Source organism: Helianthus annuus, chromosome 13 (assembly GCF_002127325.2).
Source record: "Helianthus annuus cultivar XRQ/B chromosome 13, HanXRQr2.0-SUNRISE, whole genome shotgun sequence".
Classification (NCBI taxonomy): domain Eukaryota; kingdom Viridiplantae; phylum Streptophyta; class Magnoliopsida; order Asterales; family Asteraceae; genus Helianthus; species Helianthus annuus.
This window is the reverse complement of record NC_035445.2, coordinates 66,052,308-66,124,396: the sequence shown is the minus strand read 5'-3', so window position 1 is coordinate 66,124,396 and position 72,089 is coordinate 66,052,308. Positions and strand designations below refer to the sequence as shown.

Here is a 72,089-nt window from a genome sequence, read left to right as displayed (position 1 = left end):
TAAACAATATGGGAACTGTTCCGACAACTCAAATTCTTAATTATTACAGACCGAATTAAATATTGTTTTAAGACTTCTAGACGGCTAACTGTAGATCTTACTGACTACAGGTGCCAGTACAAGATCTACAGAGAATTATGGCCCTGGAGCAGGTATGTGGACACTGTCCTAAGGTCACAGGCTCCTAGAAGCTTATTATTGCCTCGCTTCCCTAGCACGCTAGTAGCTTAAACACCTGTCACATACGTTAAAATAAAAGTCAATACATATAATGTAAAGGTGAGTACACAAGTTTGATATAGCATATAAAGTTCGAAAAGTTTACGCATAACCAAGCACGTACACAAGGGCAAACGATGCATGTAAATTATCAACATGGGACCATCGATACCAACGACTTCGAGTTGACTGTCCGAGACAGTTCGCAATACATGATTACCACCGTAATCCATGCAAGTAATTGTCCTTAGCAACCCCCGTGTGAACGGGTGCTGAGTCCAAACTATAGTACTACGTTGCTAAAGCAGGCAGATAGCACTCCACGTGTAAACATAATAAACAGCAATCATTTAGACAAGTAATACATGCAAGTTAGGTTAGCGTTCAAATAGTTTGTGTTGTTTGTGAATTTGATAGATTACGTATGTAACACCCAAAAGTGCGGAAAGCAAAAAGGGATCGAGTATACTCACAGTGGTTGACCGTGGATTGAGAGGAGCACTGAGAATAGGTTAGCCTGAATAGTTCGATAACAATACAATGAGTAATGCGGAAAAAGTGAACAGTGGGAACTGGATCGGATAGACCATTCGATCGGACGGCTGTTCGATCGAGTGGGCTGTTCGATTGGGTTAAAGTCCGTTCGAACGTCCCGTTCGATCGGCCGGCTGGCTCGATCGGCTGATTCTTTCAAGTGGATTGTTTCTTCCTTTGATGTGAAGGATGTGTTTGTGTATGATGGTTTGTACTACCTTTCAAGTTGGCCGATCGAACAGTCCGTTCGATCGGTTGGTCCAACCGATCGGTTAGCATTGCACACTTGGCAAGTTGTCACTCGATCGGGTGGCATGCTCGATCGGGTGACATCCCAATGTTTCGAAGAGGTTTAGCGTTGAAGTGTAGTATTTCATGATTCGATGAGTAATGTTTACAATCGAGTGGCTCGATCGATCGAACAGAACTCACTCAATACTACACCTTGTGAGTTTGTGGGCCCAGATGCTAGTCGATCGATTAGCCTAGTCGATCGGCTGGCTTAGTCGTTCGGTTGGGCTGTTCGTTCGAATAGCCTAACCGTTCGGCCAGCTTCTGACCTGGTTAGTCCGTCACCTAGCACTTGGTTATTTCCCGTTATTCTATTAACGTTTTAGAGATAGTTGGACCACAAGTTGAAACATAAAAACCTCAGCCTTTACTTTACTCACTGACTCGGCTGGAATCACCCAAGCTCGGTCAGGGAGCGTTCAAGGACCTAAGTTTAACGTTTAACTCGTAATCGGTAATCTCGTGGTGAAGTCCGAATCTTGAACCATGTGTTTGTTTAGAATGATTTATAGGTCGGTTCAAGCTTCGTTTTCGCCGGTTTGAGTGTAAAAGAGTTGAAAGATAGATGGAAACCCGTCTTTCAATCCTTTTCCACCGTGAAATGTTAAGATCTTTGGCAGATTTTAGGTTGTTCATGTGGAAATCGGTTAGATCCAAGTTATTCATGGTGGAATGATGCCAAACTTAGTGTTCTTGAAGAACACCATGATGACATCACCCAAGAACACCTAGATCTTGGTGATTTCACGGTTGGAATTCAGATTTTGAAAGATAGAAAGATGGAGAATCGATTAATGAACAAGATTGTACAAAGATTGGAGTGAAATACTTACAGGTTTGAGAGAAATCTGAGAAATGGCGAGAATAGAAGGCTGGTCGGTCAGAGCTTTTCCAAAAGTGGAAAGCTTGACAAGGACAGCCCTATTTATAGGCTTCCAAAAGTGGAAAGGGGTTAGCTGATCGAACAGCATCCCTGATCGAGCAGCTGCCCGATCGAACAGCCTGTTCGATCGGCTAGCCTGTTCGATCAGGTTGCCCTGTTCGATCGGCTTGTCTGGTTTTGAGTGTTTCGCGACGATTTTTGATATTTCGATTTCGATAGATTGAGGAGTAGAGTAGGATAGAGTTTCTATTCAAATTACTTTCAGTCCCAACTACTATATCTAACATACAAGCATCCTTACAACCTATTTTCAAAGTCGGTTTCGATTGAGTTTGATTATCCTTCGATTCTTGATTGATTTTGATTGATTCACCACACACTTTAACATAAAGTAAGCATGCACAAGTAACACGTAAGGCACACACACACGTATAAAAGCATTAAAATTATCCACACTTGAGTTCGATGATTGATTTGATTAGCTTGATTATTGATTGACTAGCTTTATTGCATTGTTACTTCCTATCATTCACAGTCGGTCGTTGATTCACAGTTCGATTATCGGCCGATTAGTTTGATTATACAACACTTACTCCAAATAATATGAAAATCAAAATGAAACTAAAATAAAATTAATCTTTATTGATCTTTAATTCCAATAACAGTCAACTCTTGACTTTGACTTTGACTTTTGGGAAAACACGGGGTGTTACAGTCTCCCCTCCTTTAGGGAATTTCGTCCCGAAATTAGGCCGAGAACCGTACATCGCCGTGTGATTCTACCAATTTGATGCTTCAGATCTATCTGAACAACTGCGGGTACTTGGCCTTCATGTCACTTTCGAGTTCCCAAGTGAACTCCGCGCCTCGTTTGCCTTCCCATCGCACTTTTACAATAGGAATGCGAGAGCGTCTGAGTTGCTTGGTCTGTCGGTCCATGATTTCGACAGGCTTTTCCACGAAGTGTAGCGTCTCATTGACCTGAAGATCGTCGAGTGGTATTATTGCGTCGTGGTCGGCTACGCATTTTCGAAGGTTTGAAATATGGAAAGTCGGGTGGACATTGCTGAGTTCCTCCGGTAATTCGAGTTTGTAGGCAACTTTACCGATCCTTTCTAGAATCTTAAAAGGTCCAACAAATCGAGGCGCAAGTTTCCCTCTTTTGCCGAATCGGACTACTCCCTTCCAAGGTGATACCTTTAGGAGTACGTAGTCGCCAACTGCAAATTCGCGGGGCTTGCGTCGTTTATCGGCGTACATCTTTTGTCTGTCCCGGGCCTTCACCAAGTTCTCCCTTATCTGGTGGATCTTGTCAGTCGTTTCTTGCAGAATCTCGGGCCCAGTCAATTGTGAATGACCGACCTCGTGCCATACAATAGGCGAGCGACATCTCCTACCATACAAGGCTTCGAAAGGTGCCATTTCGATGCTGGAGTGATAGCTATTATTGTACGAAAATTCGACCAACGGTAGGTGTTTGCTCCAACTACCACCAAAATCGATAACACACGCACGGAGCATGTCTTCAATAGTACGAATCGTTCTTTCAGTCTGCCCGTCGGTTTGCGGGTGGAATGCGGTACTCAAATTCAGCGTCGTACCAAGAGCTGCTTGAAAAGTTTCCCACAATCTCGATGTAAACCGAGCATCGCGATCAGAAATGATGTCTCGAGGCGTACCATGATTCTTAATGACCTCGTCGGTGTAGATTTGGGCTAACTTGGCCACCTTATAGTCTTCTCGTATTGGCAGAAAGTGGGCTGATTTGGTTAGACGGTCGACTATAACCCAAATACTGTCGTGACCTGATGGCGTGGTCGGAAGCTTAGTTATGAAATCCATAGCTATGCTTTCCCACTTCCATACGGGTATCGGCGGTTGTTCGAGTAAGCCTGAAGGTCTTTGGTGTTCAGCCTTGACTCTTGCACAAGTTAAACAGCTACCAACATATAGGGCAATATCCCTTTTCATCCCAGGCCACCAGTACTTGTAGCGAAGGTCCTGGTACATTTTGTCCGCACCGGGATGAATGGAATATCGGGATTTGTGGGCTTCGTTCATGATAATCTTTCGCAAATCTGTCCTCCTCGGAACCCAGATTCGGTCCAGATAATAGAATATCCCGTTGGCTTTGCTCACGAGCTGAGTTCCATCGTGATAGATTCGTTCTTTCTTCAACGTATGCTCGTTAAAGCAAGCGTGTTGTGCTTCGCGGATGAGAGCTTCGAGGTTATACTGAGCCTGGATGTTTCGAACACCTATCACGTAATTCTTTCTGCTGAGGGCGTCTGCAACTACATTCGCCTTGCCTGGGTGATAACGGATCTCACAGTCGTAATCGTTGAGAAGTTCTACCCATCGGCGTTGACGCATATTGAGTTCTCTCTGGTTAAAGATATGTTGTAGGCTCTTGTGATCGGTGAAGATCGTACACCTTGTACCATACAGGTAGTGTCGCCAAATCTTTAAGGCAAAGACAACTGCGCCTAGCTCAAGGTCATGGGTTGTATAGTTCTTCTCGTGGATTTTGAGCTGTCGAGATGCGTAAGCTATAACCTTGTCTCGTTGCATGAGAACACAGCCAAGTCCAAGGTTTGAAGCATCACAATAGACAAAGAAGTCATCGCTTCCGTCCGGCAGTGTAAGAACTGGTGCATGGCACAGCATGTGTTTGAGGGTTTGGAAAGCAGTCTCCTGCGCGGTTCCCCACACAAAAGGCTTGTCTAGTGTTGTACTTATGCAAATAAGTGGAGCACTGGACTTATGAGAGTGAATGCTTTTGGGTGTGGTATGTAAAAAATCTTCTACGAGAAGATTTAAATTTTGTCAGGAAAAAAGAAAAAGGAAGATTTTGAAAATTATGATTACATCGTGACGTGTGATGATATCATAATGTATTTGCGAGGGTTTTCTCTTACATTGGGATACGTACTGGCGCTTTGTCAGACTTCATTAATGGAGGTAAGACTCCTGTTCATGTAGCGCCGTTAGGATGTGATGTTTCCTGACACTTAATCATGATGATTTGAATTTCTCTTTTCTTGAAGCTGTGTTCTTCTATATATATAGGTATATTCGAAACGTTTTTTTGCCTTGTCGATATTTGACAAAGAAGATGAAACGTTCTTATCATACACGTCTTCTGCTGGATGTTCTTAGGGTCTACGAAGCTGCTGAAGGCCTCGTGTTGCTTTCTAGGTTACCACCCTGTGTTGCTGTTCCGGCAAAGGGTCCGGTCAAACCTGTTTCACCGATAACTGTTGGTTCTGACTGCAAGGTTCCTCAACATATGGGCGTTGCTGATGATGTTAGAATTGTGCTTGATGCTGATAGTTTGATGGCTCGGTTTCTGATGCTTCGGAAGAAAGAATGCCGGTTGGTGTATCAACGCCGGAAATCTCGCCGGTGTAAGCAGGTGTCCGCCGTTGATGAAGATTCCGGTGCTGGTTAGGTGTTTATCCTTAGGGTTTAGTTCTTGTTTAATGTTTTGTAGATCTGAACAATTTTTTGAAGATCATTGCCACGATCTTGCTAAGTGTTTGTGCTGAACTTTTTTTTGATGATATGTATATGATGACGTACTACTAGTCTGTAAGGTTTTACTTCTATGTTTGGATTACAATATGTTGCATGTGTTTAATTGCTTCTGGATAGGTGAGGCGAATGAGAAATGGTATTGTGCTCATGTGTGAACGTTTGTCTAAAAGGCGTGATAGCCTGGTTTGGACTGTTCATGAGGTGTACAATATTTACCATTTTGTTTTCGCGTAAGCCCAAAGAATTTCATGCAATTTGTAACAAACAGAAACAAGTATGAAAATAATTTTTTGTATTGATAAAGCGCGAGTCTTGTAGTACAGGAGTAAATAGGAAATACATTGCTTGTGAATGTTTTGACCTACATGTAACACCTGCGCAGCTGCTGCGCGTTCCAGGTGCGTGGGACTAGAGTCCCATCAATTCTTTTGAGAGTATACGCCCCTTTGCCTAGGATCTCGTTAATGACATATGGTCCTTCCCATCTTGGCGCTAATTTGCCCGGTTTTTCAGCATTTGATGCTTCATTGTCACGTAAAACGAAATCACCCGGAACGAATGTGCATATGCGGACGCGCGCATTGTAGTATTTTTCGAGTTTGGATTTGTACCTGGCCTCTGTGATAGCGGCATTCTCGCGCCCTTCTTCGAGGAGGTCTAGATCCAATCTTCGTTCCTGCTCATTATTTTGTTTTTCCATGGCTATCATGCGTGGTGATGGTAAGCCAAACTCAGCTGGGATGACGGCTTCAGACCCATAGACTAGACTGAACGGAGTTTAGCCTGTGCTAGTCTTTGGCATTGTTCGATGCACCCAGAGGATGCTGGGGAGTTCGTCGACCCACCCTCTGCGTGTTGTCCCTAGCCGTGCTTTTATGCCGTCAACGATCTGTTTGTTTATACTTTCTACTTGACCGTTCGCTTGTGGATGCTCGACGGAGGCAAAATGATGTTCAATCTTCATTTCTTTGAACCACTTTTGAAGATCTTCTGAGGCGAAGTTTGTGCTGTTGTCAGAGATAATGCGCAATGGTAATCCGAACCTGCAAATGATATGTTCCCATATAAATTTGCGAATTACCATTGCTGTGGTCGAAGCCAAAGCCTTAGCTTCCACCCATTTGGTGAAGTAATCGACCGCTACAATAATGAATTTTACTGCGCCTGGCGCATCAGGGAATGGGCCAACAAGATCGATGCCACATTGTTGGAATGGCCAGGCGGATGTGACAGGCACTAGCGGATTTTTTGGTCGGAGTGTCTTTGGTGCATGGCGCTGACAAGCTGCGCATCTTCTTAATAAATCAACTGCGTCCATATGCATTCCTGGCCAGTAGTATCCGGCGTTCATTATTTTTGCTACGACCATGCGCGGTCCCGCGTGTATTACACATAAACCTTCATTGATTTCTCTGACCAGGTATTGAGCATCTGTTTTGTCGACACAGCGTAGTAATGGTCCCATGAATGACTTTCGGTAAAGGGCGTCATCCGCCATTTCGTAATTTATCGCTTTGTGTTGGAGTTTCTGTGCTTCTGCTTTTCCTTACGGGAGTTTCCCGTGTTGTAAGTATAAGATGATCGGAGACATCCATGATGGATTACCGACCTCTATAATGTTTACTTGCTTGAGATGGATTAATGGTTAGACAGTACCTCTATGCGCACTTCTTTTGCTAGGTGCTTGAAGCTGGTAGCGGCTAATTTGCTAAGCGCGTCTGCGTGCTTATTTCCGATTCTGTTGATATGGTTAACCCTGAATGTCTGGAATTGGCTGATTAACATCCGTGCTTGTTCAAGGTATGATGCCATAGCTTCTCCTTTTGCATCGTAGTGACCGTTAACTTGTTCGGCTACAAGTTTTGAATCAACGTTGGCCTCAAGGTTTTTTGCCCCCATTTTGAGCGCTAAACGAAGTCCTGCTAAAAATGCTTCGTATTCTGCCTCATTGTTGGTACTTTGGAAATCTAAGTGTATGGCATATGTGAGCTCGTGATTGTCCGGACTGACTAATCGGAGGCTTGCTCCTGCTCCGTCATCATTGGAAGCACCATCTGTGTGCAAGGTCCAGACTCTGTCATCGAAAACAGGTGTAGGGTTCTGGATTGCCTCACATTCTTGTACTTTATCGATGGGCACTTCAGTAGCGAAGTCTGCTAGAACTTGCCCTTTGATTGCTGGTCTTGGCTTGTAAAGATATTGTATCCTCCCAGCTCTATGGCCCATTTAGCCAATCTTCCCGCCACATCGGGTTTTGACAAGATTTGGCCTAAATGATAATTTGTGAGAACCGTGATGACGTGGCCCGAGAAATACCTGCGCAAGCGTCGGGATGCGTGTACCAGTGCTAGAAACAATTTTTCTATCATTAAGTAACGAGTTTCTGGGCCGGTGAGCATTTTGCTGATATAGTAAATTGGAGTCTGAACGTTTTCCCGTTCCACCATTAATACTGCTCCTACCGCTACTTCCGCAGCTGATAGGTATAAGATTAGTGGCTCTTTTTCTTTTGGCGCAGTCAGCGTTGTTAGCTGAATTAAACATTCTTTTATTTGTTTGAATGTTGCTTCTGCTTCAGGTGTCCATTGAAAGGGGGTTTTCTTCCCGCAGTTTCGCAGCGTGCTGATAAATGGATAAGATTTAGCCGCATGATTAGCCAAGAATCTGTTCAAGGCTGCTAAGCGTCCGGCGAGTCTTTGCATTTCTTTTATTGTTGCGGGTGAGGGCATTTGCTGAATAGCCTGTACTTTTTCTGGGTTTACTTTGAAGCCCTCTCTTGTGACTATGAAGCCCAGAAATTTCCCTTCTTCCATGCCGAAGGAGCATTTAGTTGGGTTGAGCTTTAAGTTTACGCTGCGCAGAGAGTCGAATGTACGCTGAATGTTGTTGAGCATTGAGTCTTCCTCATGGCTCATAATGACGAGGTCATCCATGTATACTTCAACTGTCTTGCCAATGTCGTTTTTGAAAACTGTGTCCATTAATCGTTGATAAGTTGCGCCAGCATTGCGCAGGCCAAAGGGCATTTTAGTGTAGCAGAAGATGCCTTTATCCGTGCGGAATGCAGTTTTGTCTTCGTCTTCTTCTTTCATCTGGACCTGATGATAACCTTTGTAACCGTCGAGAAAACACTTCCATCTGAATGATGCTAGAGAGTCGACTTTTTTGTCTATCTCCGAAAGTGCGTAACAATCTCTTGGGCATGCTTTATTTAGGTCCTTGAAGTCGACACACATTCTCCATCCGCCACTATGTTTCTGTACCATTACTGGATTGGCAACCCATGTATGGTACTTTAATTCGCGCAAGATACCCGCATTGAGTAGCTCTACTACTTGTTCGTCCATGGCTTTCGCTTTCTCTTCGCTAAAGCTGCGCCTCGCTTGGGTAACAGGTTCCGCTGATGGTTTAATATTCAGGCAATGTTGCGCTATGTCGCGTGGAACCCCAGTCATGTCTGCTGGGCAGCGAATATATCCTTGTTGTTAGACAACAATACTTTTAGTTGTATCCGTGTTGCTGGTGAGATGGCATGACCTAATGAGATGGTCTGCTATGGGTATTCTTCGTTCAGGACCCATTTCTCCGGTTCGTTTGATGCTGAAGGTTTGACTACCTTTCCTGGTAGCTCGTCGTCCACGTACATGACTTCTTTGCTTGAGTACAGAATTGCAACTCCGGTTTCCGTTGAGAACCCGCATGCCGCGTGTGAGATAGATGTGATCATACTGAACTCTCTTTGTGACCTTCTTCCGAGCAGAACATCATGACGTGATGTTGCCGGGATGACCATGAAATTGACTGTAACTGTTCGTGAATGTTCGCCATCCGACAAAGTCACAGGGAAAGATATTTGCCCTAATGGGAATACAGCTTCATTGCAGAATCCGGTGAGGGGAAAATCGACCAGTTCTAGACGTGCTTTATCATCTGGGTCGAGTTGTTTAAAACACTGCTCGTATATGATATCCATCGAGCTACCCGGATCTATAAACATGTAGTCTGTCCGATAATGACCGAAGATGCCAGTAATAATTACTGGTCGCTCTTCCTGAGGGCCTCCTGGGACGACGGGAAATATGACTTACTGCTCCCTCCAATGTTGGTCATAACTTCGTTTGTTTGTCCTTCGTGATGGACCTCCTTGAATCATGTTTATTTGTTTTGGTTTAACTTCCTGATGACTGCTATTTCTGAATTGTATTTCAATGTTACGACTAGATTGCATGTCCCCCCGACAGGGTGTTGGTGGGTCCAATACTGTAATGTTGTTTTCTTCACCAGATCTGATGTTCGGGACCTCAGATCTGGCGATTTGTGTAACGATTGTGTTTAAAGCAGCTTGACATCTGCTGAACCAATGTGATGGGGATTTTTTCTTGATTAGATCTGAGAAATTCTCCCTATCTGAATTACCGTTGTTTTGAGTGTTTTGGGTTGTAGAACCTTCCCACTCGGATCGGGGATCTGATGAGTGAAATAATGAATCCTTTGCCATGTGCAAAACAGAGGATGAAAAGAACTAAATTGAAACGAGATGAAAACTGGAAAAACAGAGGAATCGGTGGGCGCCAATGAAGAAACACTAGATAAATGGTCGGAACCGAGATATCTAGGGGGTTTGAATCCGCATAAAAAGGTTAGTTCCCACTCGATCGATTTAGGTCTAACCGACCTTCTTCTCCGGTAATTCTGCAAAAAAGAACACCGTTAGCCTCGCCAAGGGGAGAAGAGGGTTCTCTCCTTGATCCGACTCCGGTGTGAGAATAAGTATTGGTAATGAAGAAGAAGATGAATTTGAGAAGTGTGTGTAACTTGTGTTCATACCTGATTTTCTCTTATTTATAGCCGAGAGTCGTTCAAAAGGCGGGAAAACCCGTTAGTGAAAAGAAGACGGAAGATGCTAACTCCGTAAGCGGTTATGCTTTCTTCCGTTAATACTCCTTGATCCGATGTGATGGCACACGGATCGTGGTTTAGATCAAAGGCAATGGATTTGCCACGTGTAAAGTGACCTAAATGAAGATTACTCTTCATTTGCATGCATTCGTTGTGAATTTGGGGACGACTGATATAGTGACACGTGTCCAGACGGTTGTAACCGTTTTGGTGGTGCACGATTGTATTATTTCTAGAAGATTACTGTTGTAATCTGGTGTGACACCTTTATCGTGTGGAAGCAGATGAATAAATCCCAAGTCTGGGCAAATAATATCCAAGTCTGAATATTAAGCGGAAGTATCTAACTTCGGATTCTTATCCTTTGCTTTGTGTAGGAAAGGCGCAAGGTTTTATGATTCCCTTTGGGCGCAAGTGTTGACTGTTATGGGCCTTTTAGACCTTTCTTTTGTGAGACCAGTGCGCGGGCGCGCAAGGTGCCAAGCTGAAAATTAAAGTTGTGGTATGGTCCCAAGCACTTTTTTATAAGGTTTTTGGGACCTTACCCCTTCAAACACGGTAATCTTAGTCGTTACAAAGCAGGACTCGTGGCAAAAGGCTTCACCAGCAATACAACGTCGATTATAATGAAACTTTTAGTCTCGTGTTCAAACCTACCACAATTGGCACGGTTCTATCTATTGTTGTTTCAAGAGTGTGGTCTTTTAGGCGTTTAAATGTACAAAACGCATTTCTTTATGGTGACTTACAAGAGACTGTTTATATGCGCCAGCCTCCAGGTTTTGAGGACCCTACGAAACCCCACCATGTATGCCTGCTGCGAGAATCTCTATATGGCCTTAAACAGACCCTTCGTGCATGGTTGACCTAGCTTTCAACAGCCTAACAACTTAGCTTCAATGGTTTGAAAACTGGCCCCTCTTTATTCATACTTAAAACAGACGGATACTCTTGTCTGTATGCTCGTTTATGTTGATGATATCATTATTACAGGGAACAATGATCACGTTGTCATTGGTATTATTCGGAAACTTATTTCTATGGTTGTTGTGAAAGACTTAGGCACGTTACACTATTTTCTCGGTAGTAAGGTTCTTCACCAATCCTCGGGTATTGTCCTCTCTCTACGAACATACCTACTTGATCTTACTAAATGAGTCGGATTATCAAATTCCAAACCAGTAGCCTTGCCAATGTGTCCCAAGTCTTTTCTACTACCAGACAATAGCCCACCTATAGCCGAGCCAACTCGGTATCGCCAAGTTGTGGGAGCCCTATAGTACGCCACTTTGTCTCGTCCTGATATTAAGTTTGTTATTAATAAGGTTTGTGAGTTTATGCACGCACCCACGGATAATCACTGGAAAACGACTCGTTTGTTATCTCAAAGGGACTCTAAATCGTGGGCTTCTCTATTCTTTTTGGGACAATCGTCTAGTAGCTCTTCAAGCTTACTCCGATTCTGACTGGACTGGCTGCACGGTAGATTGCTGAGATAATTTGGTTAATATCCCTTCTACAAGAATTTGGTGTTAATTCTACAAAACCAACACTTTGGCGTGATAATCTTGATGCCACTTACCACTCAGCAAATCCTGTTTTTCACGCTCGTACAAAGGACGTTTAAGTTGATTTTCACTTCATTCGTGAACAGGTTGCTTAAGGTGTTGGAGATGTTGTCTTCAGCGCAGCCCGTTAAGGCTAGCCAAGAATTAGAGAAAAGAAGGGAAAGGGTTCGGCCGGCCCTAACCCTAATGGGCTTTAAGTGTTTTAGGCCCAGATGTTTAGTTACTTGTTTAGCAAGGGACTAACCCTAATTCTAGCCTATAAATATATCTCTTGTACTTGTAATCATTATCACTCAATAAAATATAAACCCTAGTTGCCCCCGTGGACGTAGGTTACACACTGTGACCGAACCACGTAAATCTCGTGTCTACTTTTCTTATTGCTTTCGTTTATTGATCGTGTGTGTGTTATCTAAATCCTAACAACTGGTATTAGAGCTCGGGCTCTTGATCAAGAACACACACCAGCCGCCTACCACCTCCTGCCTCTAGCCGCCGCCGCAAACCCTAATTAGCGTTTCGCCGCCGCCACCAAGCCGCCGCTAGGGTTTCCACCACCGACACCCACCGACCCGCTGCAGTTTCGCAGCTTTGCTCCAGGGCAACCGGGTACCGCCGCCGCCACCTAACCCAGATTAGGATTTTGCCAGCCGCCGCCTACCATCTTGCTGGAACCGCAGAACCGCCGCCGCCGCTAACCAGATTAGGGTTTCCAGCTGCCGTCGCTCAAACAGAAGGGTTTATTTACCGACTTTCGCTGCTGTGTTTTTCGGATTTCCCGCACGTTTTTCGAGCAAAGATGTCTGATGATGGAAAAGTCAGAATTGAGAAGTTTGATGGGAAGAATTTCGGATGGTGGAAGATGCAAATCAAGGATTTGCTGATACAGAAGGATCTGGATGCAGCCTTAGAGCCTCCTCCTACACCTGTAACGGATAAGTGGACAACCATTGACAAGAAGGCTATGTCAACTATCAGGCTCACTCTTTCTATGAATGTTGGCTACAATATTTCTGAACAAACCTCAGCACGAGGAATCATAGAGGCTTTGTCAAATATGTATGAGAAGCCGTCTCCTGCCAACAAGGTGTTTCTGATACGGGAGTTAGTTAACACCCGCATGAAAGAGGGAAGTTCTGTTATTGAGCATATTAATTTGTTTAATTCTCACTTGTCTCGTTTGAATTCAATAAAATTCAAGATAGATGATGAACTGCAAGCATGCCTGCTCTTGTCCTCATTACCTGATAGCTGGTCAGGAACTATTACTTCAGTCACTGGGGCAGTTGAGACCCTCACTTTTGCTAAAGTTCGTGACTTAATATTGAATGAGGACTCAAGAAGGAGGAATTCTGGAGAGACAAGTTCGTTGCTCAGTACTGAGGGGAGAGGGAGAAGTAATAATAGAGGTGGAAATAGAGGAAGGTCAAAGTTAAAACGAAGAAGCAAGTCAAGACCCGCAAAACCGAGAAAAGACATACAGTGCTGGAACTGTGATGAGCATGGGCACTTTAGAAGTCAGTGTATTAAACCTCATAGAGAAAAAAAGGAGGTGAATGCTACCACAGCCTCAGATTCAGAGGATGCCCTTATTTGTTGTGTCGAAAATACTGTTGAAGACTGGATTATGGATTCAGGAGTATCGTTTCATGCTACTTCTAGCACAAAGAAGATGAAGAATCTACGAACAGGTAACTTTGGTAAAGTTCGTTTGGCTAATAATCACAGTCTTGATATTATAGGAGTTAGAGACATAGACTTAAAAACACCATTGGGAACCATTTGGACCTTGAAGAATGTTCGGGTCATTCCTGGTTTGAAGAGGATGTTGATATCCATTGGTCAGCTTGATGATTAGGGATATGATGTCCACTTTGGTAGAGGATAATGGAAAGTTGTTAAGGGCAGTATGGTCATTGCAAGAGGAAAGAAGGAGGGTACTTTATACATGGTTGAGGTGCCAACCGATGGGGTTAATGCAGTATCTGATGGGCCGAGTCTATCAAAGTTATGGCATCAACGACTCGGCCACATGAGTGAAAAGGGGATGAAGATGCTTGTTACCAAGGGAAAGCTTCCAGAACTGAAACAGGTCGAGTCTGAGTTTTGTGAACTGTGCATCCTTGGCAAGAAAAAGAAGGTGACTTTTGTGAAGACAGGGAGAGCACCAAAAGCTCAGAAATTGGAGTTGATTCACTCAGACGTGTACGGGCCGACTTCAGTTGCTTCACCTGGAGGATCTCGCTATTATGTAACCTTCATAGACGATTCAACACGCAAGGTATGGGTTTACTTTTTTAAACATAAATCTGAAGTTTTTGATAAATTTAAGAAATGGAAATCTGTTGTTGAACTTGAAACTGATTTGAAGGTGAAATGCTTGAAGTCTGACAACGGAGGTGAATACATCAGCAAAGAATTTATAGATTATTGTACTGAGAGAGGGATCAAGATGATAAATACAGTTCCAGGAACTCCGCAATAGAATGGGGTTGCAGAGAGGATGAACAGAACACTATGTGAGAGAGCCAGGAGTTTGAGATTGAATGCAGGGCTCCCAAAAATGTTCTGGGCTGATGCGGTTAACACCGCGGCTTATCTTATCAATCGTGGGCCTTCAATACCGTTGGGATTCAAGATTCCTCAAGAAGAATGGAAGGGAAAAGCAGTTGAGTATGATCACCTGAGAATCTTCGGGTGTAGTGCTTATGATATTGATATTGATATTGATATTGAAGGTGACAAGTTAGATGCCAAAGCAAAGAAGTACACGCTCGTTGGATATGGGTCTGATAAAATGGGCTACAGACTTTGGGATCATGAAAGCAGAAAGCTAGTCAGAAGCAAACATGCTGAATTCAATGAAGCAGAGCTGTACAAAGATAGGAATTCGGAGAAGTTAGAGGTTCAGAAAGAAGTGGTTGAGTTTGACACTAACGGTCAAAAGAATGAACCAGTTATAGAACCTGAATCAGATTCTGAAGATGACACAGGAACAGAGTTTGAAGGTGGATATAATGAGACAGGAGAAGTCTCTGAAAGTGGGAGCTCAGAGCATGAAGAAGAACAGCCTCCACAGCAGCCTGAGCTGTCAGAAAATTGGGTCAGGAGATCCACCAGAGTTAGTAAACCGCCTAATAAATATAATTCTTAAGTTAATTATATTCTGTTGACAGAAAACGGTGAACCAGAAAGCTACTCTGAGGCAGTCAAGATGAAAGATTTTCTCTAGTGGGAGCATGCAATGAAGGATGAGATGAGCTCTTTAGATAAAAACAAGACTTGGGTCTTAGTAAAGCTTCCACCAGATAAAAGAGCTTTACAAAATAAATGGGTCTTCAGGGTTAAAGAAGAACACGATGGTTCTAAGCGGTACAAAGCTCGTTTAGTAGTCAAAGGGTTTCAGCAAAAGAAGGGAGTTGATTACGATGAGATTTTCTCTCCGGTGGTGAAGATGACTACCATCTGGTTGGTTCTTAGTATTGTAGCCGCAGAAAAGTTGCATCTAGAGCAGTTAGATGTGATTATGTGAAAACAGCTTTTCTACATGGTGACCTAAAGGAAGACATTTATATGGCACAACCTGAGGGATTCAAGGTTGTTGGGAAAGAGAATTGGGTCTGCAAATTGAAGAAGAGTTTGTATGGTCTTAAACAGGCACCCAGACAGTGGTACATGAAGTTTGATAACTTCATGGAGAGGTCAGGGTACAAGAGATGTCAGATGGACCATTGTTGCTATTTGAAGAAGTTCAGCAACTCTTATATCATATTGTTACTTTACGTTGACGATATGTTAATTGCAGGTTCTGATATGAAAGAAATAAGCAGGTTAAAGAAGCAAATGTCCAAAGAATTCGAGATGAAGGATTTGGGTCCAGCCAGACAGATACTCGGGATGAGTATAACCAGAAGCAAGAAAGATGGCTCAGTGACACTATCCCAGGAGAAGTACATCGGGAAAGTGTTAGAGAGATTTGGTATGAACAGTGAGAAGACCAAGCCTAGAAACACGGCTTTAGGAAGTCACCTCAAGCTTACTAAAGATCAGTGTCCCAGAACAGAAGAAGAAAAGGTTGATATGGCTAGAGTTCCATATGCATCCGCTGTAGGAAGTCTAATGTATGCTATGGTATGCACGAGACCTGACATAGCACACGCAGTTGGAGTTGTCAGTCGCTTTATGTCAAATCCGGTAAGAGAACACTGGGAAGCGGTTAAATGGGTGCTTCGTTATTTGAAAGGTACGTCAAAGATGGGGCTGTGTTTTAAAGGAAAGGATGTGGTTCTCAAGGGTTATACAGATGCTGACCTGGGTGGCTGTAAAGATACATTTAAAAGCACTACAAGATATATCTTTACAGTGGGAAGAACAGCAGTGAGTTGGATGTCCAGACTTCAGAAAAGTGTGGCTTTATCTACTACAGAAGCTGAATACATGGCAGTAGCTGAGGCCAGTAAAGAACTAATATGGTTGAAAGCTTTTCTGAAAGAGCTAGGAAAAAATCAAGCTGGCTACTCGCTGTATTGTGACAATGAAAGTGCAGTGAAACTTGCAAAGAATCCTGTTTATCATGGGAAGACGAAGCACATAGGGATGAGGTATCATTTTGTCAGAGGATTGATCAGTGAAGGATCAATCAGTTTGAAGAATGTCCCAGGTGCTAAGAATCCAGCAGATATGTTTACCAAGGTTGTGGTGCTGGATAAGCTGAAGCTATATAGCTTCAGCTGGCCTTCAGGAATAATGCTAATGCTGAGAAGGCGGGGTAACTAGGGAGTTTTGAAGATCAAGGGGGATTTTTATTTACAGAAATACAGAAGAGATGGTGCAGTTCGAGGTCCGAAGACACCAAGTGGGAGATTGTTGGAGATGTTGTCTTTAGCCCAGCCCGTTAAGGCTAGCCAAGAATTAGAGAAAAGAAAGGAAAGGGTTCGGGAACCCTAATGGGCTTTAAGTGTTTTAGGCCCAGATGTTTAGTTACTTGTTTAGCAAGGGACTAACCCTAATTCTAGCCTATAAATATATCTCTTGTACTTGTAATCATTATCACTCAATAAAATACAAACCCTAGTTGCCCCCGTGGACGTAGGTTACACACTGTGACCGAACCACGTAAATCCCGTGTCTACTTTTCTTATTGCTTTCGTTTATTGATCGTGTGTGTGTGATCTAAATCCTAACATAAGGAAAACTATATGTTCAATTTATCAAGACCGATGATCAAATTGCTGATGTTTTCACCAAACCGCTGTCTCCACAATGATTCGAGTTCTTGAGGTCTAAGTTGCACCTGGTTTCCCGCCCTCAACTTGTGGAGAAATGTTAGACAAATAGAAGATAGACTAATATTTATTCTAGAGGGTAGTTAAGTGAAAATATGTAATCTATATATATACTCTCTTATTATGTAATCATTCTGAACAACAATAATCGAAATTAAATAGTATCAAATATTACGGGTTGTTTTTCTCAGCAAAAGTTTTAATCCAAGTTTGGTTTGGTTATTAATCGAAATTAAATTAATCAAACAAAGCACTGTCAATCTAAGCCGAACTGATTAACCGAAAACCGATTGGTTAATAAAATAGACTAACGAATGACTTCAATTTCGCTTAAGGATAATAACCAAACCAACAATGCATATTACGACAGTTTTTGTGTTTCCCACCGCATCACGCGGGCCCCTTCTAGTATTAACAAAAACAGATGCTACAACCAAAACTTGTTAAATAATAAAAACCACATACCTCAATCATGCAACTTTTTTTATAATTAGAACTCCAATGTATGATTAGAACCCAGCCACATCACCATTCTTGTAATTAACTTAAGAAATAATGGTTTTATTATATATGAAAAAAGAAAAAAAATGATTAGATAGGAAGAAGTGTGTGGGACAAGGGAGGAGGAGTAGTTACTAAACATAACATATGATTCCACATGATTCAATGCATGTCTAATCTAATCAAAAAGTGGGTCAAATCTCTTTACAAGATTTCTCTGTCCAAAAAAACAAGCCCCCATTGTTTTCCAAAAACAGAACATAATACATATTACACCAACATCCCTCTCATCATTCTCATGCCTTAATTTCAGGGTCACATCCATTAGCAACTAATTAACTTCCTTCATCTTCTTTAATTTTGCACCTTCAAATGATATTTACTTCATTATAAACAATATGAAAAAGGAAAACCCTTAATCTCCATGCTATCAACTTGATTATACAACTTTTTCCATTAAACACACCTTACTATAAAACAATACAGCACGAAAATGATCCAACTTATAATCGAGTACAACGGTTTTGGGTTATAAATGGGTTGACCCACCTAGCCAGGTTAATGAAGATGACATGTTTGGCTTGGGGTATAAATAAACAGGTCGACCCACCAACATGTTTAAGATTAGAATAAAGAATATATAAATGATAACTGAACCCGGCAATCTATTTAACCCGTTTACCACTTGATTACAACTCTTAACTTGTTTAAAACCTGCCAACCCGTTTGACGAGTGTAGATCAAAGTCTACACTTGTAATAATAATTATAAGAGCATTACAGCTTAGAAAACACCAAAACAAAAATCTCAATATGAAAGTCATAATTTCAAAGACAAAAAATGGGCCTTTCTATCAGCATAGCCTTTAATCAAGTGACATGTATGGCTGTAAATACAATCTTTTTGGTTGGTTTAAAAAATCTATTGACTTTCTTTATGTAAAAATAGAACAATGATTTTTTCTAAAATACAACCATAGTTTCTATGTTTTCAAAGCTGTGTATACAAAAGCCAACATTTGCAAATGACCAAAAAAAGCACAAGAAATAGTTTTAAGCCTTAACCACGAACCTTGAAAACGATCCAGTCATCCCGTACGCCTTCAGCCAAGTGTTTCAAGCTCTCCCAAAAACTTGCATCATAAAGCAAACATAATACACAACCTTACAAGTAATCAAACCCATGATCATATATCCAAACACTTGAGCAAGTTTTGCATTTTGCAAAAATGTTAATTCTATACAGAAATGAACTACAGAGTTTATTTTTACGATCAATCGGTAAGATGATCTACCTCAAAGCCGCACCTTGTGATCATCAATGATCACAACTAAGAAAGAATTATGGTGTCCATTGACTTCTTCAAAGATAACATAACATTTATAATTATAAGCCATTTGATTCGCAGGGCCGGCTCTGGGCCCGGCAAACCCGTGCCGACGCCCGAGGCCCAAAATTTCAAAGGGCCCGAAAAGTCTTTATAAACTTGTATATATTTATTAAATTATATATTTAGTATATTCATCCTTTTACTATGCAAAAAAATATTGGTGGTGTAGTGGCAAAAACCATCTCAAAATAATGTAAAGGTCTCAAGTTCAAGTTTTTGCTCTATCACTAAGTTTTTATTTTTGTAATTTATTTACCCTTAACCATAATTTTGGGCCCAATTCTTTTCGTGAATAGTGAACAAATTGTTGGTTCTATCTCTTAACGAATCACGAAACCTATCTAATTTCAAATCTGAATTTACTTGAAAAGAACTTGAAACTAAAACCAAAACCAATAATTAATGTTATATATAAGCAAAATTCCCGACCGTACCCCCTAAATTTTTCAACTCCGCACCCTAAAATTTTTCAACCACCCCTAAAACTTCTGAAACCGACCCGAAGAAAAATTATATTATAATAAAAAGAATAATATAAAACACTAGTTAATTTGTATAAATTAGAGTTAAGAAACCCATTACAATTTACAAACTATCATTCCGTTTACAGATTACCCAATTTCCATTGTCCAAGCCCAACCCAATTACCCATTCTTTTGAACTTAATAAAGAAATACAACTTTTCACTTCCCACCAAAATCCCAATCCCGTCCTCAACTCGCCGTTTCCTTCCTGCTACCCAACCACGTCCGACTAGAATCCCGCCAACGATCACCCCTTCCCGACCGAGGCACGATTTATTCCCGTTGTTTTATTTTTTTGTTGTTTAATTTGATAATTGGGAAGATTTATAATTAATTAAAGGGTTACTGGATTTTAATAATCCTAAGTTTAACCTGTTGGTCAATAATAATCCCAACTTAAAAAATTCCCTCCAGCAATCCCACCTTGTAAAAATTTGGCTCACATCAATCCTTTTCTAACTGAGGTCTAACCAAGTTAGTTATATGCTGACTTGGCAGCTTGTGTGGCATAACCCTTAGTAATTTGTTGAGATGGCTGCTTATGTGGCACCATCACCACCTCCACCACCCACCACCGCCGCCACCTTGAACCACTTCCACCCACCACCTTCAGCCACCACCATCCACTACCACCCACCACCATCAGCCCCCACCACCACCATTGTTTTTATCAAATTATTAGGATTGAATCTTGAAAGATCCTTAAAAAGAAGTAATCAAGTGAATGTAAGCCTTTTTCTTTCCCTTGTATACAGAAATACCAAATTCCTGTTGAAATTTTTAGGTTGAATTAACTTACCACAATTCCTTGTGCACGAATTTGGATGAGGAATCTTCATAAGCTTGATGATTCCATCAATAGATTGGTAACCTTTTGTTGATTTTTCCTGGTTGCTGATGATCCACGCACGATTCATTGTCTGTTTTTTTTTTTCTGGAACAGAGCATGAACTCACCCACCTTTATAAATTTTATGGTCGTTAATCCAATTTAATCTCTCATGTTTACACGATATGTATTTCAAACCCAAATTTATAAAATAATTCTCAATCCTTTTACATGATTAAATGATTTCTAATTTCAAAAAAAAAAAAATCAAAGAATCGTGGCATGTAGAGCCTGAAGATGGTATAACTCGCATATCATTTTAATATGAAGCTTGAGCCTATCACTTCAACATCATACCCAAGTTCCCAATGAATCGTGGCTGAAGGTGGTGGTGGTGGTGGTGGTGGTGGGTGGCGGTGACTGAAGGGGGTAGTGGTGGCTAATGGTGTGGTGGTGGGTGGTGGAGGTGGATGTGGTGATGGTGCCACATAAGCAGCCATCTCAGCAAATTACTAAGGGTTATGCCACATAAGCTGCCACGTCAGCATATAACTAACTGGGTTAGACCTCGGTTGGAAAAGGATCGATGAGGGCAAATTCTTACAAGTTGGAATTGTTGGAGGGAATTTTTTAAGTTGGGATTATTATCGGCCAATAGATGAAACTTATGATTATTGAAATCCAATAACCCTTAATTAAAGTTATAGTTTGAAATTATGATTATTGAAATCCAATAACCCTTAATTAAGAGTTAAATGCCACTTTAGTCCCTGTGGTTTGGGCCATTTTGCCAGTTTAGTCCAAAGGTTTCATTTTTAACCTGTGGGTCCAAAAAGGTTTCACAATTGCCATTTTAGTCCACTGGGTTAACTTCGCCCATTTTTTCTGTTAACGAGAAGGCCAATTCGGTAATTTTGTATGTAATTCTGTTAACTAAAAGGGCAATTTAGCCATATAAAATGACCGAATTGGTCTTCTCGTTAACAGAATAAATGGATGGAGTTAGCCTAGTGGACTAAAATGGCAACTGTGAAACCTTCTTGGACCCACAGGTTAAAAATAAAACCTTTGGACTAAACTGGCAAAATGGCCCAAACCACAGGGACTAAAATGGCATTTAACTCCTTAATTAAAGTTATAGTTTGAAAATTTGGTTATAATGATTTATTTTGATTCTAAACAGGAAATATGAGTAATCCTATTATGGAACGATTTTTTTTCTCAAAATGAAAGGTGGAGAAAATCCCGAATACATTGACGTGGATACTCTTCCTTCGGATCGCAAACCGATTTCATCATATAACGTTAATCAACGGGCATACATACTTAAAGGATCATATCAACCAAGAGGTATAGACTTCCCACAATCAATGTGTCATGGTAATGAGTCGAGACAATTAATAGAAAGTGTGTATGATAAGTATGAGTATAACGGATGGTTAGAGTATTAAGTATAGTGTAAAATCAGACCGTGTGTTTTGCTAATATTGCTACTTGTTTAGGGAAACATTAGGAGATCATAGAGACACGTTCGTTGTTTGTTTCTGAGGGGTATAACGGTTGGAAAAAAATACATGCGGTCCTTAGAAAACATATAGGCATAGTTAATAGCTCCCATAACCAATGTTTCAAAAAGTGTGCCGATTTGATTAATGAAAATCAATCGGCATGAGCAAATATCGACAAAAAAACTGATAAGGAAAAACATGAATACCGACTTAGATTAGGTGCTTCAAGGATTGTCGTTTCGTCGTCATGATGAACCAATTTATAAAATAAAAGAAATTTTTTGGAGCTTTTAAACCTAACGGGTGAAAGAAACAAAGACCTTGATAAGATTATCTTAAAGAATGTATTCGGGAATAACCAAATGACCAGTCCTAAAATTGAACTAGACACTGTTATGCCGAAGAGGTACTTAAACAAGTTTTTGAAGATCTTGATAGTGGTGTTTTTCTTTATTGGTTGATTAATCATGTGACGTATACAAAAAAGAACAAATGGCCGTTGTTTTTTTATTTGTGAACAAATTTAGGATTGTTAATGAGCGGTTTATTGGGCTTGTTCCTGTCAAGAAGAAATGCATTAACGCTCAAATCGGCTTAAGGAGCGGTTTATTGGGCTTGTTCATGTCAAGAAGAAATGCATTAACGCTCAAATCGGCTATTGATGATTCATTTGCACGACATGCGTTGAGTTTGGCTAGGGTTAGAGGCCAAGGTTATGACGGTGCAGGTAGTATGTCGTATGAGTTTAACTGTTAGATATGAAGGCTTTGCAGGAATGCAGGAACATAATAGAGCATCTGCATATGCTCTATTGTTTGATGCGCTACTCTTTCATAGATGCTCTAATAGATGCTCTAGATGATAGATGCTCTAATCTATTGCATCTATTGTTCACAGATTCTCTAATTGTGACAGATGCTCTAATAGATGGTAGATGCTCTAATCTATTGCTACTATTGCTAGATGCGCTAATATGGAATATGGAACAGATACGTATATGCGCTAATTTTTTGTTAAGTCTGATATCCGGTTTCCTATTTTACGGTTTCTTGATCAACAAGTTGTAAACCCTAATTTGGGTATTATAAATAGTTGATAGGATCTTTGTAATTGGTATCACCTCAGTAATAAAATCCTAACCCTAGTTGCAACCCGTGGACGTAGGTCACCTTGACCGAACCACGTAAATCTCGTGTTCTTTATTTTCTGCTAGTGTGTGTGTGTGTGTTTGTTCCGCTTCCGCTCGAGCCTACTCTGATCCGATACCCCTAACAAGTGGTATCAGAGCCAAAGGTTCAGTTAAATACACGGTTCACACGGTTATCACAGGAGAGGGAGAGAGAGCTGGACGAGAGATCTTGATCTGCTGTTGCTGCCGTCGCCGCTGACTTGTTTACGGCCCGTACCTATTCTCTGGTTACGGCTCGTAAGGTCTAGGGTTTGCGTCATAGGGTTTGCTGTTGCAGATCTGGTGGTTTTAGGGTGTTTGGCGATTAGGGTTTCGGTTGCTTGGTTCCTTGTGGTTTTTTCTGGTTTTCTCGTTTGCTATGGCTGAAGACGGGAAGTTCCGAATCGAGAAGTTTAACAGTACTGATTTTGCATGGTGGAGAATGCAAATAGAGGCGTTGCTTGGTGAATGCGATTTGGATGTGGTACTGGAAGAAAAACCTACTGGAATGGATAAAGCTGCCGAGGCAATTTGGAACTCAAAGGACAAAAAGGCAAGAGGTAAAATTACACTGGCTTTGACGAGGAGTGTTGCATTTAATATCATGAAAGAAACAACTGCTCGTGATATGTTAGCAGCTTTGTCAAATATGTATGAGAAGCCGTCTGCCGGTAATAGGGTGTTCTTGATGAGGGAACTGTTTAATATGAGGATGAGCGAGGGCAGTTCAGTTGCTGATCACATTAACGAAGTCAATTCAATTTTGTCCAGGTTAGCAACTATGGGCATGAAGTTGGATGATGACACTCAGGCTGTGGTTTTGTTATCTTCCTTACCTGATAGCTGGTCAGGATTTGTGACAACGGTCACTGAAACTGCTGGAACTGGAAATTTGAAGTTTGATCGGGTCCGGGATAGTGTTTTGGGTGAAGATGTTCGCCGGAGGAACACTAGTGGAGGATCTACTTCTGGTATGCTCAGTGTTAGCAGGGGAAGAGGTAAAAACAGAAGCAGTGGGAGTCGTGGGAAAAGCTTGTCTAAAGCTGGGAAGAATGTGAGGTGCTGGAACTGTGGTGAAAAGGGGCATGTTAAAAACGAGTGTCCTGATCCTAAGAAAGAGGATGGTAAGCAGCATGTAAACAGTGTTGTGTCAGATGAATCTGATGGTGACGTACTGGTTTGCTGTGAAGAGTCTATAGATTCTTGGGCTATGGATTCTGGTTCTTCGTTTCACGCCATGCACAGCGGGGAGACGATGGTGAATCTAAAAAAAGGAGACTTTGGAAAGGTACGATTAGCTAACGGTCATGTTCTTAATGTTACGGGTATGGGAGATGTCAATCTGAAGACTCCACTGGGCACTACATGGAACTTAAAGAACGTAAGGGTAATTCCAGGTTTAACGAAGAAACTTATTTCTGTTAGTCAACTGGATAAACAGGGACTAGATGTTAAGTTTGGTGGTGGGAAGTGGAAGGTGATTGATGGAAATCTCATTGTTGCCTGTGGGAGGAGACGAGGATCGTTGTATCTAGTTGAGATACCTGCTGAGGGAGTAGCCGTCTCTGTACAGCATAAAGTCTGGTTCACTGAATCTAGTAAGCGGAAGAGGGTTCAAATTGCAAACTTGAATCCTGGTGCTTTGGGGATGTCAGTTGAATGTAGTCGGTGGTCTAAGTTTAAGCCAGTCAGAGGAATTGGTGATAGTGGGAGCACGGGTCGTGTTCCGGGTACAATCACGAAGAACCGTTGGGTTTTGAAGACGAAAGTTCCGACTGAAGAAAAATGCTCTCCTGGAAATGGTTTGCAAAATGTGGAGAGTGGTATTGATTCTCGGTGTATCTCTGGAGCTGGTGGATCGTGCAAGCCGGTTGAGACAGAGGATGGGTCAGTGACGATTTCAGTCATGGCTGGGTTGGAGCTTGTGGGAGCTTCAACTGGTCTCTCAGGTACTTGATGAGAGGTGTGGTTGCAACTAGGTGGTTTGGATGTGACTGAAGTCTTAGCTTGTTCTTGGGAACTGGAGGCTTGAAAGACTTGAACCGGTGATAGGTTTACTTGGATAGGCTTTGTGGTTTATGCAAAGCCTCCAAGTGGGAGATTGTTAGATATGAAGGCTTTGCAGGAATGCAGGAACATAATAGAGCATCTGCATATGCTCTATTGTTTGATGTGCTACTCTTTCATAGATGCTCTAATAGATGCTCTAGATGATAGATGCTCTAATCTATTGCATCTATTGTTCACAGATGCTCTAATTGTGACAGATGCTCTAATAGATGGTAGATGCTCTAATCTATTGCAACTATTGCTAGATGCGCTAATATGGAATATGGAACAGATACGTATATTCGTTAATTTTTTGTTAAGTCTGATATCCGGTTTCCTATTTTACGGTTTCTTGGTCAACAAGTTGTAAACCCTAATTTGGGTATTATAAATAGTTGATAGGATCTTTGTAATTGGTATCACCTCAGTAATAAAATCCTAACCCTAGTTGCAACCCGTGGACGTAGGTCACCTTGACCGAACCACGTAAATCTCGTGTTCTTTATTTTCTGCTAGTGTGTGTGTGTGTTTGTTCCGCTTCCGCTCGAGCCTACTCTGATCCGATACCCCTAACATTTAACCGCTCTAATTTTAAAGGAAAATGTTTTGGCATTCTATATTCATTGTTTTGCACACCAACTTTAACTAGTTGTTGTAACGGTTGCTCACAAACACACTTATTTCGAGACTTTTTGAGACGGTAACAAGTTTAGCAAACAACAAGATATGATTCATGAAAGTTAAAAAAGTAACTTGGAAAATATCATTTGTATCAGGGAAGTGGATTGAATCAAAAAATGTCACTTTCAAGGCTCGGATATACACATTGGAATTACCACTACAAAACGCTCTCTCGTTTGCTTACTTTATATCCTATTACGGTGGGTTGAAAAAACGGGTTTGCATCTTCCTTGCGCCAAACAAGCGAACGGACTTCAAGGGGATTTGAAAAAATACGACTTTGTATTTTACACACACTTGATGTTGCATATTCTAGACATCACAGACACATTGCCCCAATGTCTTTAAAGAAAAGAGCAAGATTTGTTGAACAGGGTTTCATTGGTATTTTCCTTAGCAAATTGGGTATTATTCGCTTTCACATGATCAATGTAGGCCACGAGTTAAATCGGAAGTCTTCTTTTACTGGTTTATCACTATGCAGTTAATGCAGAAAAATATCGGTTATCGGTCAAGTACCGTTATTTGAGATATCGGTTATCACGGTGAGATATCAGTGGAATATCGGTAATTTATATCATGCATAAATATATATATCTTATAAAAAATAAAATAATACTTCAAATTTCCAATAAATACCTTAAGAATTCATTGAGCTAAGTCAAAATTTTCTGATTTTTAGGAATAAGCCCAAGTTTTAAGAAAAGCCCACTTTTATAATTACTTTTATAAGCCCAAGTTTGAAAGGGCTTAATGGAACATCTTAAAACCCTACAACTGCATTACATTTTTACATCCGTCATTTTCATCTTCTTGTTTCTTCACTTCATCAACTCTCCATATGCCTTGTTTCTTCTAGATCATCCACACCACACATCCATCTGTCGTCTTTCTTCTTCACCGCAACACTAGGTAAGCATCATTTGGTTGATACAGCAGTCATCTTCAAAGAATAAAACCCTAATTATGAAAATCGAATGGGCTTTGAGGAGGATATGGCTCAAAGAATAAAACCCTAATTATGAAAATCGAATGGGCTTTGAGGAGGATATGGCAAATTTTAAAGGGAAAAGAACAAAATTTGGGCCTACCGATATTCTCGGCGAGATGGCCGATATGAAATATACAAAATATCGGCGATATCTCGGTAATTATCGCCGATATTCTCGGCACCGAGATTAAAACCGATATGTTACTCCATGTCCGATAACCGATATAGCACCGAGATATCACCGATATAGCGCCGAGATTGATTGCACCACCGCCACCACTTCATCAACCTCAAAACCCTACAGAGGAATCCGGATGCGCAAGTGGGGCAAATGGGTTGCCAAAATTCGTGAGCCGAATAAACGCTCACGAATCTGGCTCGGCTCAAAATCATATGGATGCATCTCGGCTGGTCTCATAGTTATCGATAGCGCTTATAGCGGCCGCTATAGCGAATAGCGTGGCGTGGCGGCCATATGTCGCTACAAGGTACATATCGACCTTATAGCGACTTCCGACGTGAAATCCGACGACAAAATCTAGCGACGGTGTTGCTTTCAGCCGGAAACCAGGAAGAAGAAGACCAGCAGTTGCGTATCTGCGTCTACAAAATCCGGCGACGGTATTGCTTTCAACCGGAAACCAGGAAGAAGGGGGAAGAAGAAGACCAGCAGCTGCGTATCTGCGTTTTCAGGCTTTTAGGGTTTTTATAAGTTTAGGTTTTTAAACATTTAACCCCTCTATCTTTACTTAGTTTACATTGAGTCCCTATAACTTGTAACTTTTTACTTAAAAAGTGTAAATATAGTTTGTCTATTTAAACATTTAACCCCCTTTATCTTCGGAAGTTTACATTTGGTCCTTAAACTTTTTAATTTATACATAAAAAATACAAAATTAACATTATAAAATACATATATCTAATATGGATTGCTATTTTCTATTTTTTAATTTATCTACTACCTTATCGCTAAACACGAAATAGTGTGCGCTATTTCATCGCTATCGCTACGTAGCATATAGGTTGTCTATCGCTATTGACCGCTATTCGCTATCGATAACTATGGCTGGTCTTAGTACTTTTGGGATGTCAAACCCACCAAAATTATCACATGGACTCAAACAAGTAAATCCGATGTTACCTCGTTAAAACAGTTCCCGGCAGGGGCGAACCTACCCTATGGCGTGGGTGGGCGGTTGCACCCCTTGAAAAAAAATAGTGGTATTTTCCGCGAAAAATCCCGACCGCACCCCTTGGAAATTTTCGTCCGCACCCCTTAGAAAAAAAATGTTAGCAATTTATATAAAAAAATTGTGAACACGGATTGAAACCCGATCCAATGCCCACTAACCCATTTTTTTAATAAAACTTGAATTCATGCCATCAAGACCAATAAGTTAATATCAATTCAAGCCCAACCCAAATACAACTTTAATTAAACAAAATCAATCCAGTTTACCAAAAAAAAAAAAACAAACAAACCCAATCGACTGCCAGCTTTGTGCGATTCCCGCCCTCCCTCTGCCTCACCTCACTGCTAGCGACCTGCAACACCCCCACCCCCGACGACGACTGCAACATTCCAGCCAAGAACAGCTTTATTCCGGCCACGAAAAAGTACATGTTTTGTTTTTTGTTATTTTGATGTTTATGTGATTTTGTTCAAGACTCATGATAGACTCATGATATAATAAGATGGGTTAAAAAAGTTTAAACTTTTATGTGTTTTGAGGTAATTTGGGGTTGTTCTAGTCTTTATAGGATGGGTTTGTTATCTCTTAATCTCTTATTGATTATATGATTCTAGTATAGGGTTTGAAAAGTTGAAATTCAAAACTTGAAAATTAAGGAATATTGATGGTTGAACACTCAAAGATCATTGTTTATTATGTATGTGATAGGCATAATGAGTAAGGAAGTTATGACGCGATTTGTCAACAAGAGGAAAGCGGTTGAAATTGAATCATCTTCCGATTTTGTTGATGTGAATATTCTTCCCTCGGATCCTCATGATCGCAAGGCGATTGCATCAAACAACGTGAATCAACGAGATGATGTTAGAAGGGCATACCTACTAAGAGGACCATGTCAACCAACGGGCATTAAATTCCCAAAATCAACGTTTCAAGGTAAAGAGTTGAGAAAATTCAAGGAAGAATGGTATGACCAAAAGGAATATAACCGATAGTTAGAGTATAGTATAAAATCGGATCGTGTGTTTTGCTTATGTTGTTACTTGTTTAGGTCCGAATTTGGTGATCATAGACACACATTTGTTTTGAATGGGTATAACAATTGGAAAAAAGTACATGAGGTACTTACAAAACATGTTGGCTTAGTTGATAGCGCCCACAACAAATGTTTCCAAAAGTGTGCCGATTTACTTAACGAAAAGCAAGCGGTACACACACAATGGGACAAAAGGACCCCTAAGGAGAAACGTGATTACAAACTTGGATTAAGTGCTTCTACTTTGCTTGGAAAAAGGTTGTTGAACGGCGGTTTGGCGTTTCATGATCATGATGAATGAGATTCATTAAATAAAGGAAGTTTCATAGAGCTTCTAGAACTAATTGGTGAAATGAATGAAGAGTTTGGTAAGGTTATCTTAGAGAATGCACCGGCGAATAACCAAATGACTAGTCCTGAAATTCAAGCGGACATTAAACATTGTTATGCTTAAGAGGTACTTAAACAAATTTTTGAAGATCTTGGTGATGATGTTTTTTCTTTATTAGTTGATGAATCATGTGATGTATCAAAAAAAGAACAAATGGCGGTTGTTATTCGTTATGTTGATAAAGTTGGGATTGCTAAGGAGCGTTTTATTGGGTTTGTTCATGTCAAAGAGACAAGCGCATTAACACTTAAATCGGCTATTGATGATATGTTGGCACATTATGGGTTGAGTTTTTAAAGGATTAGAGGCCAAGGTTATGACGGGGCAAGTAACATGTCGGGTGAGTTTAACGGCTTAAAAGCTCTTATTTTAAAGGAAAATGTTTCGGCTTTCTATATTCATCGTTTTGCACACCAACTTCAACTAGTTGTTGTGGCGGTTGCACACAAACACACACCTATTTGGAGAGCATTTGAAACGATAACATGTTTAACAAATGTCGTTTGTGCATCTTACAAACGACAAGACATGCTTCGTGAAAGCCAAAGAAGACAATTGGAAAAAACGGAAGACGTGCTTTGTACCGGAAGTGGGTTGAATCAAGAAATGACACTTTCAAGACCCGGAGATACACGTTGGAATTCCCACTACAAAACGCTTTCGTGTTTGATTACTTAATATCCAATCATTATGGAAGTTCTTGGATGGATAGTAGAAATGGGTCAAACTCTTCCTTGTAGTAGACAAGCGGATGGACTTCAAAAGGATATGAAAAAATACGACTTTGTATTTTACACACCTTTGATGGAGCATATTCTAAACATCACACACACATTGTCCCAATGTCTACAAAGAAAAGAACAAGATTTGATGAATATGGTTAAATTGGTTTCTTCCACGAAGAACCAACTTGAAAAGTTTAGGTTGGAAGGATTTAATGAGTTCTTAAAGAATGTTAACTCTTTTTGTGACATGTATGAACTTGAGGTGAAAAATTTAGATAATGAATATATCAACCCAATGTGGCCAAGAAGAAAGACGAACATCTCAAATCGGCATTATTACGAGTGTGATTGCTTCAATGCGGTTCTAGATTTGCAAATTTAAGAATTTGGGAACTGTTTTAACGAGGTAACATCGGAACTACTTCTTTATATGAGTTGTTTGAGTCCGTGCGATAATTTTAGTGCGTTTGACATTCCAAATATACTAAAACTAGCCGAAAAGTATCCATATGATTTCGATGAAGCCGAAAAACGAAGGCTTCCGGTTCAACTCGGAAACTACATTGGTTTTGTGAAAAAAGATAAACAATTCGCCAACTTAGATGGTTTGTCAAGTCTTGTAAGGTTAATGGTTTCAATAAATATTCACATAACTTATACATTGGTATATCGGTTATTGAAGCTTGTTCTCGTATTACCGGTAGCAACCGTAACCGTTGAAAAATGTTTTTCGGCAACGAAGAATGTGAAGACCGACTTGCGTAATCAGAATGGCGATGAGAATTTAAGTGATAGTTGTATATGTTATACAGAGAAGGACTTGCTTAAGAAAGTAACTCTAGATGATGTTTTGGATAGATTTCAAAAAATGAAAACCCGTAGAGCGACATTTTAAATATGTTTGTAACAACATTTGACGTGTTTTTAATGATTATATAAATTTTAGTTTGATGTCTTTTATTTTGCATGACCCGACCCGAACCGAAATTTTTATTTATATATCTAGGCGGCCTAAAATTTTTAAAAATATTCCGCACCCCGAAGGAAAAATTTATGGGTCCGCCACTGGTTCCCAAACTCTTGTATTTGCATATCTAAAACCGCACTGAAGCAATTATACTCATAATAGTGCCAATTTATGATGTTTGTTTTTCTTCTTGACCACTTTGGGTTAATATATTCATCATCGATATGTTTCTTTTCAAGTCCATACTTGTCACAAAAAGAGTTAACTTTCTCCAATAACTCATTAGAACCTTTCGGTATAAACTTTTCAAGTTGGTTTTAGTGGAATAAACCAATGAAACCGCATTCAACAAATCCTAATCTTATCTTTGAAGACATTGGGACAATGTGTCTGTGCTGTTAGATTATGTAACTTCAAGTGTGTGTAAAATACAAAGTCATATTTTTTATATCCCCTTAAGTTCGTCCGTTTGTTTGAGACAAGAAAGATTCAAACCCATTTTTTCAACCGAAGAACTTCTATAATGTTTGGATATTAAGTCAGGAAATAAGAAAGCGTTTTGTAATGGGAATTCCAACGTCTATCTTCGGGACTTGAAAGTGATATTTCTTGATTCAACCAACTTCCAGCAAAAAAAATATTTTCCAAGTTACTTCTTTGGTTTTAACGAAACATATCTTGACGTTATGAAGATGCATAAACGACATTTGTTAAACTTGCTACCGTTTCAAAAGGTATCCAAATAGGTGTATGTTTGTGAGCAACTGCCACAACAACTAGTTGAAGTTGGTTTGCAAAACAATGAATGTAAACGTCAAAAAAATTCCTTTAAATTAGAGCCCTTAAGCCCTTAAACTCACTCGACATATTACTTGTATTGTCATAATCTTAGCCTCTAACCCTAGCCAAACTCGACCCATGTTCTGCAAATAAATCATCAATAGCCGATTTGAGCGTTAATGCGTTCGTCTCCTTGACATTAACAAGCCTAATAAAGTGCTCCTTAACAATCCCAAATTTATTCGCAAATCGAATAAAAATGGTCATTTGTTCTTTTTTAGATACGTCACATGATTTATCAACCAATATAGAAAAAAAAACATCACCATCAAGATCTTCAAAAACTTGTTTAAGTACCTTTTGAGCATAACAATGTTTAATGTCTCTAATTGAATTGAATAGGACTTGTCATTTGATTATTCCCGGGTGCATTCCATAGGATAAGCTTACCAATGTTTTCTTTTGTTTCACTCATTAGCTCTAAAAGCTCCTAGTAATTTCCTTTATTTAATGAATCTTTTGATTCATTATAACCACGAAATGACAATCCTAGATTCAACAAGCTTTTTCCAAGTCTAGTTAAGCATCTAATCTAAGTCGGTATTCATGTTTTTTACTTATCGGTCTTTTTGTCTAATTTTGCTCGTACCAGTTGATGTTGGTTAATCAAATTGGCAAAATTATTGAAACATTAGTTGTAGGACCTATTAACTAGGCCTATATGTTTTCTAAGTCACATGTATTTATTCTCGAGCCGTTGTACCCCATGGAAACAAATGAGCCTCAATGATCTCCAAATGTTCCCCTAAACAAGTAGCAACATAAGCAAAACACACAGTCTGATCTTACACTATATACTCTAACCATCTCGTTATACTCATATGTACCATACCAACTTTCTATATATTGTCTTAACTCATTACCATAACACATTGATTGTGGGAAGTCTATACCTCTTGATTCACATAGTCCTCGAAGTATGTATGTCCTTCTAATCTCATCTCGCTGACTAACTGATGAAATCGGCTTTCGATCAGCAGGATCCGAAAGAAGAGTATCCATGTCAACGTATTCAAAAGTTTTGGGAGATGATTCTCCACCTTTTATTTTGATATACCGTTCCATAATAGGACTACTCATATTTCCTATTTAGAATCAAGATAAATCATTATAATCTAAGTATAACCAATTTACTATGTATTTCACATAATGACAAAATGTCTTTGACCATAAATTCATACTTCATACAATTCTTCAGTTTCATTTTTCAATCTTGATTCTAATCCACATAAACTAACAAAGTTTCAAACAATGTTTCAGTTTCACTTTTCAATCTTGATTCTAACTCACATAATCAATAAATTATTAGAATCTAAATTTCTAACCAACTTAAACAATGTTTCAATTTTAATTTACAAACCCTAGGTTGCAATCTAAACTCTAATCACATAAACAAAAAAAAGTTTCAAACTATAACATTACCTAATTCTAAATATCTAAACCTCCCTAATCATCAAATCAAACAACAAATAAAACAAGAGGGTAAAATAAATCATACCTTAGTCAGAAAAGAAGTGGTCACTGGCGGGATTCTGGTTGGACACGAGATGTCGTTTGGGCAGCAGAAAACGACGAGCGGTGGGATGTGGTCGGGAAGTGAAAGGCGTAGTGTTTCTTATTAAGTTTAAAAGAATGGGTAATTGGGTTGGGACTTGGGTTAATGGGCTTGGACAATGGAAATCGGGTAATTTGTAAATGGATTGGTATTTTGTAAATTGTAATGGGCTTATTAACTATAATTTATACAAATTAATTGTTTATATTATTTTTTTTAATTTATAAATTTATAATATAATTTTTCTTAAAGATCGGTTTCAAAAATTTTAGAGAGTGGTTGAAAAATTTTAGGGGGCGTGGTCGGGATGTCGGCTATGTATAACATTAAAAAAGTTCAAGGTGGTCGTCACCCGCCACCCCTGCCTATACAAACACTAAGTTACTAACAGTACGGGCTCACAGCCTTTGAGCCAAAACAGAAAGTAATAAGAAGCTACACCATGTCACCTGTACCCCCTAAGGATTAAAATATAAATACTCTTGGTTTCACGTTTTAAAAAGCACGGACTTGGCAACTGTCTTAAAAAGCAAGAAACCATGAACAGAGAATTCAAGAGTGCACACTTGTTAACTAGGAAAGGGTGACAGGACAGGAAAGCGGTAGCATCAAGAAATTAAGGATTCTGCTGCCGACTGGTGGCAGGTTTCAGCTATGGTTAGTTTTTTGTTTCTAATGGTCAATTTTTATACAATAATTAAGGTTCTAATACAATGTGAACTGACGAACAAAACGTGTATATGTATATACAACAACGCCCAATTTCAGAACACCTAATTCCTATTTCAAGTTTATTTAAAATCAATATCCTGAAACCAAACAAGACAGTCATACCTTCTAAGGGTGTGTTTGATTTGTGGAATGTTATGGAATTGGAATTTGTATAGGAATTGGAATTTGAAGAAACTGGATTTGCAATTTAAACATTCCAATAGGAATTGGAATGGTTGGAATTGAAATCTCAATTCCATTTTTGATGTGTTTGGTTGTCAAATAAATTGGAATCTATCACCCAGGCCCCCACCACCCTCGGTTCGTCGTAACATTTCGGGTCAAAACGGTGCGGGTCGAAACGCTTTGAATCGAATGGTACGGTTCGAAAACGGCTCGGGTCAAACGGTGCGGGTCGAAACGATTAGGGACGAGAACAGTGGGTCGAGACAGAATTGGTCGAAACGGTGCAGTAGAAACGGTTCGGGTAGGAACGGTCAAAGATTCCAATGAATTTACTTTAATTCCTTCACATATAGGAAAGATTTTGAATTCCTTTAGCTTTGAAGGAATTAATGCCCAATTCCAATTCCCTTATCAACCAAAGACATGAAGTTGGAATTAAGATTCCAATTCCCTTAAATTTGCGAACCAAACGCCCCCTAATAGAATTGGGAAGTAATCACCAACATTAAATATAAATATAGAATTATAATACCCTAAGAAACCAACAAGCCAGAACAATTTTAACGCACCTGTCCTGTATTTCTCATGAGATTGGTGCGTTCTTTAAGAAGAGGCTGCTGATGGGACCCACTGCCTTCTAATCTGATCTTGCTCTCTTTTAGCTTGTTAAGGCTAGAACGAAGTCGATGAAATTCCTACAATCAACCAAACTTTAAAAAACAATGGCATGCAATGCAGTAAACATCAAAAGGAATGTTTATGATTTAATTTTAATGCAATAGATAACAGGGGACTATTGTGTTGTACACATGTCTATTAATAGAAAAAGATTTAGATTAGCAACTGAGAAAAGTCGCCAATTTTATAGATGGATCTCTACAACCCTTAGGTTGTAAATTCAAGTCTCTTTTAAAGATATCAATTTTTTAAAAACATAACAGGAAAAGTAATTTTTATATCATATTTTCCAGATTTCATGGTATCTGACAACTATTACATGATCATTAAGCAATTTTTACATCATCCTTTCCAGATTTATCAACTTTCGGAACAGTCACTCTGGTGATATGGATTAGAGAAAAAAAAGGTCCCTGAGTGTCAAGGGCGGATCTTGCCCGTTGAACATGCCAGGGCCGAAAGACACGGGCACTAAAAAAAGCCCGGGCCAAACATAGTATATATAAAAAATTTCGATCGAAATGCGGAAAATTAGCACTACGCCCGAAAAACTTGCCCGGGCCGTGGCCCTGCCACGGCTCTTCTAAGAACCGCCCCTGCTGAGTGTTGGCACCAATGTAACTTGAAACGTAAAAATAATTTTAATTTATGTTTTTCAAGGAGATCTAGAGGTGGATGTTGGCTAGAACAATCTTTGTTTTAGTTGTTAGACAAAGATTTCTGCTGCGTGTGGATGGCTAAAACATTATACGTCATAGCTTTGAGCCATTCCCTTATTACATAAGCAGATTCTCGACTTATTTCCCTACCATTCTTTTTCAATCAAATATTTTCATTTTCTCACAAAAAGAAAGCAAGAGCATGTGAATTCATCATCAAATAGTAGTCCAACCCAATCAGGGCTTACTTAACAATCTAATAAGTATATGTTCCAATGTTCCCAGAAAGCTTTATAACGGAAAAGCCTCCTTTTAAGTTTTAAGACCCATCACAATTCACAACAATGTTGTGGGAGGAAATAAAGGTGATTATTTTCATCAAAAGAAAGTTAGGGGGTGTTTGGCCTAGCTTTTTTAACAAAGCTTATAGCTTTTTTAGCTTTTTTTACAAAATAAGCTTTAATTTGGTGTTTGGTTTAGCTTTTTAAGCTTATGCTTATTAGATTATATAAGCTAATTTTAAGAAGCTTACTTGAAGATGGTTTTTTAGCTTATTTTGAAAAAGCTTCTTTGTGTAAGGGTAAATGATATAAAAAAAAGCTATAAGCTAATCCAAACACTTAAACAAGGCTTATCAAATGATAGAAAATAAGCTATAAGCTACTTAAAAATATAAGCATAAGCCAAAAAATAAAAGCTAGGCCAAACACCCCCTTAATAATAATTCTATCAGTTTATTCATTTGCCTGGATGTTTAAAAGTAATAAATAAAATAGAAACACAAGTACCTGTGCAAGTGATGGGGTGTTAAAAGATGATATCGAATCCACCCAAGCTTGCATTTGTGAAACTACTTGCTGTTCTTTCTATGATGAATCCAAGATTACTCTCATTTCCATCAACAAGACACCAATTTATTTAAGATACATATGCATTTGCTTCAATATTCCTTCCTTGCCTACAAAGATATCCATCCATAAATAATACAAAATAACAAGTCAAGATGCAAGCAACACACAACAAGTTCAATTCCAAACTTAGGAGGATCTTCTTTCAACAATAAAAGAATCAAAAAACAAAACAGAAAACATTCCCATACATACACATAGTTATATACATTCAAAACCCTAAAAGAAATTAGGCTTCATTCTGCCTGCCTGCCTGCCTCAGATCACTAATCTAAATACTTCACCATTGTAATTTCAAAGTGCAATACGAACTGTTCCAGACTAATCGTCGTCTATAAAACCCTAAATTACTCCAACAAATTAAATGTAACGGAATGACACATGAACTTGGATGTTTAAAATCAAAAGGTACAACAATGAAAAATACAAGGATGAACGATAAACCTGTTTTCGCAAGGATCAATACGATTGTTGGTTTGTTTGGAAGGCCGCAGTGTTACGATAGGAATATGTGAGGTGGTGTTTTAAAAAAGAATTGGTTGTTTAAAGAATTAAAGGGAAGTTATAGACGATTAATGTGAATTGATGATTTTTTTTTACAACCAATAAAAGCCTAATTATCCGGTAAACCTAATGGTAAGTCTGCCCGTAACGGGGCTTTTTTTAAAAAAAATTGAAAAAAAAACGCTGGAAAACGCCCCCATAGCCATTACATGCGGCGTTTCCGGGCGTTATTTTTGAAAAAAAATCACCCCGGCGTGGTTTTAAAAACGCTGAAAATTAGAAAAGGGGGGCGAAATTCGACCGTTTGGCAACGGTCAAAAGTGTTTTTTTTTTTTTTAATTCTAAATTTTACCCACTATATATATATCAACCCTTTTTCTCCAATTTTTTATAAAATTTCTACTACTTTCTCACCCACTCTCTTCTATTACTTTATAAAAAAACATCCACTTTCTCCTATTTTTTTACAAGCATGCATCCATACCGACCCCCGTTTGGTGGCCCCGCAAGACCCACGAACCCGAACACAACCCAACCGCAAACCCCGTACAACCTACAAGACATGGACCCGAGCTTTTTAAGTTACGCGGCTTACTTGAGTGGCGCCCCTCCGTTTGTTCCTCCCACCTACGGCTTTGGTCAAGCCGGCGGGTCGCAACCGTCACAACCCGAACCCGAATCCGAACCCGATGTCGAGGTCGTGCCGGAGTCGCAACCCGAACCGGTGCAAGACAAATCGAAACGCGGCAGAAGGTCGCATAAGAAGAAGGAAAAGGATGAACCTCGACGTGCAAAAACAACCATTAAATGGACGAAGGACGAGGAATACACGTTGACTCGGGCGTGGCTCGATATTTCGGAGGACGAAGATACCGGTAAGTAATTTTTTTTATTTTTTTTTCAGATTTTTATTCTTTTTTTTTTTCTGTTTTTTATATTCTGTTTTTTTTTTCTGTTTTTTTATATTTTTAATTTCAACTTATGTTTTTATTTTTGTTTTTAAATTTGTAGCAAACTTTTAAACGGGCCCCGTTTTTTGGGATAGGGTGCGTGCACTCTTTTTTAGCTCGTGGGGTCAAGGCGAACATCGGGACAAGGATTCAATTTCTAGCAAATGGACCGACATCAACAACAAATGTCACGCGTTTCAAGAAGTTTACCAACGTAACTACGATAATCGCCCGAGCGGTGAATGTGACGTCGGGGTTTTAACAAAGACTTTGGAGGAGTTCGATAGGACGAAAAGCCCTTTCACGTACTATAAGTGTTGGGAGCTACTACGAAAAAGTCCAAAGTGGGCGCTTGTTAATCCAATGACGTCAAGTAGTAGACGCCGGGCTAAAAGGTCAAAAACATCATCCTCCGCCGACCCGTCAACTCCGACATCCGATGCCCGTAATGTTGATTTAAATGAAACGTTGGACGTTGACGAGCAAATTCAAGAAGAGTTGGTCCGACCCACCGGTAGAAGAAAGGGAACCGGGAAAAAAACGGTCGAGTCGTCTTCCGATCTCGACCTAAAGGATGATTTCGAGGAGATGAACCGTCGTCTCCAAGATATTCGCGACCTCGGCCACAAACGTTGGGAGATTATGAAAGACCGAGTAGTTGAAACCAAAAAGTTCAACGAGTTGCAAGAGGCGCGACAAATGGAAAAGGACATTGAGTTTTTGTCCAAACCGATCGACCACCTCCAAGGCGACGCGTTGATCTTGGCTCAAATGCGTCGCCAAAAAATACGAGAAAAATATGGACTTTAGATCATCTAGTTTTTTTATTTTTTTTTCGGTTTTTTTAATTTTCTGTTTTTTTTTTGTATTTTTTTCAAGTATTGTAATTTTTATTTTAAATTAATGAAGACTTTATCTTTTATATTTAAAAAATAATAATTATCAAATGATTGAGTGGGCATTATTAGGATAATGCCCCACTACACCTATTTTTCTATAATGCCCCATGTGTGACTAGGCTGACACGTGGCGTATAATGCCCCATGTTGGGGGCATTATTCTTGTTTACCACTACGGGTGGTCTAAGACTGTAAAAGACCAATGGCAAAAGGGCACCACGCCCGCAAACGCAAACAGCGTTGATGATTCGATCTGCCACCATTTCAAAGGAAACCTCTCACCTAGACCAGCTGTGATAAAACCATGACTCAAGACTTAAACCCATCATGAGGTTGCCAATGCACTAGAAGGACTAAGGTATACTCATTGAGATCACAAGGTCTACTCATTGAGATCATAATTCTCACATCTTCTTAACCCTACGTACAAATATTAAATACGAGCTCCCAGTCCCCATTGATTAACGACAAAGCCTTTAAACATTTTGGGAGAGGGATATCTTGGATTTAAGTCTCAAAAACGACAGGATTTAAAGAAATTTTGTCATTCAAAAAAACGTTACTACAAATGAGTTAATTAGATTATAATGTAACTTAATGTTTTTAAGCCTTTAAATGTAACTTATTGTTTTTAAGCCTTTAAATATTATTAAGCAAGTGTAATTCCCAAAAACTTATATAGTACACATACGAATTGTTTGTTTAAATGTTTGTACTTCATATTTAATTTATAAAAACGAATATAAACGAGCTAATTAAGGAGTCTTGTGGTCCCTCTTTTGCTTTCTAAACATGGTGTGACATCTTTAATCATTTAATACAAAACCTATTAGTCGTATAACACTTAATTATATGTTTGAAATCAAAGTACCAAGTTAATAAACAAAAGAATTTTCGCTCCACCCCCAATTAGATTAGCAACCAAATTATCTTCACCCCTTCATCGATATCGGTGATCCAGCCACCATCATGTTTACCGCGGTTTAAAAACCACCACCGTTCACCTACCACCACTAGCACGGCTCTTTCATCATTCCTACAAAGGTTTAAACACCCCCACCACTAGCCGATAGCCTTTTGGTACATTGGCAGCCACATGGCCTTCCAAAGTGAAAGTCATGGGTTCAAGTCTCGCCTGGAGCAAAATGTTCTTATCAAACAATATGGGTACTCGCTACAAAACTACCATTGTCACAATCATATGACCATGTCTAAACTAAGAGAAACCAACATTGTCGCCGCCATGATCATTCCTTCCACCATCAACCTACCTATGATCATTCACCATCATCACATCTTTATCAAGTACTTATTATATGTTATAACAGAACAAAAAACAAGAATCAAGAAGTAAAACAAATTGAGAAGTTAAAGATTGTTATTTAAACACTAACTGTAACAATTTACAGTACTCAAACTACAAGACCCTTGAGGTATTTGGTTACATAAAAAGCTGGAAAAGAAGACCATCAAACAGGCAACAACTCGCTTGCCAATTGTGTACACGCGATTTAAACACGAATCCATACTAAATCAAACAAACTTGAATCTCACAAATTACATATCCTGCTACTTATTTATCCCCATCTTCAACCCCTAAACCATACAAAACACCAGCATACTTCTCTGTGTTTCCATTAAAGTACCCTTCTTTCAACTTCTTGAACGCGTGAGACGTAAGCAAACTATCCGACCCTGCTTGATGACACACGCCAATCCGTTCAACATCCAAGATTTCCGCAAGCTTGTTCAATCCACCATGAAGATGGTTACAGAACCTCATCAGATGTTTAATATCATAAATAATCGGAAAGTAAATCTTGATCAACTCAAAGAACCCGGCTTGAGACTTGGGTAACTCTTTACGGGTCAACAACTTAAGCAAGTACCCGAAATCATACCCGCTATGAAAAGTAACCCAACAAATATTATCATTCAACACAACACCAGAAGACATCAAAAGCTCCCCAAACCGATTCGCATCAATACCCATCTCACTATTCTTCTTGAAATCAATCCCACACTGCCTTAACATCTCGATCGAATCATTAGCAAAGATATCTTCATTAACGTTAAACTCGCGGAAATTAAACTGCCAAATGCAAGGCTTATCAGTCCCACAAGTGGGTAAATTCCCATCTTCATCAGAAAAAGTGAGACCCAATTGAATCAATTTCAACATATCAACATTATCCTTCAAAGTCACATAATTATAATCATTAATATTCTTAAACTGTGCCAATGGACGAAGAACAACACCAGGAAACTCGGTATCCATTGCAATAAAAGGGTAATCATCAACAATTTCTCGAATCAAAGCAAACTCTTCTTCAAGATTATCATTCCATACCTCTCTGATATGAACAGACTCACTTTTCAGAACATCAGACATCTTAAAGATTCAATTTTTCTTGATGGGTATTTCACTTTTTCGCTAAAACTGAACCAGATCTGCAATAATTCAACAAACCCACAAATAAAAATCAACCTTTAACAAAACCCACAAAGAAAAACACAAAAAGATTCGATCTTTATCATCAGATTGAACAAATCTTGAAGATCAAGAACAGGGGTGATTAAAATCTTTAAAAGAACAATAAAAATCTTACCTTTTTGGAACAGGGTGAGATCTGAGGGTGTAATCAAACAGATCTTGAAGGTCTGAATCAGAATCGGTGTGAAATTGTTTGTTTGTTTGAAGATTTGAAAATTTTAGGGTTTGATTTGGGTCAACGGATTTGAACATAGAGGGGTCTAGATGATAGGGAAGATGGGTGGGGAGTAGAGGCTCCTTAAATCAACTGAGAGGCAGTGACATCGTGAGTGGTGAAAACGGGTGATACGGCGTCGTTTTGGTGTGGTGTGACACCTCTTCGTACCCTAGAGTTGACCGTATTTTATATAGTTATGAATCAAATATTGGTGTTTGGAATAAGTATAACTTGAGGGTTTTAAAAGTATAGTTTTGTTGAATGTGTCTTTTGGAATATGATTTCCAAGATTTCAAATTGTATTAGAAGACTTTGAGAAAAATATATAACTAATATATTGACCCATGAAGTTAAATAAGTTTTGGGAATAATAAATTCAGAATAATATAGGTGTTTCTAACAAGTTGTTGTAACTAGTTTTATTAAAAACAATATCATGATGCTACAAACATGACAACGATACCTTTTAAAAGGTTATTGTGGGTCACTTCTTTATATATTAAGGTGTAACATGATTGTATATAAATATAACGAAAGATTGTGTATATATAAAATACTTGCAACACTTATCACATCGTTGTATACCATTCATATCAAATAGCCAAGCTTCATCACAATTGTGGCCACTATCACCATGAGGAAAAAATTTATCGTGATCACACATGTTGCTCTGGTGTGACCACGATGGTCACGGTGTCACAAGGGCCACCACAGTGGTGCCCCGACCCCCTTAATAATTAGTATTTTTACTCTGTGCTTTGTGGCGAGAATTTGGTTGGTCTCAGTTCGCTTCATTACGATACATGCACTTAGTAAGCAACCAAAAGAGATAAAAACGAATGTCGGTATTAAACCTTGACGTAAACCGAAAGAGAATTTGGTTTGCCTCAGTTTACATGAAAAAAATGCTTATGTGTATGTATGTTGATGATGATAGAAAAGATAAATCTTGATGAATCTTATTGAAAATAGGATTGTTATTTGATGAATATGACGATTGATATACACAAATATGTGTATGAGGATGAACTTGGATTTATGAACATGTTTTTGAACATGAAGATGATATGAACATAATGATATGAATACTGTTGCTAATATGAACCTTGATTATGTGCTTAAACGATTTAGAAGGATTTGTTAAAAACATAAATTACTTGAAAGGTTTTAGTAAAAATATTTACTTGAAAGGTTTTAGAAAAATATGTATTTTTGTGAAAAATATAAAGTATGTACAAAATACAAAAATTTGGAAAATATGGTATTTTTGTTAGCAAAATAAGTCTTGGATATTGTTAGATTAAAAATATGTATATTTTACTTAATAAAATATTCCGATAAAAGCTATTATATATTTGAAACCCTAGAATTTTATTCTAGCAAAATATTATTTTGCGCTAACCGAATAAGATATAAGTTGTCGTTTGTAGGGCATGATAACTTTTGGAATTGTTGAAATAAATATAAGTATAAGTAAACTTGTAAGCGTTTTTAGACGCATTGGTATAATGGTTCGGACTCACCATTAATCGCATAATTCTTTCAAATGTCAAATCTAGACAGCTTAGTTTCACCTTTGTAATGTTAAGCGTACTATTATAATTGGTTTAAACTCATCATTTATCGCACATTGCATTAACATTTAGAAAGAACACAATTTTTAAATATAACAATTCTATACTCCATTCAAAGAGATTTGATTCTCGATTTTACAGTATAATTCATAAAAAATGATGAAATATATAAAAACATGGGAATCGATCTCCATCTTTTTGTACCGTAAACTCTCTTGAATACAAATTTGAGACGAGTGTTTTATAAATGAAATAAACAAATAAGCATCAAGGTGCATAAAACTAACTAAAATAATTGTATCTCATAATTTGAATGTATCATAAAAACGAAATTCAACCCCATGTAATACATGTGTTTTTAACCTAATATAAGAGATAAATAGGAAAATAAGATGAGAACGCACAAGGAAGTGACACATATGACAGTATATTGTATTCAACACGTGCAATATACGAGTTTTTTTAAGATACATCTTTTTATTATTTATTATACAAAAATACATTTATGCAACCCGTGTAATATACGGGGTTCTAACATATTATAAGTATAAGTAAACATGTATATTTTGCTAATCATATATGTACAAGTGGGAATGCTCGCGCGTTGCGACGGGTGCGTCTGTTTTGTCGCCTCATATGTTGTTTGAACGATATCGATTCGTTTTGTCATGGTAAAGAAAAAAAAACAGTTATATCTCACATGTGCGCTTTTGTATAGAACGGTTGTGTAAACGTAGATAAAAATAATCATGTCATGTTATATTACTAAAATAACGAAAAGGATAAACATCTTTCGTTTATACGTATATAAAAAAACTGTGAGGTAGATTTGATTTTGATCAATTGTATGTTACTACTCACAACTCGATTTTTAGTAAAATATACATTGAGATGTAGATAAAAAATAACCTCCAAGAAAGATTTTCAGAGAAGCCGAATTTGATTTGTGCCTTGTGCACTACATCCATCGTAAGCTACCCTTAAGAATTAATGAATCATTAGTTCTACAACACTTGCTTCCAATACACTCATGATGTGCATAGCCAAAACGACGATTCTGCAACAGAAATATAAAAACTCACTAAATGACCCGAAGTATGACATCAAAATAATCAGATTTTAAGTTGTCATTTCTAACCCGTTTAACAAACAGGTCATGTTCGGGTCAGCCTATTTAGTTAAACCGTCAACCCGTTAAAAATTAGAATAATGAAACAAACCTGTGAGTCTCAAATACTTCATGTTGGAAGAGGAGACCTCTCATTTTGGTCCTCAAAAATCCCGTTTGTAATATCAATGCTATGCACATTATCTTTTTCCCACGATCCAAAGACGTTGCTTCCTATATTCCTACAAAATCAAAGTAAAAGCTGTTAAACAGTGACAAAAACAAATGTATTTAATATGAAATTGATGTCCATATACATACCGAATCCTAACAAAATGCAGCAAATCAAAAAGCCCAGTAACGAGAAGTCCATTTTGTAGAAGATTTCCAAGACAATTAAGCATCCTCCAGCAGCCATTATATGTCTTGGAGAAGAGAAAACCATAAGCAGCCTAAAATATTTACCAACATTTAGGTTTTGTTCAAATAGATCGCAGCTCGCTCGTAACTAAACGAGCCGAGTTGTAACAACTCTCACTAAAATTATTATTTATTATGTTAATTGTCCAATAGGAAACCCTAATTGAGACCCCCAAGTAATTCTGCATAAACCCTAAAATTTTCAGAACAATCAGAATCAGGATCAGGGCCCCTAAAACTCAAGGGAGGTAAACCCTAATTGACGATTATCTTCACAGTTCGTTGTAGGATGAGAATTTCATTGATCCGCTGACTCACCCAGGCTACAAACACACGAAGCAACCCTATGCTAGAAATGGACTCGTCGCGCCACGCGCCAGGACCAGTTGTCCCTGGCGCGACACGCGGGGGAACCCATTTTCCAGATATAAATAGAGGGGTGTGGGACTTGATTTCTGGAGTTGGTTCAACGTTCAAATTCAATTTGTACGCTGAAATATCGTTTAATTACTACAAAACACACACAATCACTAAACGCTGCCACAACAAACAGGGTAATAACTCGATCGCTATTACTATTCAATGTCCGATCGATTAAAACTATCCAATGGATGTTTAAGTTGTCACACCCCAACCACGTAAAACAACAAAACGTGACGGAAACGTCGGGGAGTGTTGTAACAGAATCATTGTTTCATAACACATGGAAAATAGAAATGTTGATTTATTGATTAAAGAGTTACAATATCTTAACAAACAAAGAAGTATAACAAAATTAACTAGTCTTGTATCTTTTATTGTCACTAAGGCCCCAAGCCCGCCTATGTGTATCTTGATTAATCCTATGCATCATCTCCTGAAACACATGTGAAAATAGGTACGTCAGCATAAAATGCCGGCGAGTACATAGGTTTTATTGATTTAGGATTCATGACTTATAAGTTTAGAAAAAGTTGTTTAACAAAAATCAGTCATGATCCTTGTAAAATGTTTTGTTTTATAAATCATTTGAAAAGCGATGATAGATATGTATAGATAAAAGAATGACTGTAAGGTTAAATGAATAACCAAGTAAAAAAATGAATTTGTATAATACAAACTGTTTTTGTAAAACAATGTCTTGTGAAAAATATGTTATTTGTGTAAAATGTGTAAATCCAAATTGAATGATTTAAATAACACTACGACATGTAATATAATACAAGCACTTATATATAGGAAGTACCAGCGGCGTATCCACCATGCTTGTATCACATTACACACGCCTCGTTACTTAAATCACTTACCCAAACAACCACCAATGCAAATTGCCCATGTCTAAACCAATTTTCAAATGTCATTGTGAAAACCATGTCAAAATGTCAATCATGTAATGTGTAAACAAAATGTCATGTATGGCAAGTGAAATATGTATCCACTAAACTGTGACAACCCTCACCAAATCAGGTATCCGTACGACTTAATTAATATTTAATTACTGCTTAATTACTGTGCTTGCTTGCCCTTGTGGATAAACTGCTACCTGAATACCGATACATGTACTTACTTGCATCATACTTTATTTGCTGTCACTCCATTATTTACATACAGAACTTAGTGACAACCTTGATGCACCAAAAGCACAGTAGCACAATAAGCGGATAACCTATTAAACGTGCTGACATAGCTAGCACTAGGCAGGTACTGCCTCTAAGGCCTGTATGAGCCGGAGATAGTTTACTACACTAGTAGAGAGTGTAGGGATAGAAGGGTTGTAGAACTGCGTCACTAGGTGATAATTATAGTGACCGGATGTGCCTAAAACGTACTTTAAGTACAATATTCTGCACTTTAAATAAAAATTCAGCATTTACCTAAACTAGTAAAGTGCAAAAAGTTGAAAAAAAAATAATATTACTAAGACACTTTCCAAAGTGTCGGGAATAAATTGTGTCACTAAAAATAATATTAACGACACTTTAAATAATTATTTAGCGCTTTAACGGAGTAATATCCAACCGTACAATCGGACTTAACCCGGGACATAAAAATATTGTCACAACATTGTTTTTCTTTTCTGAGCCAGTTAGGGTCCCCGAATACCCTAACACCCGCTATGGAACATAACACACTAGTAAATGGTTGAACCTTCTAATAAATCTTAACTACCTACTAACTAATAAGTTAGAATCCAACCCATTTGGGGCATGTTTGGCTTAACTTATTGCTGACTTTTCCAAAAGTCCTTTTGACAAAAATAAGTCAGGAAATCCTGACTTTTGCCTTCAAAAAAGGACTTTTGCCCTTAAAATGGAAAGCCAAACACTTCTTAAAAGGACTTTTACCCCTTCAAAAGTCCTTTTTTCTTCAAAATAAGGAACCCCAAACACCCACTTGCTTTCCCCCTTGACCGAACTAAGTTTCCCATGTGGGACACCCACAAACTTGTGATTATATAATAATTCATGTCCTAAATTTAGATAACATGATATCCTTTGGATAATTAAGTTTGATTGGTTTATAAATAAGGGTCCCCCCATGATCATTCATATCACCACAAAAAAAAAAAAAAAAAACTTCTTTCTTTCTCCCTTCCTTGACTTACGGCCGAGAGCTTTCACAACATTCCATCCACTTTCAATTTTTGATTTCCCCATTTTACATACTACTAAGTGTGCTAGAGCTCATACGAGGAGATCCGGTGCTTACGGAATCACAAGGACCTCACCACAACGCTATTAACCACTCGTTTTTCGACTAGTTTCTTCCCTAGCCTCGAGCTAGTAGTAAGTGACTCTAAACGCCTTTTTGATCTATTTTAAAGTGGTTAATAAGAATTTTGTCGGTTGAAAATTATGAACACTAGAGATCAAGTTTTAAGTCTAAAAAAAAATAAGATAAACAAAGTGGTTAATAAATAAATAATAGTGTAAAACTTATAAATCTAGTTTTAATATGATTATTTATTATTATTGTTGATTGCTAGTATGGGAATGGATCGTCATCGAACCACGCTAGAGCATGTTCACAAAACATGAACTAGCACTATGTTTAGTGTAAAAATAACTAGATGACGAACCCTTTCACTCACAAACATTAACTTGTGTAAAAACGATTTTTCTTATGAAATTGAATTCTAAACTAGTAGATCTAAGGATCTACAAGTGGTATTTTTGAAGAACCAAGTGTATGATGAACTCATATTTTAAAAGCCAGATCTTTCTTGAAATAAAAACATTTTTGTGAACCAAAAAGTGTGTAGTCACTTGTGTAACGAAAGGATTTAACAATGAAATATTTTTGTAATTTTAACCAAGAAGATGTAAACTTGCATTTTCTTTAAAAATAAGATCTTCAAGAAAATGATTTTATTTTTAGAGATGGAAAGATCCACTAAATGGGTTGAAAAGTTACTACACATTTTTACACAACTCGCAAGTTCATGTGTTTGCGACTTACGTATATTTTTTACTAGTTTAGTGTTGAAATATTAGTTGTTGATGTTGGGAACATTGTTGATTAAAATTTATAAAAGAAAATGATACGCTTGAAAGCGTGGCCACCTCCAGTTACAGAGGAAACTCTGACGAAATTTTTCCAGAAATATAACACTTAGAAATATTTTTACAACAAGTGTTACGAATATATTTTTTTTACTTGTCTTTCCAAATAAAGTTCGCCATGATTTTTATTACAAAATTACCAAGTGTCGGAGGTGGGATTTTCACAAAATAAAACTTGCTAAAATATATATTTAGAATATATATTTTCCATAATAGCACTTGTGTAATTTTTATGATTATTTTGTGAATTATACAAATATTATTTTTTTGAGTAAAAATAATATTACTAGAATACACTGAATATTCACGGTTCCAAAGTAATACGAACGCCTTCACAATAAATATTTAAGTTACAACGGTATTATTAATACCACCCGATCTTTAAACATAACTCACGCATTTTTAGGAAATACTCATAAGTGTGTATTTTTACGAGTGTTATTTTGGGGAAAAATTTTATGGAATAAATAATATATTTTTGGGAAAAATATCTATATTTTGGAAGTAGAGTATTTTAGACAAATGGAATAAAATATAATATTTTTGGGAAAGATATTTATATTTTGGGGATATAATATTTTGGACAAAAGAATTAGAGTATATTTATTAAGTGGGACTTAATAATAAAGTCTTGGAAATTGTATAAACGCACATGTATTAAAACCCCCATCCTTGGGAAGGAATATATTTACCAAATAATTCCAAAGTGTAATTACGAAATAGTTGCATAACTGTTTCCCAAAGACATTAACCCTTAAGCTAAGGCACGGCCGTCCGTCTAATAGAAGTTAGTACGTGTAGGTCGTCGCACAGCAGGTTGACTGGGAGATACTTTTTAGAGACGCACTTCGGTGAGTTCATGTCCCCCCTTTTCTCCTTACTGTTTTCAGTTTTCTAAACTGCAGGGGTGAAATACATGTTACTATGATTACAAGTACTTTTTACATGGTATGGATAGCGTAAGGAGGGTTATTGCCTAGATCATGTGAATGGGTAGGCTATTATCGTAAGACCATTTATCCTTGTATAAGGACCGAGAGGCATGAGTGATAGATCTATCGGGTGTTGCGAGCCCCACACATGAGCCAGCGTGTGGCTGCATGTGGTGACTATGTCGTTCCGCCGGAAGGACCGGTATGAAATACGCGTTACAGGCTTGAGTGCTTCCTAGGCCATTTCACTTATTAATGTATTAGCTACACATTAATTGATCTCTTTTTCCTTATTGCTACATACCAGGAATTTTCATACATACAGACATTTTACAAAGGTTTTACTTACTCACTTACACATGAACTCGCTCAACAATTTTTGTTGATTTTTCCAACTTACATGTATTTCAGGGAACTAAGGATTCTGGCACGGTATGTTACGTTTTCCCGCTGCATAAGAGTTTCGGAGGTCATCCAAGTTTAGGGGATGTGACTTTTACCTGGACGAGTCACAGTCCTTAAACTGCGTTTATTTCGTGTTGATGTTTGTGTCTTCCGAACAATGTTTTATGTTATCAGGTTGTAGTTTCCGTTGCATGAGTCAACGCCTTAAGACAATGTTGTGTTACTTTTGTTTTAAAACATAAATCAATGGATGATCTTGCAAGGTTTTATTTTCATATAGCTTTGTTATGATTAAGCTATGGTATTAAGAAGTCACACCAATTTAACCACGCTTCCGCAAAGCCAGGGTGTGACAGCTTGGTATCAGAGCTCTGATCATAGCGAACTAGGATTCCTTCTCGAGTCTAGACTATGATCACTAGGGCTCTCACGAAAACATTTTTACTGCATACCATTTAAGTCCAGATCCAAAACGTTTTTACAAACAAATGTTGAGCACATTTTATATATTATTTTTAGGCTCAGTCTTGGAGGCTGAGGCTCGGTCTTGGAGACCGAGGTTCGATCTAAGAGATCGAGGTAGATGGCTAGTAAGACTAGGAAGAGTAGGCTCAGTCTTGGAGGCTGAGGCTCGGTCTTGGAGACCGAGGCTCGATCTAAGAGATCGAGGTAGATGGCTAGTGAGACTAGGAAGAGTAGGCTCAGTCTTGGAGGCTGAGGCTCGGTCTTGGAGGCCGAGGCTCGATCTAAGAGGTCGAGGTAGATGATAGAGCAGTCTTAGAGACTGGGAGGAATTTGGCTAGTGGGACTAAGAACTATTTGATTGCTTAACTGGTGACTAATGTGTTTATTTGATTATGTGATTTATTATCTGTGCATGTGTGTGTTTGTGTTACAAGATGGCATGGCATCCTCTTCAGATACTGAAGTGACGGACACCTCGGATCCTTTAGCAATCGTGTCGGACGATGAGATTATGACAGAAAGTGAGGTACACACTTCGGATACTACCAACACGGACAATGACGACTTCCAGCCATTTGCACTGCCCGATGTCACGGCTGAGCCCGCTGATGGCCCTATCACTAGAGAGTTGCCGCTCGCGGTGATCCCTGCCCCTGTACCCCTTGTCGCTTACCCTATTGTTGATATGCCCCTTGACGTAGGCGCTGACGACGACGTCGACTTGTTTGATGAGGACCCACTCGAGAATGACTTGGAAGGTGAGGCCCTTATTGCTGCTGGTGATCTCCTACTTCTCACTGATGCTCCTGCGGAGGAGGTACCCATCCACTCACCGACCCCGACTCCTTTGAGTCCGTGACATCTGCACCTTCACATGCGCAGGGAGTGCAACATCATTCGCACGACACTGACCCTGATATGGCATCATCCGCTGCACCTGCCCCTGCTCCTAGCTTTGAGTATGGTCATGACATTGAGGACGATTCGGATCCTGTTTTCCCACCGGGCTTTGATCCCGATCATAACATTGAGTTTATTCACTTAGATCAGCCCATGAGAGACCCTGTTGACCCCATGTTTGCTGATCCCGCAGATTTTTGAGATGAAGTTTGACGATCCGGAGCCTGCAGTGGCCCCGAGCCAGTAGTTGCTCCAGACCCCGTATTCGAGTATGACCTTATTCATGCTGATGTACCCGCTGTTGATCCTTTGATTGATGATATACACATCGATGATCATCCTATTGTTGATCCACTGTTGGAGGATGAGCATGCTGTTGATGCTCATGTTGATGCCCCTCACATTGCTGATATTCCTACTGATCCTGTTATTGCCCCTTTTCCTGACCCTGTGCCTGTACAGTTCGATCATGTGCCTTTTGCGACCCATGTTGATCCTCGATACGCACACCCGAAATGGGTGGATAGACGATGCTAATGGTCACCCACTTTTCGAGTTTCCTGTGACGCCCCCTTGTGACTCCTGTTTCAGTCCCTGTTTCAGTTCATATGGAAGCACCTTTGTTCCCACACTCACCACTGATACTCACCACACCGTTACATGACCCGGAGCCTGCACTCGAGCCAGCTGCTACACCATTTGGGCCAGCTTGATGTTGCGCCTGCTGAACCTACACCTTTACGTGATCACGATCCTGATTCTTTTTGGTCTGCTATACATTGCACCCCTTATATCTACCTGCATCGGCCAATCTACTCATTTGTGAGATGTTCGTTTTTACACCCGCAACCGCTGACATTGCTCCTTTCCCCTATGAAGACCAACGCCCATTGCGCCAAGATGCTTATAGCTTCCTTTCAGAATATAACCGCACCTCAGGGAGGTACTTCAGGTCAGCACCCGCATAACGATTCATCTGCTACAACGGCATATTCCCAACTGCACAGGTCGCACCATTTGCTACATTCACCTCTACAATGTCGGACGAGCCATCTCGATGATTCCTATTGTACATATGCTAAAGTTAGACCCTAACCTTATAAAGGCCACACGCGATATGAGTTGCTCCTGTAACATCAACTGCAGTTAAGGATATGAGTCACATTATGTTGGAGCTTGAGCTGACGCCACAATTGGCAACTTCAATTGCGAAACATTACATAACCGAAAACATGACTTGAGTGTCTACATCACAAGACCGCATATTGTCTGAAAAGTTTATGCAAAATACCACGTTCTCCAGCCTGTCTATCACCAGCATGCTTTGATCTGCCGCATACATCAAGACTCCTTTGTGCTCTTGACCTTTGTTCTTTCACCATTCCCGGGATTCTGATGCTCATTTCTAAACTATCGAGCGACAGAGCAAATAATTACTTCAACGTATATACAAGCTCGAGGAGGGACTCACGCACGTTAACAGTATACTTTTCTTTCCTCCTCCACCTCAGTCACCAGTATAGTTGATTTCTGGATTAAGCGGATTGCATTACGCTTGGGAAAGTACACTAATGATAAGCGGGGATTGCGGAGACTTTTGAGGATCACTTCTAACCACGTGATTGTGATGCACTGATATACTTGTTGGACAAGGGTAGGGTGACCCTGTGTCCCTTCTGATGTGATGCATTTTGGTAAGACACAGTGATTGTGGCCGGAGGATAATGAAACCCGACCATCTTTAAACACGCGACAATACTTATGACTAATGACTGACGAAAAATATCGTCGCTATGCTCTCACTAAGCACGTTGATGATCTACATATTTGTGTTATAACTATAATACCACATGTTTACTTGCTACATTCCTATTTGCAAGCTGTGCTATGACTGTGATGATATGTGATTAATTGTTAAACAGCTGCGTATTTACGTAAACGTAATATACCTCTGAGGTCTTAGTCGTTAAATAAAGACTTGTATGCTCGTTTCCTTACTAAAAACCGACCTAACTGACTCTCTTCTAGGAAGATGTCGACTCGAGGGAACACCGATACTAACAACCCTCTGCCGACGACAGAGGCGGAATTTCAAGAACGCCTCTTACAGTTCATCGCACAGTACGAGGCCTTTCGCCCCGGAAACAAACCACCCAACGGCTGCACCTACAAGCAGTTCTTAGGCTGCCAGCCCCTACATTTCGACGGCACTGGGGGTGCCGTAGCCTTCGTGCGCTGGGTTGAGAAGACGGACACTGTTTTACGTGCGAGCAAATGCGCCCCAGAGGATCAGGTCACGTACATTTCCGGGCTGTTCCGAGATGGGGCTCTGTCATGGTGGAAACTACAGGTTCAAACAATGGGCGAGGCTGCTGCGTATGCTTTATCATGGGACGAGCTGAAAGAGCTAATGTATAAAAAGTATTGTTCGAGAACAGAAAGCCAGAAGGTGGAGACTGAGTTCTGGAACTTGAAGATGGAAGGTCCAAAAATAGCTGAGTATGTGGAGAAGTTCCAAGTTCTGTCGCGTATTGTTCCTTACATGGTAGATCCGGAGTTTAAGAGGATTGAGCGTTTCATTTGGGGATTGGCACCCCAAATCATGAGCATGGTGACGACATCAAAGCCTGCAACGATCACTGAGGCCATCAATCTAAGTGTAGCCTTGACTGAAGAGGCAATCAGGATGAACAAATTTTCAAACTCTGAGGAGAAGAAGGAGACTCATGTAGAGTCATCTGGGGACAACAAGAGAAAGTTGGCGAATTTCAAACAGGGTACCCAGTCGAGTAGCAACAACAAGGCCAAAAAGAGAAAAGAGTACATGGGTAAGCTACCTAAATGCGACAGGTGCCGACGTCATCATACCGGGCGATGTAAAAATGGGAAGTGTGACAACTGTGGCAAAGTGGGACACAACAGGGAAACGTGTTGGCGTGAGACGAAGCGTGGAAAGAAAGGAAAGGGGAAAGATAAGGGATGTTATACCTGCGGGGATATGAGGCACTTTAGGAAAGATTGCCCAAGGGAGATTAAGCAAAATCATGGGAAAGATGTCTAACACCGGATCCAGAGAAGCACGCCAGGAATCCAAGCATAAATATCGGTACGTCCCATACTACTCAATGTTATGCATATGTATTGCCAAATACTGTTGCAAATTTTACGATCCGCACCTCTAGAGTTCGAGAGTATAATTGGTTTAAGTAGCAAGTAAGTTAGATAATCCGCACACGATAGTACTAGCTAACGGGAAGCTAGTGGAAGCCAACGAAGTAGGTGGAATTGGCAAGAGAGAACTTGGAGAGCGTAGGTTTACGCTAGATCTATTGCCAGTTGAGTTGGGAAGCTGCTACGTGGTAACTGGGATGGGTTAGTTGCCAAGCGACCGAACAAATATTGATGTTTGCAACCAAATGACGAACGAAGAAACGATCGGGACTCACGAAGCAGGATACACCTCCACAGATCACGAATTGTTTGAAGGCACGAAAGATGTTGTAGGAAGGATGTGTTGTTCTCCGGCTCATGTCGGGGACAAGGGAGCCGAAGAAACAAAACTCAAAGATACCCCCGTGATCGGAGAATATCCTGAAGTCTTCCTCGAAGACTAGCCAGAATTATCTCCTCGACGACAAGTTGAATTTCGCATCAATTTAATTCCAGACGCAGCGTCTGCTGTTGATGCACTTTAGCGACATACACCTTCGGAGATGCAAGGATTGCCAGTGTAACCTCAGTGGTTGCTAGAGAAGGAAGATAACAAACCAAGATTCCCTTTTGGGTAATCCTAATTCTACTCGTCAATAGGAAGGACGATACCTTCCGAACTGACATCAAACTACCAGGAGCCGAACGACCTAAACAACTGGAGTTGATAACTCTTGCTAAGAAGTAACGAATTATTTAACTTACTGTGGGGATTCAACTACTATGTCACGACTGACTGATGATCGAGTGTGATTAGCTGTGACTCCAGGAAGAAAGTATACCAGGGCGAAATTGTGGGACAATGGCTTGATCTTAGACGTAGACAAAATGGTGTTTTCTACACAAAGTACAAACCGGATCTACACAGGGTACGAAATCCGGAGAATCTAGAAAACTTATATCTAGGACCTTTGGGAACCAGGGACCAAACTCGTGAGGGCTTTACTTAGAAACCATATCTGTCAACTCAATCAAACGTCATCAACTTGACAAACTTGTCGCTTCAGTTAACAAAACCGAAAGTACTTAAATTTGCTTCCGTGGAAGTCTTCACTTTTACTTCTAACGAGTAGATATTTGCTTCTCTACTCCCCTCAAAAGTAGTTGCATCACGCTGATTTCATTCGCTGAGAGCGAACACACGTTTGCTTTGTATACTTGGTCACTTCTCCCTTTTGGTGGAAACACATCGCTTCATCACTTGAAAACTTATACATAACCCATGCACCTTTTGCTACGCATGCGGTTTCATTTCAAATAAACGCTTCATTAAAGTTCAAATGTTACGTTGCTAAATCTAATTACTAGTTGCGATTCGAATAACCTACATTTTTGTCATTGATGACTCTGTTGTTATCAAGTCAACACACTTTTTTTGAAACCACCTTCTTTCAAGTTACATGTTTGCTATCATGCCAAGATTTCCTTGTTGATATGTACGTTTATTGTTTGGTTACGTTGAAACTAGGTTCAACTGCTTGAACTTATCCAGTTCCCATGTTTGATTTGAGACACCATATGATGTATTGAGAGCATCATATTCTAATACTCTGGCATAGATTCTTTTGTTTCGAGACATAGTAGACTTGTTTGCTCTATGGCTCCATTAAATCGTTGATAGATTTCGATACCTTACAGTGATACTTTCACAGAATTGAAGCTTGCGCTTATCTGACTACTCCCTTCGTACACGGATTTAATTAATTATTTGACAACTTGCCCTAAATCCGTTTTGTTTATCACAATTAAATCACTCTCAACACACTTGCTGCTGAGTCAAAGGTACATAAATTCATTACATATCATGGTGTACCTCCTAACGACTCTTTCGTTATCAATCAAACGCCTTGCAGTACTTAGTTTCACCTTCCAGCTTGTTTCAGTACACCTTCATCTGGTCTCAAACTCGGTGAAATTGTTCAGTCACCGTTATTATGGAATCATGTCGTTACGATACCTTGTGGTGTCATTACAAACTTGCAGCTTGTGCTAATCATGGTCAACCGTCTTACACCAACTGCATATCTTCTCGTTTGACCTGCCATTTAAACATTTTCGATGCAACTACAAACCAAAGCAAGAATACACCAGATTCGTTTGTCTTCATACGGTGTATTCCCGCAGTTCAAAATGTTCAACGCACTAAACTTTACTATTGACCTACTCGGGAGTTGACAGATCAAGATACCATTTCATTTAAGTGATAATTTTTGAGTTCATATAGAGGGTGCTATGTTTCGTGAAAACTCGCTTGGATACTGCGATCGATCGTTTGAGGATCTTATCAGTTGGAACTCCTCTCTTGTGGACCCCCCCTGCTGGCTGGAATATATCAGGCTATACGTCAAGTACGTTTTGTACTTCTGACATCAACTGCTATGAGCACCCACCTTCTTAACCGTAGGGTACGAGTTGTTAAATATTCTTGGACCTACCAAGTGTGAGTAAGGTTTGATTCGGGTTGATGATTATCTACCTCGATGTTATTCATATATATATACATGTGTGACGTGACCTTAAGGAGTTAAGGTAGTACAAATTTCGGGGACGAAATTTCTTTAACGGGGGGAGAATGTGACAACCCTCACCAAATCAGGTATCCGTACGACTTAATTAATATTTAATTACTGCTTAATTACTGTGCTTGCTTGCCCTTGTGGATAAACTGCTACCTGAATACCGATACATGTACTTACTTGCATCATACTTTATTTGCTGTCACTCCATTATTTACATACAGAACTTAGTGACAACCTTGATGCACCAAAAGCACAGTAGCACAATAAACGGATAACCTATTAAACGTGCTGACATAGCTAGCACTAGGCAGGTACTGCCTCTAAGGCCTGTATGAGCCGGAGATAGTTTACTACACTAGTAGAGAGTGTAGGGATAGAAGGGTTGTAGAACTGCGTCACTAGGTGATAATTATAGTGACCGGATGTGCCTAAAACGTACTTTAAGTACAATATTCTGCACTTTAAATAAAAATTCAGCATTTACCTAAACTAGTAAAGTGCAAAAAGTTGAAAAAAAAATAATATTACTAAGACACTTTCCAAAGTGTCGGGAATAAATTGTGTCACTAAAAATAATATTAACGACACTTTAAATAATTATTTAGCGCTTTAACGGAGTAATATCCAACCGTACAATCGGACTTAACCCGGGACATAAAAATATTGTCACAACATTGTTTTTCTTTTCTGAGCCAGTTAGGGTCCCCGAATACCCTAACACCCGCTATGGAACATAACACACTAGTAAATGGTTGAACCTTCTAATAAATCTTAACTACCTACTAACTAATAAGTTAGAATCCAACCCATTTGGGGCATGTTTGGCTTAACTTATTGCTGACTTTTCCAAAAGTCCTTTTGACAAAAATAAGTCAGGAAATCCTGACTTTTGCCTTCAAAAAAGGACTTTTGCCCTTAAAATGGAAAGCCAAACACTTCTTAAAAGGACTTTTACCCCTTCAAAAGTCCTTTTTTCTTCAAAATAAGGAACCCCAAACACCCACTTGCTTTCCCCCTTGACCGAACTAAGTTTCCCATGTGGGACACCCACAAACTTGTGATTATATAATAATTCATGTCCTAAATTTAGATAACATGATATCCTTTGGATAATTAAGTTTGATTGGTTTATAAATAAGGGTCCCCCCATGATCATTCATATCACCACAAAAAAAAAAAAAAAAAAAAAAACTTCTTTCTTTCTCCCTTCCTTGACTTACGGCCGAGAGCTTTCACAACATTCCATCCACTTTCAATTTTTGATTTCCCCATTTTACATACTACTAAGTGTGCTAGAGCTCATACGAGGAGATCCGGTGCTTACGGAATCACAAGGACCTCACCACAACGCTATTAACCACTCGTTTTTCGACTAGTTTCTTCCCTAGCCTCGAGCTAGTAGTAAGTGACTCTAAACGCCTTTTTGATCTATTTTAAAGTGGTTAATAAGAATTTTGTCGGTTGAAAATTATGAACACTAGAGATCAAGTTTTAAGTCTAAAAAAAAATAAGATAAACAAAGTGGTTAATAAATAAATAATAGTGTAAAACTTATAAATCTAGTTTTAATATGATTATTTATTATTATTGTTGATTGCTAGTATGGGAATGGATCGTCATCGAACCACGCTAGAGCATGTTCACAAAACATGAACTAGCACTATGTTTAGTGTAAAAATAACTAGATGACGAACCCTTTCACTCACAAACATTAACTTGTGTAAAAACGATTTTTCTTATGAAATTGAATTCTAAACTAGTAGATCTAAGGATCTACAAGTGGTATTTTTGAAGAACCAAGTGTATGATGAACTCATATTTTAAAAGCCAGATCTTTCTTGAAATAAAAACATTTTTGTGAACCAAAAAGTGTGTAGTCACTTGTGTAACGAAAGGATTTAACAATGAAATATTTTTGTAATTTTAACCAAGAAGATGTAAACTTGCATTTTCTTTAAAAATAAGATCTTCAAGAAAATGATTTTATTTTTAGAGATGGAAAGATCCACTAAATGGGTTGAAAAGTTACTACACATTTTTACACAACTCGCAAGTTCATGTGTTTGCGACTTACGTATATTTTTTACTAGTTTAGTGTTGAAATATTAGTTGTTGATGTTGGGAACATTGTTGATTAAAATTTATAAAAGAAAATGATACGCTTGAAAGCGTGGCCACCTCCAGTTACAGAGGAAACTCTGACGAAATTTTTCCAGAAATATAACACTTAGAAATATTTTTACAACAAGTGTTACGAATATATTTTTTTTTACTTGTCTTTCCAAATAAAGTTCGCCATGATTTTTATTACAAAATTACCAAGTGTCGGAGGTGGGATTTTCACAAAATAAAACTTGCTAAAATATATATTTAGAATATATATTTTCCATAATAGCACTTGTGTAATTTTTATGATTATTTTGTGAATTATACAAATATTATTTTTTTGAGTAAAAATAATATTACTAGAATACACTGAATATTCACGGTTCCAAAGTAATACGAACGCCTTCACAATAAATATTTAAGTTACAACGGTATTATTAATACCACCCGATCTTTAAACATAACTCACGCATTTTTAGGAAATACTCATAAGTGTGTATTTTTACGAGTGTTATTTTGGGGAAAAATTTTATGGAATAAATATTATATTTTTGGGAAAAATATCTATATTTTGGAAGTAGAGTATTTTAGACAAATGGAATAAAATATAATATTTTTGGGAAAGATATTTATATTTTGGGGATATAATATTTTGGACAAAAGAATTAGAGTATATTTATTAAGTGGGACTTAATAATAAAGTCTTGGAAATTGTATAAACGCACATGTATTAAAACCCCCATCCTTGGGAAGGAATATATTTACCAAATAATTCCAAAGTGTAATTACGAAATAGTTGCATAACTGTTTCCCAAAGACATTAACCCTTAAGCTAAGGCACGGCCGTCCGTCTAATAGAAGTTAGTACGTGTAGGTCGTCGCACAGCAGGTTGACTGGGAGATACTTTTTAGAGACGCACTTCGGTGAGTTCATGTCCCCCCTTTTCTCCTTACTGTTTTCAGTTTTCTAAACTGCAGGGGTGAAATACATGTTACTATGATTACAAGTACTTTTTACATGGTATGGATAGCGTAAGGAGGGTTATTGCCTAGATCATGTGAATGGGTAGGCTATTATCGTAAGACCATTTATCCTTGTATAAGGACCGAGAGGCATGAGTGATAGATCTATCGGGTGTTGCGAGCCCCACACATGAGCCAGCGTGTGGCTGCATGTGGTGACTATGTCGTTCCGCCGGAAGGACCGGTATGAAATACGCGTTACAGGCTTGAGTGCTTCCTAGGCCATTTCACTTATTAATGTATTAGCTACACATTAATTGATCTCTTTTTCCTTATTGCTACATACCAGGAATTTTCATACATACAGACATTTTACAAAGGTTTTACTTACTCACTTACACATGAACTCGCTCAACAATTTTTGTTGATTTTTCCAACTTACATGTATTTCAGGGAACTAAGGATTCTGGCACGGTATGTTACGTTTTCCCGCTGCATAAGAGTTTCGGAGGTCATCCAAGTTTAGGGGATGTGACTTTTACCTGGACGAGTCACAGTCCTTAAACTGCGTTTATTTCGTGTTGATGTTTGTGTCTTCCGGACCTAAATCGGGGGATTGGATAGTATGAGGTTTCGTAAACCAAATGAGTATTGGAACTTCATATGATATGGTTAAACAAGCCCTCATACTAAAACGAAACCTAACCTAAGTGCTTATGACCCATTACGACCCGTTTAGGTAGCTTATGCTACTTTAACGCGTCGTTCGTGTAAAACGCGTCCAGACCGCTTAACTAGTCCTATGACAAGTAAAATATGCCTTAACATGTCTAATATAGTTACCCAATCAGTTTAGATGTCAAAATTTAGGTTACATATGCTTTAAATGAATTTATGCGTAAAACAGGTATTTTGGTAATTTACCTAAGGCATATAAACTACCTATCATACAACTACTTAAACGACGTGACTATAAGGTATAACCTTGGAAGGTTATTCCCTATATAACTATGGTCACCTAAATTGTTTGGTCGGATCTTAATGATCGACCAAATGGGTCGGGTTCGACAGTATAAGCGATTGATTAGATCGCTTACCTTTACGACCCTAAACAAGCACAAATCTAAAAGCGACGAGCTAAACATGCTAGAACATGTTTAGTAAAGTTAGAAAATAGGTTTGGTATTAAAACAAACGGTTTTAATACCCTAGAGTAGTTTGGTTACAAAATACGCGAGAAAACGCATTTTGGCCGAAACTACGACTCGTCACTGAGCCTAGATAACGTGGTAATCAGTAGGTATAGTAACTAGAGACTATAACCATCGTGATTACGCTCACGTTATGAAGTTCAAACGAACTTCGCGTTGATCATAAACTGGTCAATGCAGAAAGTCAAACACAGTTTGACTTTAACGATAAAACAAATGAAAAGCATGAAAGAATACTTACAGAAGGTCCCCGCAAGCTTTGACCCGATTCACTCTCAGGTAGGAAGCATATACTTCCACTTAGAGAGCAAGAATCAGATCAAATGTGAGGAGAATGAGCAAGACAAGGTGGGTATTTATAGAAATGGTAGAACCGTTTCTCGATAATCGAGCTTAAATCTTGGCCCTCCACTTGGGCAAATGGTTTTGCAATACAAGGGGTAGATAAAAACCATCAAAATTTGCCCCTAGATTGATCAAAAGCATGTCCAAATTCAACGAATACCAGCTGCTGTTTCAGAAACTGGTTTTTTGTTACTGGGCCTTTCACACGGCCCGCGTAAGATATACATATGGGCTTACGCGGCCCGCTTGGATAACTATTCAGAAATTGCAGTTTTTGTCCCTGCACTTCAGAAACATGTATTTTGGCCCATTTTTGGCACGTTTAAGCCCCGTTAACCTCATTTCAAGGCTCCAAGATGAAGTTAAAGTGTGGGGAACTTGAAACATGCTCAAAAATATTCCGGATGTCGGTTCGTTTGGTCGTATGATCGCGATGTTTGCTTAATTACGACGGAATACGCATAAGCGCGAAAAACGATCCAAATTACGCGACAAATGGATTTTTCTCATGCCAAACATTAAAATAAAATATTTTAATGCTTGCATAAATTTTTGGATGTCCGGATGTATTCAGAACGTAAGTTATGCGTGAAAATGCAAACTTATGCACTTTTTGACGCTTTTAGTCCCTGAATAAGCATAAAGTTTATTTTAGCACACCGAACACCTCAAATTATTTTCAAAGGTTATAATTACAGGAAGTAAGTCGTGGTTATCTTAATCACTGGCTAGTGGGGTATTGTGCACATTACTAATTTTTCACGGGTTAGGCTAATGAATCCTCACCGTGATAAACGTCACTACTTGGGGAGGGACCCAATAGTGATATGACCATCGTCAGCAAGTGACAAAGTGCCAGATAAAAATAAGATAGAAGCCATCGTAATCGCTCTTATGCTGTAATTTATAACTAGGTGTCATTTTATCAAAATGAATGATTCACTCAGTATTTTCCCGCTGACAAAATATTTTTAAAACATGTTTCAGGCGACCTGCTGTAAATTAAGGAAAACGTGCTCCAGAGCACTAACCAGCTTGAAGAGGTAGCTCAGTTAAAATAAATAAACATGTTTTAATAAAACAGGGAATTTCCTAGTAAAAATCCTCTATTGTAAATTACGGGTTAATCCCGAATTATGAAATAAAATAATCGGGTATTTTATGTTTTAAAAGATCCAGTAATAAAATCTTCCGCTGTCGCATCAATTAAATACCACGGGTTCCTGTCCCGCGGCTCCTGACCGGGTCAAACCGGGGCTGGGGCCGTGACAGGAAAAGGTGGTATCAGAGCCACTGATTTAAGTCAATTAAGTATTTAGCAAAATACTTAATTCTACTGATTGCCATTTTTGTGATTATATGTTTTATTATTTGAATAATTGTTTACAGTATGGGTAAGCAAAGACTTTCAGACATCTATCGTCAATTAGATAGTGCACCAAAAGATAAGGGATCTTCATCCTCAAAACACTCAGTAGATACCGAGGAAGGAATATTTGTCCGTAAAGCATAGTTTGAGAAGCCACTTTCTCCTAATAAAAGAAGTTTGATTATTAGGAAAAGTCAGGAGAAAGGAAAGAAATCCCAACCAAAAGAAGTGAAAGTTAATCAGGAAACCCAGGGAATAGGCAATAATCCACCATGGGAAGACGAATTAGATGAAAAATGGGCAAATCTCTATATGTTAGCCACTGTAGCAGTAAATACTAATCTTTAAAACTACCAATACCCTGACCCAGTATTAGTACCATATCAGCTACAATCCAGAAACTCTCAAGAAAATTTTACCCAGTAAATAAATAAGGTTACAATAAACCCTAGTATGTTTTAATTTTCAGTTGTCCTTTGTATTAAATTAGTCACACGGTATGCAATAATACTTAAATGTTTATTTGTAAAAATATTATTATAAAATTTTAACTTAGCATTTTTGTGGATTTTGCATATATGCTAAACAGCATGAATGAGCTATCTGAAGCCCTTCAGAATCTCAATCTCTATCCCGTACCAATAGAAGTTTCCAAAGACTTTACTGGTTACATTGCCGATGTGGAGGAACCTATGGAATTTCAAGCTCCACCTCCGGAGAAATCAAAGCCAAAGAAAAGGAGAAGATATGTAGACTGGAGGAAAGTACGTAGGAGGAAACCAACAACTAGAAAAGTTCCCAAAATTGAAAATCCTATGGATAAAGGAAAAGGGATCGAGATTGAGGAAAATGCTAGGCAAGTAGAAATGGAAATTGGGAAAAATACTAGGCAAATAGAGATGGAAATTGGGGAAAGTTCTAGGCAAATCGAGGAATTGCCACTGCAGGAAGAATTAAATCGCCTACTGGCAAGCTGTGACATCATCAGGCCTATCAATAATAACCTCTTTCCTTATCCTGCTGAAACCCAACTTCCAATAAATTTAGAACCAGCCATTCCAGACCCTCTGATCCACACCCAACCTTTAGGAGAAATGGACGAGTGGTGGACTAACGACTGGCAGTTTCAAAACCTCCTTAATAACCCTTATACCTTTTCCCTCAGTTCGACCCAGAACCTATACCAAACCCACCAGTGAGCAATGAAAACTTAGCTGAGCTTCGCCATTTTGGCGAGGAGCTGGTGACTGCAGGGAATAGGATCCGTGAGGTGGGAGAACAAATCTCCTGGAAGTACGACGAGAGGGAACGTCGCTTCTAAAATGCCAGCTGACAAAGGATAGTGTGGTTGGGAGGTTGTGTTTGTATAATAACAATAGTAATAAAAATATAACTCTGTAAAATAACTTAAAAATAAAACTTTGTAAAATAAGACTGTGTACGGATGCCTAATATAATCTATAAAAATGGGAGTCGAGAAATCGACAATTTTGGCTACGCATGTGTTGTGAAAATTTGTGTGATTATGTGCAATTATTTTGTTATTTTTGGTTATCAATTATTTCATGCTAATTATTTATATAAATTAATTATCAGATGGCAAACGCTAGTAATGAACCAGTTAACAAAGTTAACCAATCAGAGCAAAATCAGGAAGGTCAATTTATGACTAGGCAAGATATCGAAAATATCGTTGCTCAAGGGATAGCCAATGCTATTCCAGCAATCCTGGCTGCTGCCCAGAAACCTGTTGAACCACAACAAATTATTCCTAGTAAACGTACTCAAGAAGATAACTGCAGTAATAGCATAAACGGAGGCGGCAACCATACTAATCACGATAATAATCCACGACAGGCCCCTCTCCCTAAGAAAATGAAAGCTGCAACACCTGGTTGCACTTACAAAGAATTTCTTGCTTGTAAGCCATCAGAATTTGCAGGCAATGAAGGGGCGACTGCGGCTCTGCATTGGTTGGAGAAAACTGAAGCAGTACTTATGATAAGTAAATGTGCTGGAGAAGACAAGGTTATGTATGCGTCACATCTTTTTAAAGAAGGGGCGCTAGAATGGTGGAATACGGTACTTCAAGCCAAAGGAAGAAATATGGCCTATGCCATGACTTGGGAAGAATTTAAGCAGCTAATGGAAAGAAAATTCTGTCCCGAATATGAAAAGGAACAAATGGCAAATAAGTTCCTGAATCACCGGATGGTGGGTGTAGACTGTCGAGGGTATACTTCAACATTCTTCGAGTATGCGAGAGTGGTACCAACCCTGGCTTTGCCAGAACCGATGGTTATTTCCCGCTATATTTGGGGATTGATTGGCGAAATCCGTAATATCGTTAAAGCTGTGAGACCTCGCACTATAGACGATGCAGTAGAACTATCTAACACCCTAACTGACGAATTAGTACGCACAAGTGAAGAAAATCGGAAGAAACAAGTAGCTCAAAAGATTACCCAAGGATTCCGTATGGGTAACTATAATAATTTTCGGAGAAAGGGAACTTGGCAATCTTCCACTGTTCCATTTTGCAATGCCTGTAAAAGGAAGCATTTTAGAAAATGCAAAGGGTATTGTAATTTCTGTAAAATTCCAGGACATCAAGAAGAGGATTGCAGGAAAAAGAAAGCTACGGTCTGCTATAATTGTGGAGAGGCTGGACATCTTAGGCCAGATTGCCCAAAATTAGTCAAACCAGCAGACAACAAAGCCAAGATGACCGACGGAACTACTAAGAAGAATGCCAGAGCATTCCAGCTGACCACCCAAGAAGCAGAACTCATTCCCGATGTGATAGCTGGTACGTTCCTAGTTCACAACGTGTATGCAAAAGTATTATTTGACTCTGGTGCAAACCAAAGTTTTATCAATACTTCATTCTGCCAAGCTCTTAATTTACCGTTGACCAATCTTAGGTAGATTTTTACAGTCAAAACGGCAGATGGAAATTATGTTAACATAGATAAGGTTTCACGAGAAGGAAAAATAGAACTATTAGGACATAAATTTTCTGCAAACCTGTTACCTATGAATTTAGCCGGATTCTATGTGGTGTTAGGAATGGATTGGTTAGTAGCCAACCATGCTATAATTCTCTATGATAAAAATTCCGTAGAAATCCATACACCTACAGGAGAAGTAATCTCAATTACAGGAGATAAACCTCGAAAGCCACTGAAATTCATTTCAGTAATGAAGTTGGCCAGTTATTCAAGAAAACAAGAAGTAGTGTATATGATTTCAGTAATCATTAACACAAAAAGTAAGGAACTTAAAGAAATCCCAGTAGTCTCAGAATACCTCGATGTATTCCCAGAAGAATTACATGGGTTACCACCCGATAGGGAAGTAGAGTTTAGGATTCATCTAATTCCTGGAACTACACCAATAGCCAAAGCACCTTACTGACTAGCACCCACTGAAATGATAGAATTGAAAAAGTAGTTAGATGAATTATTAAGCAAAGGTTTTATACAACCTAGTTCATCCCCTTGGGGAGCACCAGTATTGTTTGTGAAAAAGAAAGATGGATCAATGAGAATGTGTATTGATTATAGGGAATTGAATAAGGTTACCATTAACAATCGATACCCATTACCTAGGATTGATGATCTTTTTGATCAACTCCAGGGAGCTAAGTATTTTTCTAAAATAGACTTGCGCTCCGGATACCATCAGTTGAAAGTACAAGAAGAAGACATACCTAAAACTGCTTTTAGAACTAGGTATGGTCATTATGAGTTTACAGTCATGCCCTTCGGACTAACGAATGCACCTGCAACATTCATGGACATGATGAATCGGATCTGTAAACCATATTTGGATAAATTTGTAATTGTCTTCATCGACGATATACTTATTTATTCCAAAAACCAGGAAGAGCATTGTGAGCACTTGCATACACTCTTAACCTTGTTAAGAAAGGAGAAGCTTTACGCCAAATTCTCGAAGGGTGAATTCTGGCTACAAGAAGTGCAATTTTTAGGGCACGTGGTGAATCACGAAGGTATTCACGTAGATCCCTCCAAAATAGAAGCAATCACCAAATGGAAGGTTCCGCAATCAGCTATGGAAATTAGAAGCTTTTTAGGGTTAGCTGGGTACTATAGACGATTTATGGACTTTTCTAAGATAGCTGTACCATTAACTAAGCTCACCTGTAAAGCCGTAAAGTTTGAGTGGGGACCTAGGCAAGAAGAAGCTTTTAAGATTTTAAAACAAAAGTTAATAAATGCTCCAATTCTAGCCTTGCCAAAAGGAACAGAAGATTTTGAAGTATACTGTGATGCTTCAAAGCTAGGATTAGGATGTGTACTAATGCAACGCAAGAAGGTAATTGCGTATGCCTCAAGACAATTGAAAAAGCATGAGGAAAACTATACGGCTCATGACTTAGAATTAGGAGCCATAATTTTTGCCCTTAAAATTTGAAGACATTATCTGTATGGAAGTAAGTTTACTGTTTATACAGATCATAAAAGTCTAAGGTACATATTTGGGCAAAAAGAATTAAACATGAGGCAAAGAAGATGGATGGAAATTCTAAGTGATTACGACTGTGATATTCAATATTACGAAGGAAAAGCAAACGTAGTCGCTGATGCTCTAAGTCGTAAATATCATGAAAAGCAAAAGCGAATTCGTGCTCTTAGATTAAATCTTCAAGTAGATTTAATGGAACAATTGAAAAATGTCCAGGAAACAGCAATCAAGGATGATGCTGAAGGAATGAAAGGAAGAATAAAGGAATTAGAGCAAGGAAGTGATGGAATTTAGAGATTTCATAAGAAGAGAATTTGGGTACCTAAGCAAGGGGAATTAAGAAATAAGATTTTAGAGGAAGCCCATAAATCTAGATATACCATGCATCCAGGAAATAATAAAATCTACCAAGATTTAAGAAATAATTTCTGGTGGATAGGTATGAAAAAGGACATAGCTAGATATGTATCTAAGTGTCTTACTTGTTCGCAAGTAAAGGCAGAACATCAGAAACCTTCGGGATTACTACAACAATTAGAAATGCATGTATGGAAGTGGGAAGTCATAACAATGGACTTTGTTACTAAGTTACCCAAAACTAGAAAAAGTAATGATGCAATTTGGGTAATTGTAGACCGATTAACCAAATCAGCTCATTTTCTACCTATGAAGGAAACCTTTAGCATGGAAAGGTTAGCCAAGTTGTACGTAGACGAAGTAGTATCTTTACATGGAGTTCCACTCTCCATTGTATCGGATAGGGATAGTCGTTTCACTTCCCATTTCTGGACTAGTTTCCAAGAAGCAATGGGAACACGACTAAATTTAAGTACTGCATATCATCCACAAACAGGCGGACAAAGTGAAAGGACGATACAAACTCTAGAAGACATGCTCCGAGCATGTGTGATCGATTTTGGTGGTAATTGGGATAACCATATACCCTTAATTGAATTATCCTATAACAATAGTTATCATTCAAGCATTGAAGCTGCCCCATTCGAAGCACTGTACAGACGTAAGTGTAGAACTCCAGTTTGTTGGGCAGAAATAGGAGAAAGTCAATTATCAAGTCCTGAAATTGTGCAAGAAACCACTGACAAGATAACTCAAATCAAAGAATGACTGAAAACGGCTCGAGATCGTCAGAAAAGCTATGCAGACAATCGCCGTAAGCCGCTAGAGTTTCAAGTCGGAGACATGGTACTCTTGAAAGTTTCTCCTTGGAAAGGAGTAGTACGGTTCGGTAAGAAAGGAAAGTTAAGCCCAAGGTACGTAGGACCATTCCAAGTAATTCAACGAATAGGACCACTTGCCTATCGTTTACAACTACCAGAAGAATTAGCTGGAGTACACGATGTGTTTCATGTATCCAATCTCAAGAAATGTCTATCTGACGAATCCCTGGTAGTACCTCTTCAAGATGTGGAAGTAAATGAAAATTTGAAATTTGTGGAGAAACCACTGCAGATAGAGGATAGAAAGATCAAGTTTCTCAAACACAAACGACTAGTGCTAGTCAAAGTCAAGTGGGATTCAAAGAAAGGACCAAAATACACTTGGGAACTGGAATCGGAAATGAAGCGGAAATATCCTCATCTATTCTAGTAAATCTCGAGGACGAGATTTTTATTAAGGTGAGGAGGATGTAACAACTCTCACTAAAATTATTATTTATTATGTTAATTGTCCAATAGGAAACCCTAATTGAGACCCCCAAGTAATTCTGCATAAACCCTAAAATTTTCAGAACAATCAGAATCAGGATCAGGGCCCCTAAAACTCAAGGGGGTAAACCCTAATTGACGATTATCTTCACAGTTCGTTGTAGGATGAGAATTTCATTGATCCGCTGACTCACCCAGGCTACAAACACACGAAGCAACCCTATGCTAGAAATGGACCCGTCGCGCCACGCGCCAGGACCAGTTGTCCCTGGCGCGACACGTGGGGGAACCCATTTTCCAGATATAAATAGAGGGGTGTGGGACTTGATTTCTGGAGTTGGTTCGACGTTTAAATTCAATTTGTACGCTGAAATATCGTTTAATTACTACAAAACACACACAATCACTAAACGCTGCCACAACAAATAGGGTAATAACTCGATCGCTATTACGATTCAATGTCCGATCGATTAAAACTATCCAATGGATGTTTAAATGCTGCTCAAATTAGGGTTTATACTTTGTCATTCGTCGTTAATTCGACGGATGTTTAAGTATTGCACTTTGTCATTCGTTGTGAGGGTTTAATCTCGTGAGTTGTCGTAAATGCTGTATTAGTTACTAACCTAGTTCGTGTGCATTGTTATTTAAATTAGGTTATCAGGCTAATCAGTAGGCTAAACTCTACCCGCATAAACTTGCAATGTGAGTCATTCTCTTTCTATTAACTGTTTTACAATACCTCAAATTATTTTCAAAGGTTATAATTACAGGAAGTAAGTCGTGGTTATCTTAATCACTGGCTAGTGGGGTATTGTGCACATTACTAATTTTTCACGGGTTAGGCTAATGAATCCTCACCGTGATAAACGTCACTACTTGGGGAGGGACCCAATAGTGATATGACCATCGTCAGCAAGTGACAAAGTGCCAGATAAAAATAAGATAGAAGCCATCGTAATCGCTCTTATGCTGTAATTTATAACTAGGTGTCATTTTATCAAAATGAATGATTCACTCAGTATTTTCCCGCTGACAAAATATTTTTAAAACATGTTTCAGGCGACCTGCTGTAAATTAAGGAAAACGTGCTACAGAGCACTAACCAGCTTGAAGAGGTGGCTCAGTTAAAATAAATAAACATGTTTTAATAAAACAGGGAATTTCCTAGTAAAATTCCTCTATTGTAAATTACGGGGTTAATCCCGAATTATGAAATAAAATAATCGGGTATTTCATGTTTTAAAAGATCCTGTAATAAAATCTTCCGCTGTCGCATCAATTAAATACCACGGGTTCCTGTCTCGCGGCTCCTGACCGGGTCAAACCGGGGCTGGGGCCGTGACACGAGGCAAGCTTCCTCATTTAACTTTAAGTTGAGCTTGAGCCGAGCCAATACTTGCTCTGTCTGGCCCTCGCTGATAGGGCTATCGTTAAATGGTATTTTCTAGTTAAGTATATCATCAAACGTAAAAGTGATTTTTGTTTAATGATGTATTTTATTTTAGGAGGCGGAATAACCGTAACAAATTTGCAAATAATATCAAAGTTCAATTAGTGAGAGGATATAGAACGGAGAATATGTGGCCATGGCCCATCCTTGAGACAAGAAGTAGAACGAAGCTAACATTGCAAAAAGCCCACCAACCTGTTTAGCAAAAAAGATCAGACTCGAAGTGTTGTATCAATTTTTACCATCAAAAAAATATTGGAATCAAAAGGCGTCTAACAAATTAATTATCAGGATCAGAACAAAAGGTCTTACAAACAATATCAGAGTTTGCAAACACTCACTTATAAAATATTTACCTTTTTAAAGATATGACCTCTCCTTCCATACAACGCTGCAGAAAGTACTCCAAGAACAACACCCGAATACTCCGCCAAAATAGCCCTAAAATTACACAATTAATAACCGAAGGAATAACCAAGTTTACTACAAACAGAAAAACCTACCTAACAGGTCCACAGGATTTGAGACCTATTCCCCATAAGATATAGTATAAAGCTGTAATCCCACCGTTAATAACTGAAGATACAACCTGAAAGTAAGCGTTTTGTCTTTATGTAAGATCTTTCTAAAAAATAATTTCTACACCAGATTATGCCTTAACCTAATTAAAAGACAAAGTTCATATTACATGTGTATTTGATAGCGGTCTCCCCATCCACGGCTTTTGTAGAACTAAAAAGATAATTGACGATAAAGCAACACAACTGAAGATAAAAAGTACAACCGAAGCTCCTGTCTTAGACAAATATCTGTAGATTGAGTACACCGACCATATTCTCAAGAAGTTCCCAATCACATGTATTATTTGCAAGGGAGTATGCCTGTTATACACGCGTTAATCAGGTAATAATTTAAAAAAAAACTATGATAAGGACAAAGAAGCCTAATCAGAATCAAATTTCCTGTAAAATTGTTCAACTACTACAACAGACTTTATACACTATCACCTATTCTTCACATAGGAATTTCATCAAACAACTGGTAGGCATGAATACGAGAGTTAATACGTTATCAGCAATTCATTGAAAACAAATAACTAATCGAATTAAAACAAAATAACCAGTCGGGTGAAAGAAACAAAACTAATAGCATATTTATAAGATTGAAATATCAAATCAAACGAAAAGAAGAGGAGATAGCGGTGAGATTTTGCTAACAAAGAGATTGATCATAACTTGTAAGCATGATAAAATTACAATATTGTCCATCACATTTCCTTTATATAGTATTATTGATTATTGTTGGACGATAAAATTATGACGTAAGTGTCGAACTGAGGTATTGTATGAATATATAGAATGTGCGCAAGTATATTTGAGTTCAAATGGTGATAACCATAAGTATATAATATGTAATTAATGGCAAGGTATATATATATATATATATAATTTAAATGTCGAAATGTATATTTGATTAAGTATGTGGAGACATGATTCTGTTAGCATGATAATGTGATTTATGCTTGGATGAGTTGTAAAATACTTTGAATTATTATGCGAAGACGTATTTTGTTGAAATACAAGTAAAATAATATATGAATATATTATTTTTCCCTATTACGACGAAAATGGATTATTTTC

General features: G+C 38.7%; 2 protein-coding genes and 2 long non-coding RNA genes across 7 annotated transcripts; all 4 read right to left on the bottom strand.

The window, feature by feature from the left end:
* Window positions 1–17,845: 17,845 nt before the first annotated feature.
* Window positions 17,846–37,238, bottom strand: LOC110898002. 4 transcript variants are annotated; one of them, XR_002569182.2, is made up of 6 exons: window positions 37,150–37,238; window positions 36,586–36,755; window positions 35,030–35,155; window positions 20,431–20,591; window positions 18,789–18,849; window positions 17,846–18,083 (listed from the first exon to the last, which is right to left on the bottom strand). It is a non-coding gene; the product is annotated as an uncharacterized LOC110898002 (long non-coding RNA). The 4 variants fall into 4 exon arrangements; XR_002569183.2 differs by having other exon boundaries at window positions 20,431–20,565; XR_002569181.2 differs by lacking the exon at window positions 20,431–20,591 and having other exon boundaries at window positions 18,789–18,880.
* A 3,171-nt stretch (window positions 37,239–40,409) lies between these two features.
* Window positions 40,410–41,924, bottom strand: LOC110898000 (probable CCR4-associated factor 1 homolog 10). Its single transcript, XM_022144737.2, has 2 exons — window positions 41,668–41,924; window positions 40,410–41,509 (listed from the first exon to the last, which is right to left on the bottom strand). Exon 2 carries the CDS (start codon window positions 41,448–41,450, stop codon window positions 40,632–40,634), a length of 819 nt encoding a protein of 272 aa, XP_022000429.1. The 5' UTR covers window positions 41,451–41,509; window positions 41,668–41,924; the 3' UTR covers window positions 40,410–40,631.
* A 2,431-nt stretch (window positions 41,925–44,355) lies between these two features.
* LOC110902740 lies at window positions 44,356–44,931 on the bottom strand. The gene is made up of 3 exons (XR_002571380.2): window positions 44,773–44,931; window positions 44,564–44,693; window positions 44,356–44,400 (listed from the first exon to the last, which is right to left on the bottom strand). It is a non-coding gene; the product is annotated as an uncharacterized LOC110902740 (long non-coding RNA).
* Window positions 44,932–70,261: 25,330 nt separating this feature from the next.
* LOC118485623 lies at window positions 70,262–71,309 on the bottom strand. The gene is made up of 5 exons (XM_035981943.1): window positions 71,138–71,309; window positions 70,953–71,038; window positions 70,806–70,890; window positions 70,566–70,644; window positions 70,262–70,436 (listed from the first exon to the last, which is right to left on the bottom strand). Exons 1-5 carry the CDS (start codon window positions 71,162–71,164, stop codon window positions 70,279–70,281), a joined length of 435 nt encoding a protein of 144 aa, XP_035837836.1. The 5' UTR covers window positions 71,165–71,309; the 3' UTR covers window positions 70,262–70,278.
* Between the last annotated feature and the right edge of the window lie 780 nt (window positions 71,310–72,089).

Coding starts and splice junctions, on each gene's coding strand:
- LOC110898000 (XM_022144737.2), bottom strand. CDS start 41,450: ATGTCTGATGTTCTGAAAAGTGAGTCTGTTCATATCAGAGAGGTATGG.
- LOC118485623 (XM_035981943.1), bottom strand. CDS start 71,164: ATGGGGAGACCGCTATCAAATACACAT. Junction 70,891..70,952: donor AAATCCTGTGGACCTGTTAG/GTAGGTTTTTCT, acceptor GTGTAATTTTAG/GGCTATTTTGGCGGAGTATT. Junction 70,437..70,565: donor GGCCACATATTCTCCGTTCT/ATATCCTCTCAC, acceptor ACTAGAAAATAC/CATTTAACGATAGCCCTATC.